At 43.1% G+C, this 72,089-nt stretch overlaps 3 protein-coding genes across 3 annotated transcripts; 2 read left to right on the top strand and 1 right to left on the bottom strand.

The window, feature by feature from the left end:
- The first annotated feature begins 25,166 nt into the window (after positions 1–25,166).
- Positions 25,167–30,501, top strand: LOC123445077 (metacaspase-1-like). The gene is made up of 4 exons (XM_045122009.1): positions 25,167–25,840; positions 29,408–29,738; positions 29,827–30,142; positions 30,243–30,501. The coding sequence occupies exons 1-4, from the start codon at positions 25,420–25,422 to the stop codon at positions 30,300–30,302; spliced, it is 1,128 nt and encodes a 375-aa protein (XP_044977944.1). The 5' UTR covers positions 25,167–25,419; the 3' UTR covers positions 30,303–30,501.
- Positions 30,502–37,180: 6,679 nt separating this feature from the next.
- Positions 37,181–39,777, top strand: LOC123445067 (CTD nuclear envelope phosphatase 1 homolog). Its single transcript, XM_045121997.1, has 6 exons — positions 37,181–37,575; positions 37,933–38,061; positions 38,165–38,285; positions 38,357–38,438; positions 39,144–39,297; positions 39,387–39,777. Exons 1-6 carry the CDS (start codon positions 37,294–37,296, stop codon positions 39,519–39,521), a joined length of 903 nt encoding a protein of 300 aa, XP_044977932.1. The 5' UTR covers positions 37,181–37,293; the 3' UTR covers positions 39,522–39,777.
- Positions 39,778–40,230: 453 nt separating this feature from the next.
- On the bottom strand, positions 40,231–45,701 carry LOC123445057 (dual specificity tyrosine-phosphorylation-regulated kinase mbk-1-like). Its single transcript, XM_045121986.1, has 8 exons — positions 45,291–45,701; positions 44,468–45,052; positions 43,803–44,103; positions 43,432–43,711; positions 42,991–43,098; positions 42,393–42,671; positions 41,663–41,806; positions 40,231–40,701 (listed from the first exon to the last, which is right to left on the bottom strand). Exons 1-8 carry the CDS (start codon positions 45,553–45,555, stop codon positions 40,525–40,527), a joined length of 2,139 nt encoding a protein of 712 aa, XP_044977921.1. The 5' UTR covers positions 45,556–45,701; the 3' UTR covers positions 40,231–40,524.
- Between the last annotated feature and the right edge of the window lie 26,388 nt (positions 45,702–72,089).

Raw genomic sequence — 72,089 nt, 5'->3', positions numbered from 1 at the left:
AAGCGAGAACAATTTGGAATAATTTTTAAAATGGAGAAAAATTTGAAAGCACGAACAAAATTATAAAGGACGAACATTTTTTGAATCTTGAGAACCAATTTTGAAACAACGACCAATTTTGAAAAATCATGAACAAATTGGGAAGCACAACAATTTTTTAAAGCACGAATATTTTCTGAATCTTGAGATCAAAATTTTGTATGGAGAACAATTTGGAAAAAACATGAACAATTTTCTAAAGCCCGGTCATTTTTTGAATCTTGAGAACAAATTTTAAATCAAGATCAATTTTGAAAAATTCTGCACAAATTTGGAAGCGCAAACTGTTTTTTAAAAGACGAACATTTTTTGAATTTTGAGAATAAAATATTAAAAGGGAGATCAATTTTGGAAAACCCCAATCAAATTTGGAACAAAGCGCGAACAATTCGAAACAATTTTTGAAACGGAGAACAAATTTTAAAGCGTGAAGAAATTTTTAAAGCACGAATTATTTTTGAAACTTTAGAACAAATTTTGGAACTGAGAACAATTTTGAAAAATCATGAGCAAATTTGGAAGCGTGGACAATTTTTTAAAGCAAGAGCATTTCTTGAGTCTCGAGAACAAAATTTTGGAAAGGAGAACAATTTAGAAAAAACCTGAACAAATTTGGAAGCGCGTTTTTTTTAAATCACAAACATTTTTTGAATCTTGAGAATGTTTTTTTTAAATCGAGAACAATTTAAAAAAATCCTAAGCAAATTTGGAAGCTCGGACAGTTTATTAAAGTACGAACATTTTTTGAATCTTAAGAACAAAATTTTGAAACGGAGAAATATTTTGAAAAGCCCCGAACAAATTTAGAAGCGCGAACAATTTGGAATAATTTTCAAAACGGAGATAAAGTTTTAAAGCACGAACATTTTTAAATCTTGTGAATAAACTTTGAAACCGAGAATAATTTTGAAAAATCATGAACATATTTGGAGCACGGACATTTTTTGCCTAATATGCCTGAAAACCTTTTAAGCTAAATGAATGTGGCACCTTGTTTGGAATGTCATTGCTGATTGTATTAATCAACACATCATCTCTTATGTACTGTTTGTAGAGTGAAGTTCTCATTCATTAGATATACTTGCATGCATGCGCGAATTAAATCTAAGAGTTACATAAATACAATGTTCATTTGGATTAAGTGGAAACTTGGTATATTAATTTACGTAGTGATTTGTAGATATTTTACTTAGTATATATCTTCAGTCTTTCATTGGGGTTGTGGGACTTCATCGACATGGCAAGCACTCACCATCTTTCAGATGCTCCAATCACGGGCAATTTGGTTCCTTTGTTTCAAAAAACATTGCAATTTCTTGATTATTATTTTTTACAAATTATTGTTACATATATCAAGTTTGATTAGTAATATATCATATATATATATACTTATAAATATTTCATATACTTCAGAATTTTTATATATTTACATGATCAATTAATGTCATAACTTTTTTTGAGCGGTAATGTCATAACAATGTTATTATTTAAAAAGTTCATAGTTACATAAAACATTAACTTCATGTCTAGGGTATATGAATTCATTCATCTTAAACATTTTTGCATATATTCCATTTATCCATGGACATAGTTATTTTCCACCTGGGCAAGATGATTGGTAATGAAGTATGTAGGATGAAAACATATGTAAATGTTACACAATTATTCTGAAAATTATTTGATGGCAATCAAAACGTGCGTTGCACGTGCAAGCTTACTACTCACTCGTAAATGGAGCAATGGATCAGTTGGCAAGTCATTTGTACAGTGGCCAATAGGCATATATGAAGCAGAAGGAGATACAAAACGGTAAATGAACACAATAAAGAGGGGCTAACATAATATGTGTTGTCCCCGAGACAACTAGATGAAGATGATTACAATGGGCTGCGTTGCCGAGTGTTTCTATACAATTTCAAGAAATGTGGCCACTACTTTTTGCACCACCAGTATATAAAATATGGCGACTGTTTTATAAAATGCGGTAACTCATTTTCTAAATAAATTTGGTGGTGAGTGATTTTTTTACTAGTTTCTATCAAATTCGGTGTCCCTCTGACCTCAATTGTCGGTGGTGGCTCAGTACAAAGTTAGAACTTTTTTTTGAACCATACAAAGTTAGAACTTTATAGTGGGACGGAGGGAGTAACTCTTTTTCCAAATAATGTGGTAGATCAGTGAATTTTTAGTTCCCTACAAATTATGGAAACTCTTTTCTAGTAATTTGGTAGTTGTGTATTTATTTTGCAAGAAATGTGTCAACTCATTTTCTAAATAATCTGGTAATTCTATGAAAAATCTCAGTAGTACCCTATAAATTTTAGTATAATTCTTTTTCCAATTATCTGGTAAGCTGTGTAAGAATGGAAATTTTTCAAAACAATTGTGTTAACTACTTTCCTAAATTATCTGATACTTCTGTGAAGAATGATACTAGTTCCCTCTAAATTTTGGCAACTCCTTTTTCAATTATCTGGTAGATTTGTAAAAAGGATATGTCAATTCTATAGAAAAATATGGTAACTCATTTCCTAGAATAATCTGGTAGTCTGTTCCCTACAAAATCTGTAAACTATTTTTCTAATAATCTAATAGCTGTGTATAAAATAACATGCCAATTGTTTAAAAGATATTCTAAATAATTTTGTAGTTTATGAAAACGTTAGTTCCCTATGTAATCTGGTAACATTTTTCTTATAACCTGGCAGCTGTGTAAATAATATGCTAAATGTGGAAACTCTTGTAATTTGGCAGGTACGCGTTTTTTTTATTTTCAATTTTTGGAACAAATACTTGATTTATGCATGCACGCTGAGTTTCAAAACAAAAACTTCTCACGCATGCAAGTACCACGGTGCAGATCAAGGAAAAAAAATAGAAGAGAGCATAAAGGGTGAAAGCGGCAGGGGGAGACACCCTTTTTATAGCGTGGCAACTATATCTTGCATTAATGAAAACGAAAAAATGTAAAAAAAAAACTAGAAAAAAGAGACTGTGGCCTCCCAGGCTCATGTGTTGCCCATCTTGGTATTCCTTTTAGCGAGAGGTTCCTCCCGTCTCATTGAAGGCGAGATATAAGGGAACTCTTTTATAGGGGGATCCTATTCGGCGCGTTCAGCGCGAGGAAAGCTCGATCGCATGAAAATTAAACAGTAAACCTTTGCTTTTCAGAATAAATGAGAAAATTACAAAATACACAAAAGAGATCATGGATTCAAAGAAAGTGTTCAATTATTTTGAAAAGAAATTCACAAATTTTTATATTTATAAAAGTTAATATAATTTGAAGAAAAGTACATTGAATTTGGAAAAGCAATCATCAAACTTGAAAAAAGTTCATCGAGTGTGAAAAAGAATTAATCAAGTTGAAAAAAGATCATCGAATTGAGCGAAAAAATCATCAAATTTGAAAAAGTTTATTGAATATGAAAAAGTTCATCAAATTTATAAAATTTTCATCAAATGTGATAAAACAATTCACACACATCTAGAAAAAACATAAAGAAAGAACAAAGAACAAAGAAGAAAAAAGAGAGTAAAACGATATAACAAATCACAATCGGCTGTGGTTCCTGGTTGACTCCGAAATATCTATTTGTCGCTCGCTGCATCAAACTTCCGACGCTTTGCACAGGCAAGCGACTGAGCAGCGACGCGATGGACCGTTCCGTTTAATTGTTTCAATATCCCCGGTTTTGGGAACTTCTAGAGGTTTTCAGTCGGTTTTACTGGTTTTGAGAAACTTCTAGAAGGTTCCTGCACCTTTTTTTATTTGTTTTGCTTTTATTGTTTTCCTTTTTACTCTTTTTTCTTTTTGTTTCTATTTCATTTTTTATTTATTTTTCATTTCATTTCAATTTTAGTTTTATTTCTTCCTTTTGTTTTCAATTTTTTTATAATCGTGGTGTTTTATTGTTTTATTGTTAAGGGTTTTCAAACACTGTTTGTAAATTATCAAAAATGTTCAACATTTCCAAAAATGTTCCCATTATGTACAACTATTCATAAATTTCAAAAATAGTTCTTGTTTCAATAATTTTTTGCAGAATTTACATTTCAACAATAGTTCATGTTTCAACAATTGTTCACATTGTAAACAAGTGTTTTAATTTTGTCGGGGAGTTTCAAAAAATGTTCCTGTTTTCAAGAATTTTTTTGCGTTTTCAAAAATTGTTCACGTTTTTTAATTTTGTTTGGGAGTTTCAGAACTTGTTCCCGTTTTCACAATTTGTTCATGTTTTAAAATTATGTTCGGAAGTTTTAAAAATTGTTTGCATTTACGAAAAAAAATTGTGTTTTAAAAAATTCATAATTTTGAATTTTGGTTGGAATTTTCAGAAAATGTTCATGTTTACAAAATTATTCGCATTTTTGACCTTTGCTCGTGTTTCAGTATATGTCCCCGTTTCAAAATTTGTTCGGGAATTTGATTACCACCTTCGATGGATTGTTTGATGGATTTTTACATCGCCATGATGGATAATTGGGCCGGTCCACTCGGGACCTGTATGTGCATCGCGACGGTAATTTGCCGCAAAGGGCGTCACATAGGAGGCCCCGACTACTCCTAGATGGAGAGATAGTTGGTTCGAATCATTCTACTTGTGGGTTCCTATTTTATTTTTAAAACAGAACAAAAAGTAGGATAGGCCGATAAAAAGAACACTTGTAACGGGCGCCTAAAGGGCCATTTAAGATATGGCTTTTTATAGTGCCAGCCTCATGCACAGCACGGGCCTATACGCCCTAGCAAAAGAGCACTATTGGGCCTAGGAGCGCTAACTTTTTGCAGGACGCCGCATGTGTGCACTAGTACAAAAAAAGTTAGCTATGGTGTGGTTAAAATGTGTTTGTTAGTCACTAGTAGAAAACTGGTCTTACATTCGTCCGTTTAGTCTCGGTTTGGTTTTGACCCGGGACTAATGCCACCATTAGTCCCGGTTCGAGGAGTTAAGCTTTTGTCCCGGTTCGTTAAGGGCCTTTAGTCACGGGTTGAGCCACGAACCGTGACTAAAGGGTTGGTGGCAACCGTTCGCCTGATGCGAGACCCTTTAGTCCCGGTTAGGGTCTCAAACCGAGACTTAAGGGGTCGTGGGGACCGTTCGCCTGCTGGTGCGAGCCCCTTTAATCCCGGTTGGTGGCTCAAACCGGGACTAAAGGTCCAAACAGTTCGCATCCCGTGTCGTTTCGTGCGATGAAAAACATGAACCGTATCGCGAGTCGCATGTGTGCACTAGTAGAGATTGAGAAATAATATAAGACTGGAAGGGCAGTGCGCGCTTTGCTGCGCCGCTTATACTTGGGATCGTACATGTTCCATGTAATTTTTAAAAGTTCTAATAAATATTCGTATTAGTTGGTTTGACGGGTGGGGATACAATGAAGTGCATTTTTATCAGATATCTTCTTCTATGGACATACTTTGCGAAATCATGCTTAGAGATTAATGTGTTAATTTATGATCAGAGACTAGGAAAAAAGTGGACTAATGGTGCAAACCATGGAAGTGATTAGTGGGACAATGTCCAGTATAACCAATCCATAGCGAATCGTTCGTGACTCTATCATTTTTTTTATTATGGTGTGTGGATTTTCTTTTTGACCGTGTGCTAGGACATCTTTTAATTAGTATAAAAACATGAGAAAGTTACTTACGTTGTGTGACGCATGTGTTATGCTCATGATAAATTTATTATAGGCGAAACTTTTGTTTTGTCACTCATTTATTGATAGATCCCACCATGGAGTCACGATGAAGGCCAATCAATTATGTATCAAATCAAAATTGAAGAGTTGAATGAGGGGTTTTAAAACGGGATAGCTTAACGATGTTAGAGATTTCATTGCCACAACAAAGGATTGACGGAGTTAAAATCAAGTGTTGATGAGAAAAGCTTAAAAATTAAGAAGCACGGTGTATTAAAAAATGAGTGAGAGAGCTCATTGTGGAGTTGTTGACTAGATCAAAATTGGACGACCCAACTTCATATTGAGAGCTCCATTAATTGTGAGGCCTTGAAAAATAGGAAGCTCATAGTGTTATAAAGGATTAAAATAATTAAGTAAGAAATTATTGATCAGGTCAAAATCGGTGTTCCAATTTCAAATTGGCATTTCAATTAAATGAGAGGCCTCCAATTTTGGAGGGTTTAGTGACATAGTATATTAACTAGGACAAATACCCGTGCGTTGCAACGGAAGAAAGAAATAGTTCCTCTCATCCTTTGAATATACACTTGACGACATCAGCAAATTTCTTAAAATTCATTATGCTGCCACATGAGAAACAACATGATAAGTTATCCTAAGAAAACACGATAAATGATTTTGTGCAAAAGCATAAAGATAAAATGGTTCTTCAAGGGATACACATCAATATAGCACCCTCAGAATAAATCTTATGGATTCTAAATGATTTGTATCAGGACTACATCTTCACATAGTATCATGGAACATCCTCTATCAATAATGCCAAAAAATAGAGCATCTACAACCGTACACGGCCTCACAAACGTTTGTGGATGTATCCGGACCACTACTGGAATTAATAAATTTGCCGTTTGCTTGACCTTTCCCGTCAGCTGACACATGGCAAAGGTATTCTTTGCCGTCAGCTGTCACAGTGCTGACGGCAAAGAGGCGGCAGATGGAAAAAGATTATTTTGCCATCGGCCACTTCTTTGTCGTCCGCTCCTACGCGGACGGCAAAGAGAGGGCGGACGGCAAAGCCCCCCCCCCCAACGGCCGAAACGCCACCCCACACACCCCTCCCCTTTGCCGTCTGCTTGGGGCCCTTTGCCGTCCGCCTGGGAGCGCGGCGGACGGCAAAGGTGACGGCGGCCCACCAACCCAACCCCCCACCCGGTGCCCCCCCCCCGGGACCTTTGCCGTCGGCCTTGGGGGCCTTTGCCGTCAGCCTAGGAGCGCGGCGGACGGCAAAGGCCCGGCAGCCTTGCCACGTCCACGCGCACCCCCGCCCCCCTCCAACCCTTCCCACGTAGCCCGTTGCTCGAATCCCTGCCCCGCGCCGCCGCCTGCCCTGCGCCTGCTGTCTGCGCCGCCGCTGCCCCGCGCCGCCGCCTGCCCCGCGCCGCTCCTACTCCCTGCCCCGCGCCGCCGCCTACCCCGCGCCGCCGCTGCCCCGCGCCGCTCCTCCTCCCTGCCCCGCGCCGCCGCCTGCCCCGCGCCGCCGCCTGCCGCCGCCTGCCCCGCGCCGCTCCTCCTCCCTGCCCCGCGTCGCTGCCTGCCCCGCGCCGCCCCTCCTCCCTGCGGCACCCCTCCTCCCTGCGCCTCCTCCCTGCGCCGCCCCTCCTCCCTGCACCGCCCTTCCTCCCTAGGTAAATTTATTTCTGTTTTTTTTTGTTTTTTTCTCTTTTGTCATTTTTAGGTTCATGGTAATTAGTTTGTTAGGTTATACTATATATGCTAATTGTTTATGGTAAAATTAATGACACGAGGATGATAACATTAGTTGTCAAGCATGATGTGTTTTTTTGGTTTTGTTTCTATTTAATGGTATTTGTAGTTTGAAAACGCCGATGTGTTCTGTGTCACACATGTGATACTTATTATGTACAAAAAATATTTTTTTCTCATAGTACCTCTTCATCGGAATGGCTAAAAAACAATATATTTTTTTGACTCGGGAGTACTGATGATGTGTTTCAAGAAAAAAGTGGTGTCATTATGAAAGAAAAAGGTTTAGGGTTGAGCACATTATTCTATCTTCGAAGATCGACCCGGTACCCTCCCAAAAAAAAAGATCGACCCGATCCAGCTGATTCATGAGCACAGCGACGTGGGAAGCACTATGTTGTGGTGTGTGTGCTTCCACCGGACAAAGCAATGAAATTTTGAAACATGGACGCGGCGCCGGACCAGGCGTTGACGGCGGAGGCGGCGGCCGTGCTCTCCCCGAGCGGGCCGGTCAGGTAGCTGATGAAGTTGGAGGAGATGCCGTAGTACGCGAACCCCCGACCCCCCGACCCCCGACGCCACTGACCCCTGACCCCCGACACCACTCACCCTCGACCCCCGACCCCCTACCCCGACCGTGACGCCACTGACCCCCAACTCCCGAGCCCGGACACCTCTTTGGCCTCTTGTTGACCGAAAAGACCCCAACCCCCGACGCTAGTGACCCTCAACCCCCGACAACACTCACCCTCAACCCCCGACCCCGACCCCCGACGCCACTGACCCCCGATCCCCGACGCCCGACGCCACTGACCCTCGACCCCCGACAACACTCACCCTCGACCCCCGACCCCCTACCCCGACCCCCGATGCCACTGACCCCCGACCCCCGATGCCCGACGCCACTGACCCTCGACCCCCGACCCCCGACCCCCGACCCCCCACAACACTCACCCTCGACCCCCGACCCCCTACCCCGACCCCCGACGCCACTGACCCCCGACCCCCGACGCCCGACGCCACTGACCCTCGACCCCCGACAACACTCACCCTCGACCCCCGACCCGCTACCCCGACCCCCGACGCCACTGACCCCCGACCCCCGACGCCCGACGCCACTGACCCTCGACCCCTGACCCCCGACCCCCGACAACACTCACCCTCGACCCCCGACCCCCTACCCCGACCCCCGACGCCACTGACCCCCAACCCCCGAGCCCCGACACCTCTTCGGCCTCTTGTTGACCGAAAAGACCCCAATCCCCGACGCCAGTGACCTTCGACCCCCGATGACACTGACCCACATAGTTATGAGTTAGGTCATATAGTTATGTTAATTATAAAAACATCATATTTGTGTTGATCGGGTGAATTTCAATGTGCAGTTGTTCGACGACCTCCACGTGCGTTGGACGAGCTCCGCCCTTGCGTTGTTGGTGAGCACAAATGACTTCTCCTCCTACCCCCCTTAATTTGCTCTGTCCCGGTCTTCGTGCCGATGAAACTTGCTAGCTATAGGTTTCTTCAATCAAGAGTATGCGTGACCAGTATGCGTCTCCCATTCGAAAGGGCGACATCTATAAATATGCATTTCTTTGCATATTTATAACTGCCATCCTTTCGAATTGTCCAACATTATCCATGGATAGCCCGAGTATGTGTAGATTGGGTTTGTTTTCCCGTATGCTGTGCTCCGGATCCGATGCGGAATTTCGTCAGTGCCTCCCCTATTGTTCTCCGGGTACACATCCTCTCTGCTTATTGCCGAGACGTGTATCAGGAGAACAGCGGGGAGGTGCTATCGAAATTCTGCGTCGCATCTGGAGCAGAGCATGGGAAAACGAACCCAGTCTACACATACTCGGGTGGGATTAGGACCTATCTTTACCTATTAGCGTGTAGGTTGCATGGACGTAATAAAACTGACAAACTTGATTAGCGTATGAATATAGATGATGAATTATATAATTATTTCTTGTGCCCCCATAGGTAGCTAGGCAACATGAGTGATCGTGCTTGGATGTACACTGGTCACCCTAGTCAGAAAGACATGACCCATGAATGGTTAACAAAAACCAGGGGGTTTGTGAGAGCCGTATTTGCAAATGGCCAGCATAAAACATGGTGCCCCTGTCCCAACTGCGACAACTGGAAAAAGCAGACAGAGTTTGAAATGGGTAAACACCTGCAGAAGTGGGGTTTTACGCCTAATTATACGGTGTGGACTTTTCATGGTGAGTCTGACCAACGTGCCAGAGCTGAGGTGATTCGTCGTCGCACCGACGAGCATGGTACCGGGATTGAAGACATGGTGCAAGACTTTGATGATGCTCGTGATTCGGACGATGAGATGGAGGAATCTGCAAAGGCCTTCTATGAAATGCTGGAGTCTTCAAAACGTCCTCTCCACGAGCAGACTGAGCTTTGTCAGCTGGATGCCATCGTGCAAGTAATGGCTCTGAAGGCTCAATTCAACCTAGGCAGAGAATGCTACGACGCGATGATGACGACATTTGGACGCTTTCTACCCAAAGGCCATGTACTGCCTGCAAATCTGTACCAGTCAGAGAAAATCCTCCGTGTACTTAAGATGCTCTATGAGAAGATACATGCCTGTGAGAATGGATGTGCCTTATTTAGGCTTGAGTATGCGGCCTTGAACTATTTCCCCATTTGCAATTCTTCCAAGTATATTGTGGTAGACAACAGCATGGGTGAGAAGAATCAGACCAAAATCCCCATTAGTGTTCTTCGATATCTGCCAATCGTACCAAGACTTCAACGTCTTTTCATGGTCGAAGAGACGGCCAGACAGATGACATGGCACAAATTGGGCAAAAGAACCGAACTAGATGCGGATGGGAACAAGATGCTGGTACACACTTCAGATGGTTTTGCGTGGAGGCACTTCGATGCATTACATAAGGATAAATCGGAAGATCCAAGGCAACCTAGAGTTGCCATCAGCACGGATGGGTTCGATGTGTATGGTATGACGGCAGCACAATACAGTTGTTGGCCTGTATTTGTCATTCCACTAAATTTGCCACCCGGAGAGATTATGAAAAGAAAGAACATTTTCCTGACGTTGATAATTCCAGGGCCCAACTATCCGGGGAAGAATATGAATGTGTACATGCAGCCGCTTAAGGATGAGTTGCAAGAAGCCTGGGATAATGGGATCAAGACCTACGACGCGGCTACCAAAACAAATTTCAAAATGCATGTGTGGTACATGTACTCGACCCATGATTATCCGGCGTTTGCGCTATTCGCTGGCTGGTGTGTGCATGGAAGGTTCCCGTGCACCACATGCAAGGCAGCTCTTCAGTTCCATTGGTTGCAGGCTGGTCGCAAGTATTCTTGCTTCGACATGCATAGACAATTCCTGGATCCTGACCATAAGTTCAGAAAAGACAAGAAGAATTTCATCAAAGGTAGAGTTGTCAAAAACGCTGCACCAGCTGCGTTGACAGGCCAACAAACCCTTGATCAGTTAAACGCTCTTGAGCCTGATCCTTTGCGTCCAGGATACTTCAAAGGGTATAATACGGAACACGCCTGGACTACAAGTCATGCTTATGGGATCTCCCTTACTTCAAAGACCTCCTTTGCCCACACAACATTGACGTGATGCACACTGAAAAGAATATTGCGGAGGCCATTTTTGGTACATTGTTCGGCATAGAGGGGAAGTCAAAAGATAATCCTAAGGCTAGAATCGACCTGGAGGCTCTATGTGATAGACCGTTGCAAAACTTGCGACAACGGAAAGGAAAGCAAAGCATAGCGAAGCCAAAAGCATGGTTCAATCTTGAAAGGCCAGCTATGAGGAAAATGCTATTGTGGGTGAAAATGCGGTTGATGTTCCCCGATGGGTATGCTGCGAATCTAAAGAGGGGAGCGAGTCTTGAGAAATTGAAAATAGTTGGGCTCAAGAGTCATGATTGGCACATATGGATTGAGCGGGTAATGCCGGTGATGTTGCGTGGCTTTATCCCTGAGGATGAATGGCTAGTACTGGAAGAGCTGAGCTATTTCTTCCGTTCTCTTTGTGCGAAAGAACTATCGCCTGGCGTGCTAGATGAAATGGAAGAGTTGGCGCCAGAGTTGGTCTGCAAATTAGAAAAGATCTTTCCACCGGGCTTCTTTAATCCAATGCAACATTTGATTTTGCATCTCCTGACCGAGGCAAGAATGGGGGGGCCCGTTCAAAATCGATGGTGCTACTCAACTGAGAGGATGCAGAAGACGCTTCGAGCTAAGTGTAAAAATAAACATAGAATTGAAGCATCGATGGCCGAGGCATTCATTACTGAGGAGGCGGCAAACTTCGTGACAGCACACTACGAAGCCAAAAATCATCATTTGCATAACCCGAAGCCTCGGTACAATGATGGCGATCGAGAAAAAGTTCGATCCAACCTCAGCCTATTCAAAGGTAAGCTCGCACCATCCGGTGCTTCGAAAGGGAAATCGTTGGATGTCAAAGAATGGCGGACCATTTCATTGTATATCTTCACCAACCTAACAGAAGTGCGGCCGTACATCGAGTAAGTTCTCGGTAATTTATTGTTTCGCAACTTCTAATTGCTTTGAACTACTCTTATTCCCGGATATTTGATATAGTCGATACGTCGCCGAATTCTCGGATGGAGCGGTCATCGAAAAGGATTCCGTTGAAGAGTATGAGCTTCTCGCAAAGCATGGAGGCGACTATCCTGGTTTCATCTCTTGGTTCAAACAAAGGGTAATTAATTACCATTAAGGGCCCATTTGATTTATTGGTCTAATTTGCGGCTAATGCATCCATTCTTTCGTATTAAACTTGTAGGCTAATGCAGAGACTATGGACGCCGAGTTGAGACAAGTCGCTAATGGTTTTGACTATAAGGTCCGTTCATTTGACAAATACAACATCAACGGGTATCACTTTCGTACCTTTGGCAAAGAGCTATCTATGCCCGACCTAAAGACTACAAATTGTTCTGTCTCTGCTATCGGCGAAGGAGACACCGAGTATTATGGAAGGGTTGAAGCAATTTATGAACTTCTATTCTATGGTGAAAACCCACCGACCGTCGTAGTCTTCAAATGTTATTGGTTTGAGCCGAGGGAGACTAGAAGGACTCATGAACATATAGGACTAGTCGAAATCAACCAAAACACCCACTTAGATGTTCCCGATGTCTATATTATGGCTCAACAGGCGACACAAGTTTTCTATCTACCGTGGGCCTGCCAAACTGATCCAAATGTCAAAGGTTGGGATGTCGTTTATGAAGTGCCACCACATTTTAGACCACCTACCCTCAATGAAGAGGATTACGAACCTCACATTAACCCAAACACATATGAAGGAGAATTCTTCCAAGAAACACGTATGTCCAAGAAACGTTTCAAGAACCGCTCTACTTCACCCCAGAACATTGAAGTAGACAGCGACAGTGAATCCGTCTTAACCCCTGAGCCTGAACAGGACGAGCTGGAAGAAGAAGAGGTTACTGCTGCGGATGACCTGTCACTTCTTGACCGATTACATAATGGTGGCCTTCCACATGTTCTTCTAGATAGTGATGATGATGATGCATTTATTGATGATAGTGATGATCATGATGCATTTATTGACCCCAAAGCATATATAGACGAGGACGATTGTTATTAGTTCATGTCAGGTATTCAACTATTATACTATATATAAATTTTGAGTTCATGTTAGGTATTCAATTTTTATTAGTCATGTTGGTATTCTATGTTGTACTAATTTCATTTACTCTTTTTCATGACAGATGTTGAAAGATGGTGGGAAAGGGTCGAAAGCACGCCGCGGCTGCTTCTTCGTCGGCGGGTGATGGGATGGGTACTTCCATTCCTGCCTCGCCTCTTCGGAGAGTGTTGCTCTCTACTATGCAAGGAGCGCCCCCGGTGAGAGGAGGTCGACCACCCGCGAAGCCGAGAGGCACTAAAGGTACACGTTGTATTCATGTTGGTATTTATGTTGTACTCATGTTGTATGCATATTGGTATTTATATACATTTTATTACTCATGTTGGTATTTATGTTATACTAAAGGTACACGTGGCCACGGGAGAGGTAGGGCTACACGGTCTCCGCCACCACCCCAAGCTGATTCACCTGAGCACAGGAGGACTTCTAGGGTGGATTCGTCTGAGGTGGAGGCTACACGGTCTCCGGTTCACGAGCCTCGGGTCGACGAGCCTCAGGTCGACGAGCCTTCGACCCACGAGACTCGTGTCCCAAAGGTTTCCTTCCAGATGACTGCGGAGCACAACAGGGATGAGGGTACGTCCCAAGAGACCCAGTGGGATACCTGGCCTGAGCCAACTGGACATGCTGGTAGCGACGAGGAGCTGGGTGAGGGGGATACCGTCTACCAGCGTGGTAGTTCGGGGCTCCCGCTCATGCCAGCGACCCCCGAGCAGAGGTGGTCGATTAGGCCAAATGGGGACAAGTAAGTTAATTTACTCTTATTTAACCTTTTGCCTTCGCGTTTTCTCAAATATCTAATGTTTTGGCTTCAATTTGTCATACTGTAGGGGTTGGATTGTTGCCAAGGGTGTCCGCAAGCCCAACAGCGTCCTTGGTGTTCTTTGCCGTCAAAACTTCCTAGGGTTTGTTACGTTGCCCGGTCGGGAGCGAGAGGTAGGGATGACCTGGGAGCACTACTTGGGTGCCCCGGCCCCGCCGGAGGTGGAGATCGACGGTGTTTTGTGTGACACGAGGGCGGACATGGTGATCCGAAAGTTCTGGGTAATTTCTCTTTCACAATTATAAATTAACCATAGCTATTTATTGTACTAATCGGTGTTGTCTCGTTTGCAGACCTTCTACAGGTGTGAGGAGGGATACGAGGACGACGCGGCAAAGGTTATCGAAACCGAATGTCGCCGCCTACTTCAAAACTTTCGGCACGAGGCTCGGGTGCAGGCTGTTCGAGACTACTATGCCACGCGGCGTATTAGGATTGATAAGGCGAAGTGTCGTGATGCTAAGATGGAGAAGGAGCATTACATGAAGGTAATTACATATTATTAAGGCTTTGTAGTTAGTTTCCTTGATTTGGTTCTTACGCACTCAAATTTCTCTTTATTAACTTAGGTGCCCCCGAGATGGTGTGTGGATAAGATGGATTGTTGGGAGGCCTTGGTGGATCAGTGGTGCTCCAAAACGTGGGAGACCAGCCACAACAACGCCAAGGAGAGGCGTGGCAAAATGGTTGGCGTGCCACACCATCAAGGGAGCGTCAACTTAATCCAATTTGGCGAGAACTGGGTATGTGGTTTGCTTCATGCCTCATGCAATTCATTCTTAATGCTATCTTGAGCCCTTTACCAATACAATTTTCTGCTCTCTCTCTTTTAGGCGCGTCACAATAAGACGGAGGCGCCACAGATGTACGACCTGTATGCGATGGCCCATACTGCCTCGTACAAGAAGGTCAAGGCATTCTCTGAGTCTGACCTCGAGCATCCAGAAAACTTCACCAACATCTCCTCCCACGACAAGCTCGTGAAGTACAGAGATCACGGGAAGGCGAGGAAAGGGGAGGACTTTAACCCGAGCGAGGGGCCTATTGATCCAGAGCTGGTGATGATAGCTGGCAACGGGAGGCCCCATGGCTCGATCGCCATTGGAGACGGCCTTATACGTTGTCCTAGCACTCTCCGGCAGATAAAGGCACGCCAAACGAGCTCTTGTCCGGAGATAACACGTCGTCCACGGCCAGTCGAGCTCGCCATCGAGGTTAGTTTAATGGACTCAACTATCTTTCCGCATTATGTTGTGCGTTGGAACCAATATGATTACATTGCTAACAATGAGTTGTGTTGCAGGCTGCTATTCAGAAAGAGAGAGCGGCAATGCAGGCGGCTATGGCGGAGAAGGATAAGGAAATTAGGGAGCTGGAGGAGAGGACGACTGCATTGGTGGAGGCGGAGAGGGCACGGAATGAAGCGTCTACCAGGGCCATATACGAGCTCTTCGTGGTAAGTTTCTTCTTCATGTTATTTCAAATCTTGCATTTGAATGTCCGTTTCATTAATAAATAAAAAGTTTGACCTGTCGAAACCAAATGTACAGTCTATGTGCGAGAAGAACGGCCAAGTCCCTCCGCTGATGCCAGTCATTAACGTGGCGGGGACGGTGAGTTTCATTTCAGTGGAGTGATCTTAAGAGTGTCCTCATGCTAACTACACATTGCAAATGATGTTTGGTGCAGAATATGTCCCGAAACGCATCGCATGACCCTTCTACAGTCGAGCCTTCTCCACGGCAGCCTTCTCCAGGTGAAACAAGCCAGAGCCACCGTGCTTCACCCTAACTTAGGTATGTTATTTCTAGTGTTTTAATAAAAAATAGCTAGACTTCCATCTAATGACATAATTAGCTTAGTTAGCTCCAAAATAGCTAGACTTCCATCTAATGACATAATTAGCTTAGTTAGCTCCAAAATGGCCTATTTAATAAAAAATGACCTATACTTAGCTAATTATCCTCGAAATGACATAATTAGCTCCAAAAAGGCATTCTTAGCCAATTTAGCCCGAAGAAGGGGACAAGAAGAGAAAAAGAGGAAAAATGAAAGGAAGGAAGAGGAAAAATGAGGAGAAGAAGAAGGAGGAGAGGGAGGAGGAGAAGAAGAAGGAGAAGAAGGAGAAGGAGCTCCTCCTTCTCCTTCTTCTTCCTCCTTCTTCCTCCTTCTCCTTCTCCTTCTTCTTCTCCTTCTCCTTCTTCTTTTCTTCTTCTTCTCCTCTTCCTTGTTCTTCTCCTCCTCCTCCTCCTCCTTATTTTACTTCTTCTTTCTATCTCTTCTTCTACGTAGCTTAGACTCATCCAAGAAAGGCTAAATTGGCTAATTATCCTACGAAATGACATAATTAGCTTAGTTAGCTCCAAAATGGCCTATTTAATAAAAAATGACCTATACTTAGCTAATTATCCTCGAAATGACATAATTAGCTCCAAAAAGGCATTCTTAGCCAATTTAGCCCGAAGAAGGGGACAAGAAGAGAAAAAGAGGAAAAATGAAAGGAAGGAAGAGGAAAAATGAGGAGAAGAAGGAGGAGGAGAGGGAGGAGGAGAAGAAGAAGGAGAAGAAGGAGAAGGAGCTCCTCCTTCTCCTTCTTCTTCCTCCTTCCTCCTTCTCCTTCTCCTTCTTCTTCTCCTTCTCCTTCTTCTTCTCCTCTTCCTTCTTCTTCTCCTCCTCCTCCTCCTCCTCCTCCTCCTTATTTTACTTCTTCTTCTCTATCTCTTCTTCTACGTAGCTTAGACTTATCGAAGAAAGGCTAAATTGGCTAATTATCCTACGAAATGACATAATTAGCTTAGTTAGCTCCAAAATGGCCTATTTAATAAAAAATGACCTATACTTAGCTAATTATCCTCGAAATGACATAATTAGCTCCAAAAAGGCATTCTTAGCCAATTTAGCCCGAAGAAGGGGACAAGAAGAGAAAAAGAGGAAAATGAAAGGAAGGAAGAGGAAAAATGAGGAGAAGAAGAAGGAGGAGAGGGAGGAGGAGAAGAAGAAGGAGAAGAAGGAGAAGAAGGAGGAGAAGGAGAAGGACCTCCTCCTTCTCCTTCTTCTTCCTCCTTCCTCCTTCTCCTTCTCCTTCTTCTTCTCCTTCTTCTTTTCTTCTTCTTCTCCTCTTCCTTCTTCATCTCCTCCTCCTCCTCCTCCTTATTTTACTTCTTCTTCTCTATCTCTTCTTCTACGTAGCTTAGACTCATCCAAGAAAGGCTAAATTGGCTAATTATCCTACGAAATGACATAATTAGCTTAGTTAGCTCCAAAATGGCCTATTTAATAAGAAATGACCTATACTTAGCTAATTATCCTCGAAATGACATAATTAGCTCCAAAAAGGCATTCTTAGCCAATTTAGCCCGAAGAAGGGGACAAGAAGAGAAAAAGAGGAAAATGAAAGGAAGGAAGAGGAAAAAGGAGAAGAAAGAGGAAAAATGAGAAGAAGGGGACAAAAGGATAAGAAGAAGAAGGAGAAGAAGGAGAAGAAGAAGGAGAAGAAGGAGAAGAAGAAGGAGAAGGAGCTCCCGCTCCTTCTCCTTCTTTTTCTCCTTCTTCTCCTTCTTCTTCTCCTTCTTCTCCTTCTTCTTCTTCTCCTCTTCCTTCTCCTTCTCCTCCTCCTCCTCCTCCTCCTCCTTTTTCTTCTTCTTCTCCTCTTCCTTCTCCTTCTCCTCCTCCTCCTCCTTCTTTTACTTCTTCTTCTCTTTCTCTTCTCCTATAGTTAGCTAGGGTTCCACCTAAATGACATAATTAGCTTAGTTAGCTCCTAAATGGTCTATACTTAGCTAATTTCTCTCCGAAATAACCTATATATACACTACTTCATCTAGTATTATTTTTCTAACTTTCTTATTTGTCATTTTGCAGATTACCTTCACTTCACGGGAAGCTTGGTTGATGGAATGCTTGAAGATGATTTCTTGTACCATGGGTTGTATTGAAACTATTGTAGTATATGAATATATGAAACTTTGTATGCACGTGGATGAAACTGGTGTAATATATGATTTGGTACAGATGTAACTTGCATAATATGTATGCACTATGAATGAGAGTTATTTTAATATGGTTATGAGTACGGAAAGAAATTTATTTATGTCAAATATATATATGTATCCTGATTATTGTTAAAAATGCTGGATATAACAAAAAATAAATAAATAAGGGGCTGGTTCCCCTCTTTGCCGTCTGCCAACACATGGCAAAGGGGGGAAGGCACATGGCAAAGGGGGAATCCGCCCCCTCTCTCTCCCCTCTTTGCCGTCAGCCAACACATGGCAAAAGGGGGGAAGGCACATGGCAAAGGGGGAATCTGCCCCCTCTCTCTCCCCTCTTTGCCGTCTGCCAACACATGGCAAAGGGGGGAAGGCAGACGGCAAAGGGGGAATCTGCCCCCTCTCTCTCCCCTCTTTGCCGTCTGCCCCCACATGGCAAAGGGGGGGAGGCAGATGGCAAAGAGGGAATCTGCCCCCTCTCTCTCCCCTCTTTGCCGTCTGCCCCCACATGGCAAAGGGGGGGAGGCAGACGACAAAGAGGGAATCTGCCCCCTCTCTCTCCCCTCTTTGCCGTCTGCCCCCACATGGCAAAGGGGGGGAGGCAGACGGCAAAGAGAGGAGGCCTGCCGTTAACACTTAACGGGGACGTTGCAATATATGCCGTCCCATTTATTTTGCCGTCTGCCCCCTCATGGCAAAGATTCTTTGCCGTCCGCTTTGTGCAAGCAGACGGCAAAGAGCCTCTTCACCGGATTTTTTTTTACCGTCTACTTTGCCATGAGGGGGCAGACGGCAAAGCCTTTGCCGTCCGTGGTTGCCCCCTTTGCCGTCCGCCTTGGCAGACAGCAAATTTCTGAATTTTAGTAGTGACGCGTCTGTGGACACCGACGGTCAGACCTCATATTGAGTGATATGCATCCGAACACCTCATATTCATCCCCTATATCCAAATAAAGCATGCAAACTAAATCCAATGTCCGCGCTTGTCTAAGCTTCATCGACGGAGATGTCCACGACATCAGTACCAGGGACCAGGTAGATAGGCACATGGGAGGGCTCCGGCTCCTCCTCCTCCTCATCATCATCCATGTACGCGAACATCTTGTCGACATCCGCATCGTGCCTCGCCTTCGCCGGCTGCAGACAATGGCGCTTTGCATCAACTGCCGATTCCGACCAGTGGGAATCGAGGATCGTCTGCTACTCTGCGTGTAGATCCGCGTCCCCAACATCCCCCATGTCCTCCTCCATCTCATCCTCTCCTTCCTCCCCCACCATCTCCTCCTCCTCCTCCAAGTCCTCCGGACCCACCGCATCCGAAGGTATCCCCAAGGTGATCCGGGCTTCGCGTCTTGCTCGGGTATGCTCAAGGCGCTCCAACCAGACCACCAGCATCAGATAAGGGTAGTGCCTTACTCGATGGCATGGAGGCATGGCTACGACTGGAGGAGGACGATGGGTGAACTGTGGCGGCGGCAAGAGACGGAATGCGGGAATTGTGGATTTGGGTAAGGTTTCAGTGTCGCAAGTTAGCTTAAATAGCCGGGATGGGGCACTACCTGGCCCGCCTAAGCGCCGCCACGTGGTGCCACTGATCCGAGGAAGGAGACGAACTTCAGACCGGGTTTCGAAGTGTTTCCATGTGGGATCCGGCTGTTAGTCCGACGTGACCGACGCACCCGAGCCTCCCCATATCCGTTCTTTATTTGGGTTCGATATGAGGTGCGCCGGTCAGCAAGGCCTTGGAGGCCCGCTTGAGGCGCCCATATGAATCGGATTTTTCTGATCGATCATTAACCAGACCGTCCGGCTGAGCGTTTGAGATGAATTTAGGAGTCCCGATTGTAGATGCTCTTATAAGGAGGCCGAATGACACACTCCTGGCTATCACACACCGGAAACCATGCTAAAACCTTTTCACTGTATAATAATTCCCTTGTCGATCCCTCGTGCCATGCATGCTCCAAGAATAGATATATGTGCCAGCCCTTTGATCAAAATATGTGTGGCCGTCCGATCGCACACCAACACAGATTGTCATCTTCCTCCTTGCGTTATATCGAAGCAATGTGGCTCCACAATTATATGAACCGGGGACTAAAAGACCGATGCTCATACCTCTGCACCGACGCAGCCAACTACGCAATAGCAGCGATGCAGTGACTGCTCAACATAGGCGGCGCTCCAATCCTACGTGGGCATGAGAGGTCAGCTCGTCGTGGACTTCAACAATACTGTACGTAGTTGTTCATGAGTTTTATCCATTGAGGCAGCAGTATTTTCTCTTTTATTGTAGAAAACAGAAGGAAGGCCCAGGAAGGCAAACAACACGGTAACTGGGTCTTAAGTTCGGTTGATCGTGTCGCTCGGCCAATAACTCGTTCGGTCATGACATACAAATTAAAATACTTTTTTTTCACTTATTTACTCGATTGCAGGATTACTGTCAAAAAGAGTAGGAACTTTTCTAAAAAACACGCGTGACGGACTAAGAATATATCATTGAACCGCACCAGCTTAACTTCTACTTCCTCCGTTCTTAAATATAAGTCTTTTAAGAGGTTTCACTAAAATGACTACATACGGATGTATATAGACATACTTTAGAGTATATATTCATTCATTTTGCTCCGTATGTAGCCCTCTAGTGAAATGTCTAAAAATACTTATATTTAGGAACGGAGGGAGTATAATGTTTAAGGTTAGAAAAAACTTAATGTTAGCTCCACAGCTCAATCTTATGTTTTTTGTGGGTAGCCGAACCTTACATATCTGTGTAAACTCAACGTTTGTGCTTTTGGGCATAACAATAATTGAATTACCTTGATTAAAAATACTGAAGCACCAGTAGTCTAGTTGGGAGAGTAGTATGCGGTTCTGGTTTCTGCAAACACAAATACGCCATAAAACAATAATATAGCATGGAATGGTAGGCATGGCTATCCAACCCATGATGGGCAGGTTTCAATTTCGAACCATCAAGTGACCTGATCATCCAAATTGTACATAAACGCAGTGTGATTATTTATTAGGCATCATAAGCACTATTTTCGATATAATAGAGAAAAAGTTCAGAACATGCCAGAAAGTTGACATGATTTCAATGATTATTGTTTCCATTCCATTACTGAAGACATGTAAGTCACATGATTCCTGTCTAAAAGAAGATATCAAGGAAGATAAAGGTAAACATTATCTTTGACCAACATTTATACAAAACGCTAATCTGCATCACCGTGCATGACTGACATTGCTAACAATTGCTACTTCATCAATGACAGACCAAGAAGGTAAAACATAATATGAGCAGAAATTGTACTATCTTTTTTTAGTTTAGAAACTGTATATTGTCTGATGTGAAACAAAGCGAGATAAATTTCAGCGAGGAATAAAGAAAGTTCGTTGCGGCACAAACATTGTTAGTTGTATAATGTAGAATCTCGTGAGATATGACGCTTCAGCAATGGAATTTAATGGTTCATACTATTCCCATCGGAGATTCTGAGCAGGTGATGGTGTTGACCATGGGGAGGAGTAACAGAAGCCCTAACGCGACTGGTCCCGGCGGTGTGTCTCCCGACGTTTCGGACGACCGCGGTCTGCATTCATCGTTCAAAACTTCAAATTAGAAGAAACCTCATTGTGAAAAACTCTCCATCCACACCGCAGAATGTTGTAACAGCATGGTATGCACTGGTAGCTAGCCCTGATGGTGGAGATGTGAGACCGGGCTCACTGGTGATTGGCGAGGCCTGGCCAACGCCGCTATGAGGGCTCACCTTGGGGTGTCGACGGTCTGGCCGAATCCCGCCAATGTCTATGAGAGAGGCGATGACCACAGTAGGGAAGAATCCCTTCCTGGCCCGCGTGTGGCATCGAAGGTGAGGACGGGGATGTCCTTCTCGATGGTGCGATGCCAGATGGGGCGAGCATTGGTCGATCCGGCGGCGAAGTGCGGAGTTCTCAGCGATCAACCTGTGCGCTGGTCACGCACTGCCGAGACGACACCTCCTCCGTTAGGTCCAGGAGCGCTGGTGAGGCTCGCGATGTCAACGGGGTTAGGCGACGCTGGCAATATGGATCCCCGATCCAGATCGGGTCGGCGAGGCGGCGACGCGATGCAGGGTCCAGCGCGGGACGACGACTGCTCTTGTGGAGTTGATTACCTGAAACATCAGGGAGTTTTCTGTAAAATGCAAAAAAAAAACGGTTCGGCTCTGACTAAAAGATGGACCGCGGGTTGATTATCTAAAACTGTGAGGACTTTTCTGCAAAACGACAGAAAACGGTTCGTTCTGACTTAAAGTTGGACTGCGGGTTTATTAACAGAAAATGAAAGGACCTTTTTGCAAAAATGCCATAACGGACGACCAGAAACCCTATTTGCTTTATTATTAGGGAGACACTAGCAAAATGGCCTGTGCGTTGTCACGGGAAAAAAATCTTCAATGATGGTGTCCACATTATGTTCATATATCATCGCTTGATTTTGAAATTTTATGCCAAATGCAAGAAAATGTTTCTTTTTTAAAATTTATTCACAAGTTGAAGCAATCTTTACATTTTCAAAAAATATATATCCGGTTGTCAAAAATCTTGGTAACTCAAAGATTTATTCTGAATTTCAATTTTAAAATTTTAGAAAACATACAATAATAATTTTAAAATCAAGAACATTTTTTACAATTTACAAACATTTACTAAAAATAATGAATAATTTTTATTTTTCGAACGGGTTTAAATATTTTCTTTTGAATTGGCGACCAATTCAAGAAAAGGCGAACATATTTTTTTATGTTGGAGGATTTTATTTTAAATTCACAAACATTTTTTGAAACGCATACAGTTTTTCTAATAAACAAACATTTTTATAAATCAGTAATACATTTATTAAATTCATGGACATTGTTATAAATCAGTAATATATTTATTAAATTCATGCTCATTATGTTTTCGTCAGCATTTTATTTCAAAATTCCTATTTTTTAATATGCAAAAGTTTCTGTAATTCTAAACTATTTAACTTAGAAATAAACAAAAATGTAATGGAAAATTTTAAATAAAACAAGAAACTATCAAAACAGGCATTAGCTATTTTTAAAATTTTAGGACATTTCTTAAATGCATTAACATATTTTTAATTACAAAGCATTTTGTTAAATGCCTTTCATATTTTGAATACATGGAATTGTATTTGAAATCATGGACTTTTCTTATTGTATAAATATTTTTTCTAAAATTGCAACATTTTTATTGTATATGCGAGCATTTTATACAAAACTCCGGGCAGTTTTTGTAGTCACAAACATTTTATTTTCTAAATATGTTGATTTCTAATTTTTGGTTTATTAAAAATTGAAAGATTATTTGAAGTTCTAAATTATTTAAAATAAAAAAATACAAAACTGAAAATAAATAAATAAACGGAACTAAAAGTAGGCGCCTGTGCATGGGCCGGTCCATACGGTGTGCTGGATATACTCCCAGTGTGCATAGCGTAATATAGGAGGTTTTTACATGGTCCGGCCCAGTCCAAGATTTTTTGCTTTGTGAAACGTTTTCCATTATTTATCGGTGGTATGGTGGGTAATTTATGCAAACTTTAAGGGTAATTTCTATGATGGACGACCAGAAACCCTATTTGCTTTATTATTAGGGAGACTAGCAAAATGACCTGTGCGTTGCCACGGAAGAAAAAAACATAATCTTCAATGATGGTGACCACATTATGTTCACATATCATCGCTTGATTTAGAAATTTTGTGCACAAACACAACAAAATGTTTCTTCTTTTAAATTTATTCATAAGTTGAAGCAATCTTTACATTTTCAAAAATTATATATCATGGTTGTCAAAAATCTTGATAACTCAAAGATTTATTCTGAAGTTCAAGAATTTTTTTTAAAAAACATACAATAATAATCCGATCCATCCAACAGTTAATTCTTCAAAATTCACATAGGTATATTGTCACAAAGACTTAGAAGCATTAATGTTTAACTACATACGTTAGATCTTTCGTGAACAATTTTACAAATATGGGAACGATTTTAAAATCGAGAACATTTTTTACAATTTACAAACATTTACGAAAAATCATGAATATTCTTTATATTTCGAACGGGTTTAAATATTTTCTTTTGAATTGGCCATCAATTCAAGAAAAGACGAACATAATTTTTGATGTTGGAGGATTTTATTTTAAATTCACAAACATTTTTTGAAATGCATGAAGTTTTTCTAAATAAACAAACTTTTTTATAAATCAGTAATATATTTATTAAATTCATGGACATTGTTTTGGAATTTGCAAAAAGAATATAAAAATCCGGCGCTTTTTTTGAATCCTATTTTTAATTCAAAATAAAAATCCGTCAGCATTTTAATCCAAATTCCTATTTTTTAATTTGCAATTTTTTTTGTAATTATAAATTATTTAAATTGTAAATAAACAAAAATGGAACGGAAAATTTTAAATAAAAAAAAGAAACTATCAAAACAGGCAATAGCTATTTTTAAAATTTTAGGACATGTTTTGAATTAGAAAGCATTTTGTTATATGCATTTAATAGTTTTTAATACATGGATTGTATTTGAGATCATGGACTATTCTTATTGTACAAACATTTTTATGAAATTGCAAACATTTTATTGTATATGCGAGCATTTTTTACGAAATTCCGAGCATTTTTGAAGTCACAAACATTTTATTTTTTTTAATACGTTGATTTATAATTTTCAGTTTATTAATAATTTAAAGATTATTTAAAGTTCTAAATTATTTAAAATAAAAAAATAAAACAGAACTGAAAATAAATAAATAAACGGAATTAAAAGTAGGCGCTGTGCATGGGCCGGCCCATACGGTGTGCTGGATATTCTCCCAGCGTGCAGAGCGTAATATTGGAGGTTTTTATATGGGCCGGCCCAGTCCAAGTTTTTCGCTTTGTGAAACATTTTCTATTACTTACCGGTGGCATGGTGGGTAATTTAGTTTTTAAGACGGATGAGTAGAAACCGAATTTGATTTATTATTAGAGAGATTAGGGGAGATTATACATCCGACGAACGTGCGCGGCAAAGAGCGCGTTATCATACGATTCCGTCTAACCCGCACGCCAAATAAAGCATCGAATGCTCGTCGGAATAAAGCAGCCATGGAAGAACCGAAAGGCGGCATCAGTACCATCACCATGCCACAGGCCACCCACAACGCACCACACCGCAACAGGGTCCACTCGTCCAACTCGCGCGATTCCATCTCCTACGCAGGAACACCGATGCAAACTTATCGCCGTGATACCTTCTTCTTCCTCACTCTTGATAACATTTAAAGAATGTTCATGCAACCGCGATGCCGCCTGCCCAGCTAGCCACTCACACCTCCATGAGCTTATACATGTTCTAACAGCACGTCCAGCATATGTCATCATCCATGGCGAGCTCAAGGCAGATGTGCAGCCGCTGCGGCGCGTACATCTCCGCGCCGCCGGGCGCGCGCTCCGTTCGGTGCGCGCTCTGCCACACCATGACGCGCGTGGAGCGCCGGCCGCAGCACCAGGGCGGCCTGCACCAGGCCGTGTGCTTCATCAAGGGCCTGCTCTTCGGGGCTCCGTCGCGGTCGCCGACGCCGGCGTCATCCGGGTCGATGCGTGCCGGCGACCCGTACCGCCTGCCGGCCAGCTACCCGAGCGCCCGCGGCAAGAAGCGGGCGCTCCTCGTTGGCATCAGCTACAGCTTCACCAAGTACGAGCTCAAAGGCACCGTCAACGACGTCAACTGCATAGCCTACTTGCTCCGCGAGAGGTTTGGCTTTCCCAGCGACTGCATTCTCTCCCTCACCGGTAAGCAAACAGCCCTTGATTGCGCAAGAAAGAAGTAGAAAAATCCTTGAATCACCTTATAATCTCGAGATTGGATTGGATTGGACTGTGCCTTTTCAACCTGAAAATTTTATTTTTCAAAAGGAGCCCCGCTTCTGCATAATTATGATACGTACAACTGTTTTTTTTCTTTGCCATCACCGCCGGTTTTTGTTTTTTTAGGCCTTTTTCTTAGATCAGAACCGGCAAGAACGTCGGATTTTTTATTTGTTTTTGAGAAAACACACGAACGTCAGATATACTGCCTTCCTGGATCGACCTTGTGCTAGGCCTTTTGGCCCAATCACCATTTGTGTGCAGAAATACTTTATTCTAGATATCCAAAATTTGTGAAATTGTCATGAGAATATAAGAAAACAGTAATAAAAAATGAAAATTGCCATGTGACAAAAAAGAATCATGATTTTGAAGGAGAAAAAATGCCATGATCATGGGAAAAGTTGCAGCAACTAGTGGGTAAAAAGTAGCACATATTTATGAAAACAAATCAAGTGTACTATACAAATGAAAAAAATCATGGCATTTTGTTGTAAGAAACTATTTATCGTGAAATTTTTCCATGATCTAGAAAATAAATTTGCCAATATAAGAAAAAAATTCTATGGTCCCAAAACAAAAAAAATCATGGTCCAAAAACCAAAGTTTCAATGGCAATTTTTTTTCATGGTCCATAAATTATATTTGACATGGTCTATAATATAAAGTAGCCATTGTTAAAAAATTAACATGGTACAAGTACGTAAAAGAATTAGTAAAATTACCAATGCATGAATTGAAAGGGGGGGGGATTGCCTTGTATGTATGTTATTTTTGCCGTCTAGGAAAGAATAAAATCAAGTTTTTTTTTGTAAATTTGCTATGTATCTAAAACTATTTTTTTAATTTGCCAAACCCTTTAGAAAAAATGGGATAGATTTGAATTCAAGCCTAGATCGAAACTAAATGCACTAGCCAGTTTGATGGGCACATGGAAAACGTAAGTTATATTTACCATCATCCGTAAAGTAAATTTTCCATGTTGCACAAAAATTATGATTGACATTTTTCATAGTTTGGGAAAAAATATTTTGAAATTACCATGTAAGAAAAGAAATTCGAAGCTGTCATGTGTGTTGAAGGAAATTTGTAGAGTTGCCATTTAAGAAAAAAAAATGTTCTAACAGTTGCCATGTTTTGAAAAAAGTTTTTAGAAATTGCCATGTGACCACACACAAAAAATTTAGAAATGCAATGAGTGGAGATATAAAATAAATCCCATAGTTTCAGATATGTTCATATTTTTATATACATAATTATTTTGCATATGATTGTTAATTTATTTCATAAATTTGCCATGTTCAAAAAAGTGACGGATTATGAAAAATTGGTTGTGGCAAAGAGAATTTGTGATGCTACCTACAACAAAAACTCAATGATATGTGCAATTAAATTTACATGATATGTTCAATAAAAATTAACATGATTATGTTCAAATAATTTGCCCATGTATAAAAAATTACAAAGTTTTTCATTTACATTTCCATGGGGTAAATAAATAATTTTCCATGGCACAAAAAAACGTTATTAGAAAAAGAATTAACCATGGTAAGTTCAAAGACTTAACATGGTCAATATTATATAATGGTGTCACACGCAAGCTTCCGACTGGTTTCAAGAGTATTTAATTCCAATTTTTAAAATAATTTTTAATATAGTCTCCTGGCCACATGCAAGTGTCTCGTGGTCTCTGAGCAGAAGGATCAAATACTAAGAGGGGTACTATTCACATTTCCGGAGGAACCGCGAAATATAATAGCGTTTGAGGTTTAATAAAAAAAAACACTAGATAATCCGATATGAAGGCAACGTATTGCAATGCAATGTTGATAATGCAATAATAATTATAATAATAGGAAAGTATTCAATTGCCATGGCAAAGAAATTTTCCATGCTATCTACTATGAGAAATTCCATGATATGTGCAATTAAATTGCCATGATATGTTCAATAAAATTTGTCGTGAGTATGTTCAAAATAATTCGCAATTGTATACAGAAATACAATGTTTTTCATTTAATTTTCCATTAGGTAAATAATAATTTGCCATGTAGTAAACCAATAATTTACCAGGGCACAAAGTAAATTATCAAAAAAAAATGACCATGGTAAGTTCAAATACTTAACAAGTTCGGCCATGGCATGTCTAAATATCTATTACAAAACTTAATGTATCATGGTAAAAAATATACTTTTGGAATGATAACTATATATCCATAGAACAACTATTTAAGTTACCATGGCAGAAACATATTGAAGGACAAAACTTGAACTGCCCATGGCAAGAACGTTGGAAAAATTGCCATGTTGTGATTATACCTAAAAGCGCATAAAAAATCATGGTGGAAACTAATAAGATTACCATGGTCAAAAATGCCATGGGTACACATAAAACTTGCCATGGTCGAAAATAATAAGATTGTCATTCCATTGAACAAAATATACCATGATCTAGATAATATATTGCCATGCTTTTTTATGTCATGACAAATTCACTTTCCTATGCTTTGTAAGATTAGGGCAATTTTGTATACATTGTAAATACTGACATGGGAAAAACTTATAGACTTTTTGTTCCATACGATCATGGCCATTGTTTAAAAAACTCCTTGTGGTCACACGACAAATTTTAGAGCAATTGGGAATTTAATTTATTTTGGTAACTTTTCCATGAACCAAAAGGAAAGATAATTTTTGTACTGATTAGATGTTTATCATAGCAGATTCTAAGTTGCCATGGCAAATACAAAAAATAAATATTCATGAATCATGATGTTTTTGTAGATCGTAAGTTTTTGTAACTGTTGTTTGTGTCAACATGGTGTTTTTTGCTATTACTTGTTTATCAAAGTTCAACTCGTATGCCATTCTTGGTGTTGGAGATGAAGTTGTGTTGGGGTTGAGAATCAATGCAATGTACCTATGAAGAACATGTCATACTTGATGTGGGCGTTGGCCAAGCTGACGTGGCCAAACATTGCCGGATGAACCGGTCCCTCCCTAGGTTATACAGGCCAGGCACGCACCCCTTAGTAAACAAGCCAGCCTGGAAGCTCGGTTAGCCCGTTGGCCCACATAGGATTCAACCCATTGAACTGTTTTGAGCTTGTATTCAGTCTATTGGATTGTATAAATATAAAATAAAATAAAAATTAAGCAGGCACTTATGCCCAACCTCGCGGCCCACGCACGGCCCTTGGTAGGTCACATGTCGGGCCAGATACACCATGGACCGGGCACGTGGGCTATCGGGTAAGCACGTTAGGACTGGCCCATTTTGCCATCGTTGGGCGTGGTTGATTTCCCCTGCTCTGGTTCATGCATCAACCAACGGTAAAGGAGACGTTTGTCTGCAAAGTCTATAAATTTCACTTCAAATATTTTATATAAATTTTGTTTTCTACAGTATTTTTTTTTCGGGGGACAGACACCCAGTTTCATTAAAGCTGAATATGTAAAGCTTGATTTTGTGATCATCCATCCCATGGACAGAGGAGGAGAAGGACCCGTACCGTTGGCCGACCAAGGACAACCTCCGGCTGGCGATGCGGTGGCTGGTGGAGGGCTGCACCTCCGGCGACTCCCTGGTATTCCACTTCTCCGGCCACGGCGTCCAGAAGCTGGATAACAACGGCGACGAGGTCGACGGCTACGACGAGGCGCTCTGCCCTCAGGACTTCGAGGCCCGCGGCGTGATCCTCGATGACGAGATCAACGAGACCATCGTCCGCCCCCTCGGCGCGGGCGTCAAGCTCCACGCCATCATCGATACATGTCACAGCGGCACCATCCTCGACCTCCCCTACCTCTGCCGCATATCCAGGTGCGTATATATACACCATCTAATTAATTTCCCACTACGCCGTAGTAGCTTTGTCCTGCCTGTAATCTTCCTCCTCCTTCGAATCAAGAACTGGGTACTGGCAATGGGAGAACCACAACCGTCAACCAGATGTGCAGAAAGGCACGAACGGCGGCCTGGCGATCTCCTTCAGCGGTTGCGGCGACAGCCAGACCTCCGCAGACACGACGGCCTTCACCGGCTCCGCCTCGACCGGCGCCATGACGTACAGCTTCATCAAGGCGGTGGAGTCTGAGCCGGGCACCACCTACGGCCGACTGCTCAGCGCGATGCGGGCCACGATCCGCGACAACGGCGGCGAGTCCGGCATCCCCGGGCCGATCGGCTCCTTCTTCCGCCGGGTCGTCACCTTCAGCTGCGCACAGGTAATTAATCCATCAATTACTCTTATTACTGTTGCAACTATGGTTAGCTACTTCACATCGCAAGCATCCGTCCTCAACTTTCCATCGATCGATTTTGCAGGAGCCTCAGTTGTGCGCGTCGGAAGCATTCGATATCTACAGAAAGCCGTTTATCTTGTAGTTATCGAACGATAACCGGTTCTCTAATCGGCACTGCTCTTAAGGCGTGTCACTTCACTTGTGATCTCTCCGTTTAGGAAGCTCATTCGTTGTGTAACAGAAGAGAAATTTTAAGATGGTCCCGGACATATACGATTCTAAACCGTCCACTTACTTTGGGCTAACGGACAGGATAATCTACATTACTTTGCTTGCTACTACCTCATAAAGGGTATAAGCGGCCCTTTGACCATCTCAGGGCTAATTTAATTATTACTGCTAATTATGTCTTTATATGTATCACTAGTAGATGACATGTTGCGTCTGACGCAAAGCCCAACTGAAGCTAAAAAGCAAAGCAACCTATGAACAACATACTTATGACTCACCCACAAAGAGACGAAAAATAAATACACGGCTGAGAGATGGCAAAACGCGTCTTCCGCCCAGGCCACAGCGCCGAAAGGCCGACAGAGATGCCAAAACATGTCATCCAGCCTGCAGTAATGATCAAAGGCAGGGGAATTGTGTATTGTGTAATGTGTAGTGCTTCGGATCTGTTTGGATTTAGAGGTGTGATGGAGCTCCAAGCGAAAGTCTAGCACTGCCTTTTCGTCGGTGCCGGCAACGGCGGCGTCATGACGTCGTTCCCTTTCTCAAAGCGTTGTCGTGGAGCTTCATTAGATGACTCTCTCGAAAAAATCCCTAGCTTCGGATGATCAAAGCCGGCGATGACGGCGGCTACGTCATTTCCTTCTTTGAGGCATCGCCTTGGAGAGTCACTCAGTTTGCACGTATCTCTTCGTCGTCGGGGACAATGAGCATCGGGGCGGCAGCTCCGGGTGGTTTCTATTTGTGCGTTCAGATGGCGATCTCGGAAACAATGTGAGTGGCAGCTCTATGAGGTGGGGCTCTATCTCGACATTGACTGGGTGACACCCTTGTCTCGCTTGGGCAGTTGGGTGTCGGCTCGGTCGACGCGCCCCAGAGAGGACAGTTTGACTTTACGTCGGGGTGGCGTACTCGGATGTGGTGCGACGTTCGTGGTCTGCGAGCGGTTGCCCTAAGCAGCATGGGTTGCGGGCAGCTGGGTTGTGCGGCGTTGCTGCTCGAGGGGAGCGGTGGTATGTCGGGCCGGCGGCCCCGGAAGGCGGTGCCGATTGATTGCGCTGGGCGCGACGGAGCGGTGGATGTCAGGGCGGCGGCCCCGAGAGGATCACTAGGGCGTCCAGACTTCGGTGGCAGCGATGATGGTGGGAGCGATGTCGGCGACGTTGCAATGGTTGCGGTAGTCGGCTCTTCTCCGGCATGTCCACGATATTGCCTTGGATAGTTTGTTGCTGTGGAGTCGAAGTTGTGGTGGCGACGCCTTGCGGTATACGATGTCTGAAGGCAGGTAGCCCGTTCTGCGATCTTCCGTGACGCCAGCGGTGCCTGGTTTTCTCCTCCAGAGTTCTCCGTCCGAGTCGGAGTTGCGTTGTCTAGTCGTAGGTCGACGTGTCATCGATAAGGGGGGGATTTGCCTTCTCTGTTTCAGTCTATGGAAGTGGGTGTGGCCCTTGCTGTACCGGTTTTTGCCCAATTTTCCGTAATTAATTAGGCAATTCTCTTCTACTTATTTCATATATGAGGCAATTTTTGCCTTCGTTTCAAAAGAAAAAGGCCATCTTCTAATTACCGCGGAATCAAGCTGATGAGCCATACTATGAAACTATGGGAGAGAGTCATTAAACACCGCTTAAGAAGGTTGACAAGCGTGACCATAAACAAATTTGGTTTCATGCCTGGGAGGTCTACCATGGAAGCCATATTCTTGGTACGACAACTGATGGAGAGATACAGGGAGCAAAAGAAGGACCTTCATATGGTGTTCATTGATTTGGAGAAGGCCTATGATAAGATACCTCGGAATGTCATGTGGTGGGCCTTGGAGAAACACAAAGTCCCAATAAAGTACATTACCCGCATCAGGGATATGTATGATAATGTTGTGACAAGTGTTCGAACAAGTGATGGTGACACCGATGACTTTCCGATTAGAATAGGGCTACACCAAGGGTCAGCTTTGAGCCCTTATCTTTTTGATTTGGTGATGGATGAGGTCACAAGGGATATACAAGGAGATATCCCATGGTGTATGCTCTTTGCGGATGATGTGGTGCTAGTCTAATAGAAAGTTAGAGTTATGGAGACGGACTCTAGAATTGAAATGTTTTAGGCTTAGTAGAACTAAAACTGAATACATGAGGTGCGGTTTTAGTGCTACTAGGCACGAGGATGGAGAGGTTAGCCTTGGTGGGCAGGTGGTACCGGAGAGAGACACGTTTCGATATTTGGGGTCCATGTTGCAGAAGGATAGCGATATCGATGAAGACGTGGGCCACCGAATCAAGGCTAGATGTATGAAGTGGCGTCAAGCTTCTGGCGTACTCTGTGACAAGAGAGTGCCATAAAAGCTAAAAGGCACGTTTTATAGGACAGCTATCCGACATGCGATGTTGTATGGCGCGGAGTGTTGGCCAACCGAGAGACGACATATCCAACAGTTAGGTGTAGCAGAGATGCGCATGTTGAGATGGATATGTGGCCACACAAGGAAGGATCGGGTACGGAATGACGATATACGAGAGAGACTTGGGGTAGCACCGATTGAAGAGAAGCTGGTCCAGCATCGTCTCAGATGGTTTGCACATATTCAACGGAGGCCACCGAAAGCGCCGGTGCATAGCGGACGGATAAAGCGTGCTGAAAATGTTAAGAGGGGTCGTGGTAGACCAAACTTGACATGGAAGGAGTCCGTTAAGAGAAACCTGAAGGTTTGGAATATCGACAAAGAATTAGCCATGGACAGGGGTGCGTGGAAGTTAGCTATCCACGTTCCAGAGCCATGACTTGGCTTCGAGATCTTATGGGGTTCAACTCTAGCCTACCCCAACTTGTTCGGGACTGAAAGGCTTGGTTGTTGTTGTTGTTGTTGTTGTTGTTGTTGTTGTTGTTGTTGTTGTTGTTGTTGTTTCAAAAGAAAAAGGCCGAGGGAGCTAGGAAAATGCGTCATCCAGCAGACCCAGCAGTAAATTTGGGGCAAACATGAAAAACATGCACACCGCACTTAACACAATCAAAACATTTGTATTGCATTTCTATACATGACTATTTGAAAGATGTTTTTACTCAAACTTATCATAACTCATTGCGACGGTCAATTGCAAGAAAGAAGATAAGCTAGCTATATGAAACAGTATCTGACAAATGCATTTAGACACAGTCCATTCATACAAAAAAGGGCGTTTTCACCCCTTGCATAAGGGTCATACACATCTGCATAAGCACTCCCTTTACCCAAAGACGAACTTCAGCCAAGAAGCAAAGCCACTTATGAAGAGCAATTTTAACGTGGTCGCTCTTACCCCTCCCTCCCCATCCCTTCTCCTTTTTTCACATGAGAGGTAAGAATATATGGTAGATATGAGTCATCGATTTCATTAAATAGTGGGTTTGATTACTCTTAACTTTTTACCTCCCATGTGAAAAGAGGGGGTAACAGGGACCGTGTTAAAATTACTAACTTATATGAAAAGCAGATTTTATGAATGATCCACAAAGGGACAAAAGCTAATGCAACTCAAAGTTTAGGTGAAAATTTTAAAGGATGTTTCTCTAAATTATTCGTATTGTGTTTGTATTTGCCTTGTGTATCTATTAATGACACACACCGACAACATTTACCATGTCTTTCTTTGGCCGACCAGGGCAACCCAACAATTAGGTCAATGAAAGACCGACCGCACACCCCATGGAAAATGACCTAAACCATCAGAACCGGGCAATCCCACCCGATACCACATGAGTAGAAGAAAGCAAAGCGAACAGACCAGACAATTCAAGGCCCAGGGAAAAGTGTGATCAGTGAGCACATGGAGTGATCATGCTAACCGTCGAGGCTGTTGCGTCTGAAGACTGGGCATACATCCGAAAACACGCCACCCGACCAACACAAGGGAGAGTAGAGTTGGTGAAGTGTGTTGATGCAGATTCCTGCAACTAGGTTATACCTTTCGGCCGTGAATTTTATTCCTCGAACTGGTCCATAGATCAAGCACTAAAAGTGCAGTGCCTCTTCTGGTATCAACACATATAGAACCATCGACCCGACATGGTTTCATCGTCTAGAACGAGAGCATCGTCGGAGAAGTAGAGAGGAACAACAGTCTTGCGGCGTATGGTGGAATCCTGGAAGAGAGAGAGGGGAGGGAGGGTGCAACCATGGGCACACGGAGATGTGTTGGGAGGTTGCCTCATCCCCTCTATTTAGAAGAGGTCGGGAAAGGGCCGTCTTGGAGAAGGGTTACTCAACCAAGGGGGCGGCAGGGCACCCAAACCCTAGCCCCCCTACTTTCCCTCAAGGCAAAGGGATGGGAATGGACCCTACATGAGCTTCTGGTCCGTGGGTGCTAGCACCGCTAATGAGCTTTCAGTCCAGTCGGCTCCCCACTTGGGCCATGTCCATGTGACTAGCCCATGGTGCACTAAAACATTATGGGGGCCTTCATAAGCCTTCCATTAGTCTTTTAGACTACCTCTAGATCCTAAAGAGGATTTGGAGCAGGAGGAAAAGGAGGAGGAGCAGGAGCCAGCGAAGGATGTGAGGGAGGAGGAGGAGGCGCCGACGCTGGATGTGGGGGACGTTGGGGACGTGGATCTTCCGGCGGAGCTGCAGGCCATCCTGAACTCCATCCGCTCAGAGTCGGCTACTGAGGCCAGACGTCTTCGTCGGCAAGAGATGGAGGCGGCGCGGGCTGCGGCGGACGCGACGCTGATGCTCGTCGACAAGGATGAGCTAGAGGACATCTCCTTAAGACAAAAACTAGGATGGTACCTAGTATGTAGGATTTTCTTTTGCATGTTTTGTATTGGATCTAAAAGATCAAATATGAGAGAATCAGATGTGGACGAGCAAATTTAAGGACTGGTCGCTCAGTACCCGCGGACGCGTCTGGACATGTCTACAGGCGTTTGAGGACCCAGATCTGTAAACTATGGTTGTAGATGCTCTGTTATACACCAAGCAAAGCTCTTCCCATGTGCACTTTGATCTTTGTAGACATGCGCAACTTCTAATTAACACTTTAGCTAAATGCAAGTCGTCTAAATTTCAAATTTCGGCCCATCATTTTGATTCCTACTCCTAGATTTGTGTTATTTTTCCATTCTGTGTTCTGTTCTATTTCGGGCTTTCAGTTTTAGGCGTACTCTGCTTTTGGAGTTAGTAAGTTTTGTTAATGGACTTATAGCCTAGTAATTATTGTACATTTGCTTTTGCCAGTGAGCTCTTTGTAGCTAGAACCGTCTATCTTTCCATATACTAGTCCCTAGATGCCCAGCTTGTGCACACAGCTAACTGTTTTAGGCTTCGGCAAAGAAAACCTTAGATGATGTCTATGTTTGCATTTAATTTTCATTTATTTTGATTTTTCTTTAGTTATTGTTTCATTTTATTCCGTTTGCAAATGTAATATTAATGCTATTAACTTATTATTTCTTAAAAGACCTAATTATTTTGATTGTTATAGTTTTAATTTTATTTTCTTTCTTCTTTAGGGGTCATGCCAATGCACTAATTTATTCCTTCTTAGAATGAAAAATTTGGTGAAAATTTCACTATTATATATTTATACTTGCATATTATAAAAGTCTGCATTTTTTGTAAATTTTGTTAGTATATTTTTATTTTATTTTTCATTTTTAAGTGTAACGTAAGTGTCACTAATTCGTTCTTTCTTAGAAACGTATACATGTAAGTTATAATATGTGTGTAAATTATACTCCCTCCGTTCTAAAATTAAATATCTTAAACTTAATACAATTTTGTATTAGACCTAATGCAAAGTTAAGACATTTATTTTAATACGGAGGAGTACTATAGTACAAAAATTCACAGAGTGGGCAAGGACTGGTTACAGCTATTGCACATCTATGATGGACTCTCGTCGATCCATCCAGCAGGCAGAGCAAATCGATACAGACAATTTATGGTCAGTCAACTTACATAAATTTTGTTTCCGGTCGATTAATCTATAGTCGGTCCCTCTAAATAATTCTCCACGCGAGGTTAGGTCCTGTTTGAAACCATTCAGATTATGATAATTCAGTTTTTATAATCTGTATGTCTTCAAACAGGTCATATTATATTGTAGATTATAAAAACTAGATGGACAAATTATTAAAAACTGACAATCTACTCTATCCCAGATAAAATCAGATCATGGATTACTAATGATCCATTATCCTTGTAAAGTTGAAGGTAATTATTAATTTCTCCCATCGTCATCCTCCTCCTTTTTTCTCCTCAACGCGTGCACATGACAGACAAGTCATTGTGCAATGTAAAAATCTAGATTACAGTTTATATAATCTGACCTCTAAATATATCCACGTGGATTATTTTTATAAACCTGATTATATAATCTATCTTCATAATTCAAATTATTATAATCTATTATGGTTTCAAATAGGGCCTTAGCACTTGAGTTTTATAAAAAGTTGATCATTCTCAACTTTTGTCCATTTGGTATTCCCACCCAACGTCATATGCCAATCTAACCGAAAAGATCCCATTGTGATGTCACGATACAAAGTCCTCCAACATTCCCAAAGCCAGGGGAGTACTAAGAATGCGCTGAGCATCAATAGGCCAAAACAACTCATTGATCAATTGCTCATCCCATGTTCTGTTATCCACATTGATCAACTCTGAGACTAGTAATACCTTTTTTAGAACACAAGTTTTAATACAATTTTAGAACACAAGCGGGCTGATATTACTGGGCTGTCTTGTTAACTGGGCCGTCCTATCACAAATTTCACCCTTCCTCATCGCCCACGACGACCGACGACCGGCGCGCCCTTATGATTGCTTCCTCCACTGCTCCTCCCGCCCGGTCTCCGCCTCCGCCTCCATTCCGCCCCAGCATTATCTCAATATCTCATAGCCCCCGTCTCCGGCGACCGCGGGCATGGCGGCGGCGACCGAGGTCTACTCGCCGATGCCGGCGGCGCAGCACCGGGGGCAGGCGGCGTGGCGGGCGGTGGTAGGGTGGCTCGGGCTCCTCCTGCAGGTCCTTCTCCGGGCCATCCGCGGCACGCCCTCCTCCCTGGCCAAGCTCCTCAGGTCCCTCGGCCTCCGCCACCCCCTCCTCTCCGCCGCCCCCGCGGTGGCCTTCGTGCAGCTCCCCTCCAAGGCCCCCTCCGACTCCGACGACTTGCCGCCCCTGTCTCCCCCACCTGGACGGCTCACGGTACGGACCCATATGTTGCCGCGCCAAAGGATAGTACTACAGTAGTTTGCTATGGTAGGTATCGTCGTGGATTCGTGGTGGTTGGGGTTTATGAGTTAGTGGTTAACTGCAGCTAAACCAGCTGTGGTTCCTAGAACTGGATTGCTGTGTGCAGGCAGGAGTGTTGAGCAACAGAGCACTATGTCTATCTGAGTAGTATGATTTCCTAGGCATGGTTAACAGATTAGCACTATGTCTATCTTAATTAGGCTATACATGTTTTGTTTATTTGTTGTTTAGATATCAAGTCTTCTTCAGTTCAGTGAGCTTCCTTTCTAACTGCATGATGCTTAAATAATTTGGGGGCTGTATCTTCAGGTAGTGCTGGACTTGGATGAAACATTAGTCTGTGCATACGAGTCATCGAGCCTTCCTGCCACCGTGCGCACCCAGGCGGTCGAAGCAGGGTTGCATTGCTTTGACATGGAGTGCATATCATCCGACAAGGCAAGCATGCGGCCATCTTCCCCCCTTTTCCTATGATACTGTTGTTAAGTTCTCACTTTCTCAAGAAGGTACTTATGGGGATTTCTATTTCTTGGTGTAAAAGGATGCCAAAGGCAGACAGAGGGTGAATCATGTAACTGTCTTCGAGCGTCCTGGTTTGCACGAGTTTTTGCAGAAAACTAGTGAATTTGCCGATCTTATACTCTTCACTGCTGGTTTGGAAGGTTTGTCCTGTCGAACATTCGTATTGCTCTCCATCAAATCCCTGTATCTAACTGATCTGCGCTTTCCCCAGGATATGCAAAGCCATTGATTGACAGGATAGATGCTCACAATAGATTCTATCGCCGTCTCTACAGACCATCAACTGTTACTACGTAAGTTTGTCATCAACATCTCTATAAGCTGTAAATAAGGGACTCTTTGTTCCTGACTTCATATAGAGGATAATTCATGTGGAACTAGTTAAGTGCGACCCTGATTGATTTTAGTGGGAGGCCTTTGCAAGTAGTAGTAAATTAAATATCGCAAGTGCTTGTACAAGGTACACCAAAACACGGTGGCATTCCGTTCATGCTAGTGGAATTTGTGTATTTCTTTTGATTTGGTGTCATCTACCACTTCTATCCACCCTTATTATTATGTTGTGCAAATTGGAGGTACACCTCCAGTATGTGCATATCCAAGATTGAAACCATGTCTCTCTTTTTTTCAGAAACGATTGAAACCATATCTTCTTTCAGAATCAGTTTCTTAGAAAAATGCCAGCAAGGGTTAGTCCTGGTTGGTAGAGTTTTCTTCTTTCTTGTAGAATAGATTGAAACCAGATCTATGGGGCACATTTGCACTGGACCGTTTCCCGACACAAGCACTCCTGGTATTATTTTTTGTTTTATAGTATCTTTGCCTGATGTTATCTTGTTTTTGTCCACTTTATGAGAAACCGGTTATTGTACCATATGTTCCTGCCAACTTGGATATGTTGATCTTAGTCTGTTCATGCTCCTGTCATGAAATCAAGCTTTCTGCTGCATTAGTTGAGTTGGTTCAATTTTCTAATGCTGGCATGCTCACAATTTCAGGGAATACAGAGACCACGTAAAGGATCTCTCTTGTTTGTCCAAAGATTTCCGTAGAGTTGTACTTGTCGATAACAATCCATATAGTTTCCTACTGCAGCCGTTGAATGGGATACCGTGCCATACGTTTTCAGCTGGACAGCCCATGGATGATCAGGTAAAGTGGTACTGTTGATAAAATCCTTCTTTGGTTTTGAACTTAAAATCTATGGTGTTATTGATTCAATTATGTTTGAAACATTTTAGCTTATGAGAGTGATCTTTCCGCTTCTCAAGCACCTTTCTCTTCAAAACGATGTTAGACCAGCACTGCGCGACGCGTTTCATATGCCGGAGTGGTTCCAAAGTAATGGGATCCCACAAATTGACCAGGCAATGTAAGTTATGCAGCAACTCTGCAACTGAATTGGATTAAAAGGTGAAAGCTCAAAAGCTAGCTGTGCTTCTCGGGGGTATTACTTGTACAGTTCTATTCGTTTAGGTCCTTCCATACGAGCAATTGTTCAACATGGAGTAACCGTGCCCGCAGAGAAGAAAGATGTAATATAGCTCTGGCAGACATTTTTTTCTGTAATGAACCTTAATTTATCATTGTATAGCACTTTTTGGTTGCTGAAAGTTCAGACAACCTTACTGATGGTTTAACGTGTACGAGGGAGTAAAGATCTGCAAGGCTTTGGTCAGGGTTCTACATCAATGAATACCTAGCACCTCTATGCACATTTGTGACAAAAGTCCCTTGTTGAAGTTACGATGCCTCTTATTCCGCTTTTACATGGAGTAACTTTATTGCAAAACTCACTTCACATGTCTGTAAACCTCCCCCTGTATGCTTGAGTAGTTGAGTTGAGTTGTTATCCTGCTTCTGTCCAGTCTAGCAGGAGCTTAGCCGCACGGCAACTAAGCCTGCGCCTATTAAAACTTGAACTCAACTATTGGGTTTACATTTTGATTAATTAGGTGAAATGAGGATGTGGGGTCTATTTTTGGAGCTTCACCATTTAACTCAAATTTGACCAAATATCAAAAGCCCTCCAAACCCGTACCCCATCCGAAACAAGCTCAAAATGCAAAAGATGGGCCATCACACTGCTCAAACCAAACTTGATTTGCTATATTATGAACTAGGATTACATCAGAGTAGTATTTTAAAAAGGTACATCAGAGTAAACGCCAGCTGTACAGGCAGGAACCTTTTCTCATATTTACATGCATGAGAAGGTATGGATTCACCTAGCAAAGCAGGCCAAGGATTGCCTGGCAAAAAAGAAGGCCACACGAACAAAAACCCAGTTGCTAAAGGAAGAAGAAAACATGTTGTTTCATGAGCTGAGGAACTGTGAAAATGTCCCCTCCATGTGAAGAATGGTCTTTGATTGGCAGCTCAACGATACTTGTGTGAAAACCATCGATGCCGCAATGCTTCCCTGGCTGTCGGTCTCTTTCTGGGGTTGATTTGCAGCAGGCAGGACAGGAAATCAACAAACTTGGAGTCCGAGCATCGCAAGTGGCGCCGCAAGGAGGATTTCTCTGGTATCAAATACTCCAGCTGACCCGTCTCCTAGAATAGGAAGAGAAATGAAGTTGGAAAAATGAATGCCATGTTCTAAATAACACTTGTGTGGTGATCAAAGTTTTTTTTAAAGTGTTAGGCATTAATTGCGCATTTTGCCACCGACTTGCGCTTTTCCGACCAAAACACAATGTATTGCCTAGAGCCTAGGTGCGCCTTTTTTAACTATGGTGGTAATACCAGTAGAAGTGCCATAGAACAACTGAAATCCTTGTGGAAAGATCTTTGCAGTGATGACAAAGAAGTTTGTTTCTCAAGATTATGTCCAAGGATGGTGTTCAACAAATTGACATACTTGATGTACACGAGAGAACCAGACCCCAAAGAAGTAAAAACCAACAAAACATGGCCACACGGGTACACCATGAAACCACTTAATTGAACAACTGCAAACCATATCCCTTGCAAAGAACACATCGGGCAACTACTAAAACACAATCCTTCAGTAACAGAAGGCAACAGTTTTTCCAACTAGTATGTTGTTGTTATTGGTAATGTTACTTGTGCAAAGCATTTCAGTTGTTGACTTCATTTCTTCACAACTCAAGATGCTGTATATGGCATGATATTTTTTCAAGTGTACAGCACAACAAAATTTAAAATAAAAACTGCACTGTAAATAATCTTTTATGGCAGCATACTTGTGCACAATACTGTCAGTTGCATGACACAAAGAGGTCCCTAAAACAGAGACTAGTTTTTTTTCAAATGACATGAAGAAATCCAAGAATTACAATGGAAAACAGCTCATAACATCCATTTAACTGACGTGTGCATGCAAACTAAATTAGGTTGATAGTATGTCATGCACATCGCCATCAAACAAATATTGGATTAAGAAAGTAAAAATAATATTGGTTTTCTTAAATACACTTGGAAGTGTGCGTGATGGAACTTATGATTTTTTTAAGAGACGGGAACAGACCGAAAAATGTAAACAAGTCTGTACCTCGTTCTTGTGGAAAAGGTCATGTTCTTCTGTAAAGTACTTTTGAGTCTCCTGTCCCAACGCAAGCATCTGTGTGTCAATTGGGCCAATTGTTCCAATTATCCGAGCAAGAATCGTTGACACCGATTCATTAGGAAAGAGCACCTGTAACATGTAGCCAGCATCCTCAGTCTCTACTTCTCTAGAAATAGAAGAACATGACTATTAGATACAGATAGATGTGATTCTACCAGTACCAGACATCACATTAACTCCTCAACTTTACTCTGGAGGGTGCGATAATGCTCTGTTTTTATTTTTCTAGTTTTTTAAACAAAGAATATAGACGCATTATCTTCAATTCATGCCAGATCAACAGATAGTCCTGTCGTATGTGCAATGTTACTAGAAGGTTCTTCTTTGCTTAGACTGTAGTATTCTACAGAAATATATGGTCATGCGTTTTAGAATTAACTCTCCTGGTTCAACTTAAGACCACAAAACAGGTCCTACTCAACCTGTGAAGGGCGGAAGAGCTATAGCATTCAAGCATGTTGCAGACTTGCAGTCTTCTTGGAATGAAGTGAGTGGTTAAACAAGCACCAAACACTAGCCCCAACAGGACATTTCTTTTTCGAGATTGAACTGGACCAATATTCATTTAGTTGTAGATAAAATGTATATCGATGTGCCTCACAGATGTCATATAAACCAAACAGATGGAAATTTATAAGTCGACTGGTAAACTTACTTCACCAGAGTACAGTTCAGCGAATATACATCCAAGAGACCAAATGTCAATCCTCTGATCATATGGAAGACCCAAAATAATCTCAGGAGCACGGTAAGAACGTGACTGGACGTATAGGCTTAAGTTATCTGTCAAGAAGCAACTGCTTCCAAGATCAATAACCTTGACTTCACATCTGCTGTAGCTCTTCATAAGGATGTTCTCTGGTTTCAGGTCACAATGAACTATATTTAAATCATGCAAATACACCAAAGCTTCTAGGCACTGTCGAGCTATAGCCTGAAAATGAAGGGAAGATCTCCTGTTTCAGTAGGTATTTTTATATTTTCAAGAAATAACTAATTATACTTAAAGTACATTCCAGACTTCCCAGAAATATCACACAGAGAAAAGTGGAACAAAAGGACCGAAACATAAATATCTTCCTTTAAAGCTACAGTATACAAGGTCAGCTGTAAATGCTTTGATATGGTGCCACTAATTGCAAGTGATTACATCATTAATAAAATCAGAAGATGTGCAAAAAGGTTACAGAGAGCGCTTTGGTAGAAGAACAGACAGAGATGCTCTCAGAAAAAAGGAAGTAATAATCAGGTACCTGTATTCTGGGCAATGAAAAGTAGACCTCATCACTGGACTCCTGGTTATACTTTTGAAATTCATATAGATTTGCCCGTAGTAATTCGGTGACAATGAAAAGATGTTCCTGTTGATTGTTTCAGCTGTCAGCATTATACGACATCAAAAATGAAATAAAAATGCCAGGATTAATATTTAACAGGCCAATAACTGAATCACACATCTTGCATAAAAAGAACAGCTCATACTGAAACAGGAGACTTCAGGAAAGGTATAGTGGAAGAATATGATCACAGTGAACTATATCTAAATCATGCAAATACACCAAAGCTTCTAAGCACTGTGGAGCTAAGACTTGGAAGCATATATCGCTTTTTTTTAAGCAATTTGACTCTTCATTGTAAGGTATGGTGTAAAAAGCAAGCCAACGATTTGTATCTCCATGAGGCCATATCAATACCTGATAGTAGAAAAAATCATAAAGGCGCAATATATGATGTGCATCTGCCGGATCATGTTTATTTACAAACTTAAGGAGCTTTATCTCATCCAAACTCTGGTCAAAGAAATCCTTGTCGTTTTTAATTATTTTAAGGCAGACATCCATTCCCGTGCGAAGATCATGTGCCTGTACGACCCTGCTGAATGCAGCGGAACCAAGATATTCAGTGATGCGATATCTTCCGGCAACAACTGAATCTACCACAATAGGGAAATCTTTGTTTTCCTCAAAACCAGTCCTGCAGGAAAAGCCTATCACATGAGCATAGGAGTATATTCAAATAATTATTTGGCAGCAGAAATAAATAGAAAAGGAATTGGATAGTAAACCTGTTCTTCCGGTGGAAAACCCTCAGCTCAAATTCCTCATATTCTTGATGAAAAATATCGCTTGCAAGATCCATATCCGTTTTCGGACCTTCGGCAGTTTTATGAGTAGTATTTTGAACATTTGTATCTGCTGGCCCGAAGTCTTCCATCTCATAAATATCTTCAGGATTACCAATCTCAGGAAAAGGATGCACGCTGTAACTATTCTTTAGAAATTCTTTGTCATCGACAATTTTGTCATCTGTTATAATGTCAATATCTAGTCCATCATTTACTCTGAAGTCATGGTCAAACTTATGGTCTGAAAAAGATAAATAAAATCAGAATGGAACCAACCAGTCCACAAGCAAAAATAAATAAATCCACTTCATATGAGTAATGAATTTTGGCATTACAAAGGTACGCAAATCAGGATCAACCAGAAAAACTACACCAGATTAACCAGCAAAATTACATCATAATTCAAGTTTGTTTTGGGTTCATAATTCAAGCACATACTACTGTTCCAGAATTTCGACAGTCAGGTGCTAGTACAAAACATAATCTCTTCAGAAAACAATCCAAATACAACGACACCGAGTGAATCCTTTTAAGCCTGTTATAAACAATTCTGTGAAACGTGCCAAATGATCCTGAGGAATATGAAAGGGGGCAGAAGCACTTACTGTTAGCAGCATCCGTGTTTTCAGACAAGTACGGACTGAGCATCTGAAGCTCCTTCTCCAGCGCACTTAGATCAAAATCCTGGTTATCTCCACTCCTGGAATCAACTAATGGACCGACCTTGTGCGTGGCATCGTCATTGGCATTGCGCCTGAACTGAAGCGCGTCCGCGCCGCACTCATCCAGCACCTCCGTCAGGTCATCCATGATCTGATACCTGCCGTACACAGCAGACCAAGAATCCTTCACGGACTCCCGACCATTCCTATGCTCCGTTTCCCCGTGGCAGCAGCTGCAGGGCGGTGACGTATACACCTCGGCGCACCCACCAGTCTCTGCACTGCCCTTTCTGTGCAAGTGGAGCCGGCTGCTGTCGGCGACGTCGTGGCCAACAATGAACTTGTCCTCCTCGTCGCCGTCGCCGCTATTACCGCTGATCTCCGGCTCGCGGTGGAACAGGAGGTCGTCGTAGAGCCAGTTCTCGCCGAAGAAGAGGTCGGTGGTGTCGTACTCGCGCGCCGTGCCGAACTCCGACGCCTCCGACGGCGCGCGCGTCGGCGACCATGCCCCGTACGGATTCAGCAGGCCTGATCTCCAAGCAAAACAGACAAACCGAAACAGAAGCGACAAAACTCGGATCAGAACTCGAGCAAAGGCACAGACGCGAGGTTGAAGCATGCGTCTCCCAGACCCAGTGGCGCGCGGAGATCGAGATTCGCAGCATCGGTCAATCACACGCCCCGCTCTCGGGAGGCCGCGCGCGCCGAGGACTAGGGGTGTTCAACGCATTGGGGTGGGTGTGCGACGCAGGCACGCAGGCAGTACCTGATGGCGTGGAGGTCGTGCTGAGGAAGGCGTCGGAGGAGGAGGAGGAGCTGGAGCCAGGGCTGGCGAGCGCGCGGCCGGCCCCGTCGGAGGCGGAGTAGGAGGCGCCGAGCCGCAGCGGCGGGAGCCGGGGGTCGTCGGAGTCGGTGGATTCGTCGCCTCCCCTCCCCGCGAGGACGCCGTTCCGGAGCGCGAGGCCGTGGGCGGCGTCGGCGGGGAACCCCAGCCCCGCGACGCCGAGGGCCTCCTCCGCGCCACGCGCCATGGCCAGAGAACCCACTCCCTCCCTCACACGTGCGCCCGCCGCTGACCCCGCGCCGCCGCCAGCACCACCATTTGAAGCCAAGCGAAGCGAGGCGAGGCGAGAGCCGGTTCCGCGGCACGCGACGAGAGCGAAGCAAAGCACTGGCAGGAGCGAGGGGAGGCCGCACGGGATCCAACCAACCAACTCGGCCGCACACACGACAGCGCCTCCTCAGGGGGGGCGGGCCCCGGGCCGGGCCGCTGACGGGTGGGGCCCGCGGGCCAGCGTGTCGATGTCGGCGTCGGCCCGGGCGCCGCTGTCGACGATGGGCGCCGCGGTGGGTGGCGCTGCACCCCGCGATCCGACGTGGAGGGCGCGGGTGCCGTCATTATTGTCAGTCGCTGTTGCGCTGGACGCCCCCCGCCCCCGCCCCGCCCCCCTCCGCCGATCCGGATCCTCTGCGCTCCTCCTTCGCTCGTGACGGACACGGCGGATCGGCCGATCTACCAGCGTCCAGCGGCAACGACGTCAGATCTGCCTGCCTGCCGTGGTAGGGCCGGCAGGTCGGCCTTCCTTCATTCCCTTCGCGCTACCCTTTCCCGAACCCCGCGGCCCCACCGTCGGAACCGCACCTGCTCCGGCTTTAGCGAGCAGCCGAGAGCATAATTGCGTTGCGTCCTCGCCGGGCTGTGCGATGGTATGGTAGTACCACGCCGGAGCGGCGGCCGTGCGATCGTGCACTGGCTGGTCGCTGAACGAATGGATCAATGAACGATGCTGCTGCTGCATAATTGCGCGCGATTTTTCTCTTCGGTTTGGTGGACGAGCGTTACGGGCTAGCTAGCCCCTAGTGGGGGCGCGTGGGTTTTGTGCGATGGAAGGAATGGAAGGGCTACAGTAGAGGGCAGCGCAAATGCAAAACCTGATGAATGTTTGTTTACCACCTGATGAAACATCCCCGTCAAAAAAAATACCACCTGGAAAACATGGCAGGTGCGTCTTTTTTTACTCTCGTCTGGTTAGGCGTACCGTCCAGTAAAAACGACGTCGCACTGGAGACTTTCGTTGTCATGGTAGTAGTTCGGGGACGGGCTATCTATTTAAATATCATGGCATTTTTTACTATTTCCTCATTTCTTAAATATAAGTCTTTATACAGGTTCACTAAAAGACTACATATAGATGCATGTAGATATGTTTTAGAGTGTAGATTCATTCATTTTGCTCCGTACATGGTCCATTAATGAAATTTCTAAAATAACTTATATTTATAAACGGAGAGAGTAATATACAATGGTATTGTTTTCAATATGCTTTTGTTTTACCTATCATGCTTACCGCGCGATTCGTTTATTGTACTAATCAGGCCATTTTTAACTTTCTTTTCCATGCGCATAAGAAATGAATGTGCAATGTGTTTTGTTCAAGCCAAATTAAATAATACTATTCAGTTAATACGCTTAGGGTTTCCTTCCTCTGAGGCGATCCGATCGTCCCAGAGTCCTACCTCTCGGAGTCTGGCCAGATCGACGTCCCTCGCTGGTCCTGGCAGCACACCAATAAGTGTGGAGATTGGCGAAGACGATCCACGTATCAAGGAAAGTGATAGGTGGCTAGCCCTTTCTAGGGTTCACACTGATAAGAACTTCTCTTAAGCTGCCTTCTACAAGGATATGATGGCGACATGGAACCCAGCGCAAAGGGTGAAATTCCGGCCAGATTCGGTGTCCATGCATCATGCTTGGATGATTGGGAACGCATAATGCTGCAAGGCCCATGGTTGTTTCGTAACATGGCGGTGCTACTATGCTCGTATGGTGGTTTTAGCAAAGCAGAGGATGTCGTGGTCGATCATATGCCTATCTGGCTCCAGATACACAAGCTACCGGATCCTTATTGCAAGAAGGAAATTGTTGAGAAACTTCTAAAAGATGCTAGCGAAATTCTGGAGATGCGTGTGAACGGCAACATCCGTGGTGACTATGTAAGGGTGAGGGTGAACCATGACATCCAACAACCCCTTACTAAGTTTGTGAGCATTGTTCGTGCTAGAGAACGATAGGTTTATCTGGTTCGTTATGAAAAGTTAGCTCGGTTTTGTAAGTTTTGTGGCCTAATTGGACATGAGCATAAGGAGTGTGGTTTGGGTGTTCATGATGAAAAGAAGCTGAAGTTTGGGGACTAGTTGTATGCCGATGGCCCTAACAGATCACGATCTGAACCAAACCCTAGCAGAGCAAATGGCCCTCGCGTGACAGAGAAGAATGGGAGTCCCGTTGCTCCGACGGATCCAGGGCAACAAGTCCATTGAAGAATCCTCGAGTTAGGATAGAGGTGGATAGAGACGCAAGGAAGGGGATGAATATGGACAACGCTAGGGATGCAACTTTGGACATTCCTAATACCCCGAAAGCTTTACTGGCCATCACCGATGACAGTGAGAAGGATCTTAGGGAGACAAACTCGATGACGGTCAGCTCTTCAAGCAGCAAGCGAGTAAAACTCTCAAAAGGAAGTGACAATAATGAGATATCGGCGGCCTCCCTCGGGGAGGACCGTCGGACGCAATGAATATCCTATCTTTGAACTGCTGGGGGGGGGGGGGGGGGGCGTCGGACAGTTCGTGAGGTCTTGGCCCTCTCAAAGGCCAATGACCCCAAATTAGTCTTTCTATGTGAGACTAGGCAAGTTTCTGTGAAAGTTGCGAAGTTGCGTTGGAGACTTGGTCTGAAAGGCTTCCATGGCGTAAGTAGTGATGGTAGAAGCGACGGCTTGGCACTCTTTTCGGACAAGTCGTTGGCTTGTGACAGTTCTAGAATCATGCCCCTGGTTTATTGATGTCATGGTGCTGGATGGTGGTTTCGGTATGTCTTGGAGAGGCACCTTTGTCTATGAGGAGCCTCGTGCGGAGAACAGACACCACATGTGGGATCATTTATGTAGGCTACGGGCTAACTCGCGTGAGTCTTGGTTGGTTTGTGGCGATTACATTGAGGCACTATGGCAGCACGAGCACCTGCCAAGGACCTTGCGGTCTGAAGTTCAGATGAGTGCATTAGAGACTGCTTGGAAGTATGCGAGCTGAAGAGTGGTGATATATCCCAAACGTATCTATTATTTCTACTTGTTCCATGATCTTTTGGGTGACATTGTTATATGTTTTGCTACACTTTTATATCTTTGTACACATATTTGGACTAACCTACTAACTCAGTGCACCCAGTGCCAGTTTCTGTCTGCTGGTGTCTTTTTTTGCAGGGGCTTTTACCCAATTTTCCGGAGCCCCAAAAATCATGAGAAAAATATATAAAAATCAGCGTACCAGAAGCTTCACGAAGCACGAAAGGGGGGCAGAGGGGGCCAGGGGCCGCCCAAGCGATATGTGGGCGTGACCCACGCCTAGGCCGTGCCAAGAGACCGCCTGGGTGGGGGCCACGCCCTCTGGTGCCCTCCTTTCGCCTATATTTACCCCTCGTCGAGGAAAACCCTATACGGGATCCAGAATCGCAAATTTCTCCATCGTTCCACCGCTGCAGTGCTTCCGAGATCGGTAGCGTCAGGAGACCTCTTCCCGGCACCCTGTCCGAGGGAGGATTGACCTCCGAGAGCTTCTCCACCGCCATGGACGCTTCTCGGACGTGTCGTGAGTAGTCCTCATTGGACCATGAGTCCGTGACCAGTAGCTATGTGATGTCTTCTCTCAAATCTTGTGCTTCCATGATTAGTCCTTGTGAGTTGCCCTACATGATCAAGGCACCTATGTAATTTCCCTGCTGTTGCTATGCTCGGTTTGTTGGGATCCGATGGATTATGAGATTATGTTTAGATTATTATGAGTTATATATTTGATTATCCTTTTATATTATTTTATTTAGTGATTCATGCACGTTCTCCGTTGCTTTGTATTGCTTTGGCCGAGTAGTAGATTGCAACTCCAAGAGGGAGCGTTATGCATGATTGTGGGTTCATACCCCTTGATGTCTAGCTTGAGTGACAGAAACATGAGACTAGGGGATGTGTTGTTGCCACCAGGGATAAAACAACGGTGCTTGTGACCACGGTTGCAAGGATTGTTTACCTTATGCATAGTTCGTTAATGCAGTTGTCCGTTGCTTTGAGTTTACACTTTGGGTGGGGCTCGCAACTTAATACCAGCAAGATGTTCTGGATAGATATCTCAAGGTGGATGATTAGTAAGTACATGTTGATGAATAAATGGTCTACTTGTCTTGGTGTACTGCCCTTTACTATTGAGCCTCTAACTTTCAATTAGCATAATTAGCATTGCGGTGCATAATTCTGTCAATTGCCCAGCTGTAATTTGTTTACCCAAGCTTAGTTGTTTATCATCTTTTGGGAGAGAGACATCACTAGTGAACATCATGTGACTCCGGTCCATATCACCACCATTTCTTACACCTCCATCATTTACTGCTTTCATTTACTTTCTCGTTGCAATCACTATTACTATTTCCGCTTGTGTTTCGATCCTTTGCAAACTACAAGGCCGGAGAGATTGACAACCTCTCTGTACTCGTTGGGAGCAAAGTTATTTGTGTGTGTGCAGGTCCACGTCTTCTGCTAGCGCCAGGATGGGAGACACCTACTTGTTGATCCTAGGAGTCCTCCTGGTTCGATAAACCTTACAGTCTCCGTGTAAGGGAAACTTGCTGCTGACTACATCTCAACCTTCCACTTGGGGTAACCAACGAGGAGCGAGAAGTATATACATCATCTCGTCATCAAGCAAGTTTTCTGGCGCCGTTGCCGGGTACTCCAGTCTTCAAGATAGGGGAGTTGCACGCTATCTTTTACCTTTGCTTTTTAGTCTTGTTAGTTTGCTTTCTAGTTTTTGCCTTACAGTCTTATACCAAAAACCACAAAAAAATTAGTTACTTTGCTTTGTTTTGTCGGTATGTCTAAGTCCTTTGCCTCTAGTGTTGCACCCGAAGGAGAGATTCTCACCTTTAAATGAAGGGTTGGAGAAAGTTTGAAATATGCGTGGTGTAGAATTAAAAATTCTCAAGATAGAGCCACCAAGAAGCAATCCACCACTATTTTTCTTAGAAAACTTTATGTTGGTATTACTTCTTGGCATAGGTTTGTTCTAGACAAAGCAATCGGAGGGGGTTTCTTGGAAGCTCCCGGTTGGGAGGCTCTTAACGTTATGGAAAATCTAGTCGGAATCCCACCTACTGTTGACATAAAGGATGATATCACTTTAGCTCACATTATGAGTAAACTTGAGAAGATAGAGCTAGATATGCCAAGCATGGGTAAAATAAATGAAGTAGATCATAGGATTCAAGGGAACTTAAATAGACTTGATAGCTCCATGCACAACATTTATAAAATTTTGGAGACCCTTAAATCCCATGATATGGATCCTTCTAGGATTGATAAGATCAAGGATATTTTTGAAACTTTAGGAACTACTATATCCTCCATCAAGACTAAACAGGTAGAAACCCCCGCAAGGAAGGGGCCTAGGTTCATTAACGTACCCAAGGTTCCTCAACCCAAAACAAATATACCTATTGCTAGGGGTGTTGAAATTGTGAAGACCTTGGAAGAGATACCTCTCTTAAATAGAATTAGAAATGAAATTCCAATTGGTCTTACTACCTTTGCTTTTGTTCCTAGAAGTGTTGACACTAAGCCTCTCTTTGATAGTCCTCTTAAGACTAGTTATATTATTGAAGAGCTTTTTGATGATCTTTGTGATGGTTCAATTGATACAACTTGATCTTTTTTGCATCATGCCTAGCTCAAAGGCATAAAAGAAAGCGCTTGTTGGGAGGTAACCCAATTTGATTTTACTTTCAGTTTTAGTGGTCTTGATGCTTGTTACTACTATAGAAACATCATTGTATCTTTATTTTCAAGCTTTGTGCCAAGTTTTATCCTCCGATTGCAAGAAAGTTCAAAAGTTGTGACATGATGTCTAGATACAGATTCTGTCCGCTTGACAGAAAAAATCGCCAAAAATCACCAGATCATCTTTTTTATCTGAATTTTTTGACAGCATGCTCTATATAATTTTATTTCTGGCATCTGTTCTGATTTTTCTTATTTGAGTTGCAGAAGTACCCCGAAAAAAATATTTACTACCTGTTGTTCTATTTTTCACAGATTCTGCCATATTTTGCGTTTTCATCATTTTGCAAATCTTAAGCTTGCTTTTACTTTGAAAAAACCTTTGGGCAATCATGAGAAACAGCAGCTTTTCATGAAAATCATTATCTCCAGTAGGTAATAAATTATTTTATCATGGGTACTAACCACTCTAATCGGCTTATGATGAGTTTCGTATGAAGAGAGTTTTCAAGTATGCGATGGAAGATGATGAAAGAAGATCCAGGAGTGTCAAGCACTCAAGCTTGGGGATGTCCCCATGCACCCCCAATAAATATTCAAGGAGACTCAAGCGTCTAAGCTTGGGGATGCCCCCGTGCATCCCCTTCTCTATCAACAATCATCAGTTCGTCCATCTCCATGCTATATTTTTATCACTTCATATGTTATGTGCTATGCTTGGAGCGTCCCACTCTTTACTTTTTAGTTTGTTTTAGTCTTGCTTGCTGTTCATAACAAGTCGGAACCTAGCCTACCTTGTTTGAGAGAGAAACACGCTCCATTCCACTCTAGAACACAACATACGTTTTCATGCTTATCTTTTTTGTGTGTTCTTTATCTTTTCGTAGCTACTGTCATGCCTAGCTCTTAGTTTTCATGCTATATCTTTTTAAGAGCTATTATTTAGGTTGCTTTTGGAACTCTCTTGAGTTATCATGCTTATCTTGTTTAGAGAGTTGACTTGTTGCACTGAGTTGTGCGTCTTGCATGAGTAGGTAATTGAGGTTGCTATTTAAGTATAGTAGTAACTTGCAATAGTTTTGAGGTATTCATTTGAGTAATGTTTGGACTATTGGTGTCAAGAGCTTGAGCCTATTAGTGATAGGTGTCATATTTTGGGAAATCTGTGTGTTTTTCAAAAACTAAAAATTAGTTGAGGATGCGCAAGGATAACCAAACCCCCAAACACTCCTCCTCGGGGTACTTGTCTCTTTGTGAATTTCCTAACTAGATAGAGAGTTACCAATAATAAGTGTATGAGTTCTTCGGACTAATGTGAGTATTCGATTGTTGGCACTTCCATCATCCATATTTTGCTAGCCTCTTCGGTACCGTGCATTGCCCTGATACGTCTCCAACGTATCTATAATTTTTGATGGTTTCATGCTATTATGTTGTCAAACTTTGGATGTTTTGTATGCCTTTTATATATTTCTGGGGACTAACTTATTAACTCAGTGCCAAGTGCCAGTTTCTATTTTTTCCATGTTTTTGACCCCTTTCAGAGGAGGATTTTAAATGGAGTCCAAATGGAACAAAACTGCCAAAATGATTATTTCCGAAACAGAAAAAGATCGGGAAGCCTGAGAATCAGGGCAGGGGGCCACCAGGGACCCCACAAGCCCACTAGTCGCGGCCAGGGGGGCTCGCGCCTCCCAGGCTTGTGGGATCCTTGGGCCTCCTCTGCCCTAGGTCTTTCGCCTATAAATTCCCTAAAATTCCAAAAAAAATCAGGAGATCATCGAAAGTACTTTTCCGCTGCCGCAAGCTTCTGTCTCCGCAAGATCCCATCTGGGGCACATTCTGGTGCCCTGCCGGAGGGGGGATTCGGATATGGAGGGCTTGTTCATCAACACCATGACCTCTCCGATGATGCGTGAGTAGTTCACCATAGACCTACGGGTCCATAGCTAGTAGCTAGATGGCTTCTTGTCTCTCTTGGATCTTCAATACAAAGTTCTCCATGATCTTCATGGAGATCTATCCGATGTAATCTTCTTTTGCGGTGTGTTTGTCGAGATCCGATGAATTGTGGATTTATGATCAGATTATCTATTAATCTTATTTGAGTTTCTTCCGATCTCTCTTATGCATGATTTCATATCCTTGTAATTCTCTTCGAGTTGTGGGTTTTGTTTGGCCAATTAGATCTATGATTCTTGCAATGAGAGAAGTGCTTGGTTTTGGGTTCATATCGTGCTGTGACCTCACCCAGTGACAGAAGGGGTATCGAGGCACACATCATGTTGTTGCCATCAAGGGTAAAAAGATGGGATTTTCATCATTGGTTTGAGTTTATCCCTCTACATCATGTCATCTTGCTTAAGGCGTTACTCTGTTCGTCATGAACTCAATACACTAGATGTATGCTGGATAGCGGATGATGTGTGGAGTAATAGTAGTAGATGCAGAAAGTATCGATCTCCTTGTCTCGGACGTGATGCCTATATGTATGATCATTGCCTTAGATATCGTCATGACTTTGCGCGGTTCTATCAATTGCTCGACAGTAATTTGTTCACCCACCGTAATATTTGCTATTTTGAGAGAAGCCTCTAGTGAACACTATGGCCCCCGGGTCTACTCCACACCATATTTTCAGCCTTACACTTTTTCTTCGTTGCACTTTCCGCCTTCAGATCTCACTTTGCAATCAATCTTGAAGGGATTGACAATCCCTTTATAGCGTTGGGTGCAAGCTCTTTGTGTTTGTGCAGGTACTCTGGACTTGAGGAGATTCTCCTACTGGATTGATACCTTGGTTCTCAAACTGAGGGAAATACTTACTGCTCCTGTGCTGCATCACCCTTTCCTCTTCAACGGAAAACCAACGCAAGCTCAAGAGACGACAGAAGGTTTCTGTCGACGTAGCAGAAGGATTTCTGGCGCCGTTGCCGGGGAGGATCAAGTCAAGAACTCATCCAAGTAAGTGTCGCAAACTCATCTCCTGCATTTACTTTGTTTGCCAGTTGCCTCTCGTTTTCCTCTCCCCCACTTCACCAATTTGCCTTTTTCGTTCACCTTTTCGTTCGCCCTTTTTCTCGCTTGCTCTTTGTTCGCTTGTGTGCTTGCTTGCTTGCCGAAGTCACCATGACTGAAAACACGAAACTTTGTGACTTCTCGAATACTAATAATAATGATTTTATTAGTACTCCGATTTCTCCCGCCACTAGTGCGGAGTCATACGAAATCAATGCCGCTTTGCTGAATCTTGTTATGAAAGAGCAATTTTCCGGCCTTCCTAGTGAAGATGCTGCATCCCATCTTAATACCTTCATAGAGCTTTGCGATATGCAAAAGAAGAAAGATGTGGATAATGATGTGATTAAATTGAAGCCTTTTCCTTTCTCATTGCGAGATCGAGCAAAAACTTGGTTTTCATCTTTGCCCAAAAATAATATCGATTCTTGGGATAAGTGCAAAGATGCTTATATTTCCAAGTATTTTTCGCCGGCTAAGATTATCTCTCTCTGTAATGATATCATGAATTTTAAGCAACTTGATCATGAACACGTTGCACAATCTTGGGAGATAATGAAATTGATGATTAGAAATTGTCCCGCTCATGGCTTGAGTCTTTGGATGATTATACAAATCTTCTACACTGGCTTGAATTTCGCTTCTAGAAATATCTTGGACTCCGCCTCAGGTGGAACATTCATGGAAATCACGTTAGGAGAAGCCACGAAACTCCTAGACAATATCATGACGAACTACTCTCAGTGGCACACTGAAAGGTCACCTACTAGTAAGAAAGTACACGTTGTAGAAGAAATTAACTCGTTGAGTGCTAGGATGGATGAGTTAATGAATTTGGTTGCTAGTAGAAGTGCTCCTTTAGATCCTAATGATATGCCCTTGTCTTCCTTGATTGAGAGTAGCAACGCTAGCTTGGACGTTAATTTTGTTGGTAGGAATAATTTTGGCAACAACAATGCTTTTATAGGAAACTATGTTCCTAGGCCTTTTCCTAGTAACTCCTCTAATAACTTTGGCAACTCCTACAACAATACTCATGGAAATTACAATAGATTACCCTCTGATCTAGAGAGCAATATCAAAGAGTTTATCAACTCGCAAAAAAAATTCAATGCGTCCATAGAGGAAAAACTACTCAAAATTGACAATTTGGCTACGCGTTGCTGCAGGAAACATGATAAATAGATGTATAAATAGGTGTTTAAAAACAAAAACTATTGCCAAAATATATTATAATTGCTCTCATTTTAAAATTTAAGAAAACAATACTCATATGAAGCATTTGACAAAAGATGCGTAAAAAGTGTAACATGATCTACATATATTTGCTCTAAAGTATATACCGCTTATGCCCATATCAAAAATTAGTGAAACAACGTGTAGATTAGTGCACACATTATAATTTATGACCACATGCATGATTTGATGATGTGGCATGGTTACATGAGAAAAAATAAATACTTATGACTAAATGCATGACATGATGAGGTGGCATGGTTGCATGAGAAGGAAAAATAGGTAGTGGGTTGCAACTATTTAAGAATAGAAGATGTCTAGTGATATTGATGCTTTAAAAGTTAGATGTGCTCCTCCCAAGATCAATATGGATGAAACTTTAAAATCTATGCGTGTTTCCATGATTGAGAGCAAAGAAAGAACCGCCCAAATTCGTGCTAGACATGAATGGCTTAAAAAGGCGTGTTCTCGTGATAAGAATCACGAAGATCTTAAAGTTCTTGGTGTGACTCCAATTGAATCTTTGTTTTCTTGTGTCAAACCTAATGATGAAGGGGCTAGATATGAATCCACTTTGGTTGAAAAACGCCCCAATGATTCGGAGTCCACCTATCTTGATGCTAAAAGCATTGAAAGTGGAGTAGAGGATATTAAAACTTTGAGTAGTAATGAAGTTACTACTTTGGATTTCAAGGAATTCAATTATGATAGTTTCTCCTTGATTGAATGCATTTCCTTGACGCAATCCATGCTAAACTCTCCACACGCTTATAGCCAAAACAAGGCATTTACCGATCATATCGTCGAAGCTATGATAAAATCTCTTGAAGAGAAACTTGAATTGGAAGTCTCTATACCTAGAAAGCTTCCTGATGAGTGGGAACCTACTATCAAAATCAAAATAGAAAACTATGAATGCAATGCTTTGTGTGATTTGGGTGCTAGTGTTTCCGCGATTCCAAAGTCTTTATGTGATGTTCTGGGTTTTAATGAGATTGAAGAGTGTTCTCTTAATTTGCATCTTGCGGATTCTACTGTCAAGAAACCCATGGGAAGGATCAATGATGTTCTTATTATTGCAAATAGGAACTATGTACCCATGGATTTCATTGTGCTTGACATTGATTGCAATCCTACATGCCCTATTATTCTTGGTAGACCTTTCCTAAGGACTATCGGTGCTATCATCGATATGAACGAAGGGAATATTAGATTTCAATTTCCTTTAAAGAAGGGCATGGAGCACTTTACTAGAAATAAAATAAGATTGCCTTATGAATCCATGATGAGGGCTACTTATGGTTTGAGCACCAAAGACAACGATACGTGATTCTATCGCCTTATGCCTAGCTAAGGGCGTTAAACAATAACGCTTGTTGGGAGGCAACCCAATGAATTTATTTCTTTTTCTTTCTGTTTTTTTTGCGTCCACACCATCATAATTCTGTTATTATTGTGTTTTTTGTGTTTCTTTTTGTGTTTGAGCCAAGCAAAACCTTTATGACTAGTCTTGGTAATGGTTGTTTGATCCTGCTGGAAAAAGACAGAAACTTTTCGCTCGCGAGATGATTTTTCATTTTTATTCAGAAAGAGCTTTTGAGTTGATTCTTTTTGCTGCTGGTTTATATGCCCTTTGCCAAGGCAGTCGTAATGTTTCAGAATTTTTGAGGTACCAAAAGTATATGAAGTATACAGATTGCTACAGAGTGGTCTGTTTTTGACTGATTCTGTTTTTCTTGAGTTGGTTGCTTGTTTTGATGAAACTATGGTTAGTATCGGGGGGTACTAGCCATGGAAAAGTGAGAATACAGTAGCCCAACACCAATATAAATAGAAATCAAGATTGCTACAGTACCTAAAGAGGTGGTAGTTTGTTTTCTTGTACTAATGATATCACAAGTTTTTGTTCAAGTTTTGTGTTGTGAAGTTTTCAAGTTTTGGGTGATGTTCTCATGGACAAAGAGATAAGGAGTGGAAAGAGCTCAAGCTTGGGGATGCCCAAGGCATCCCAAGCCAAATTCAAGGACACCAAAAATCCTAAGCTTGGGGATGCCCCGGGAAGGCATCCCCTCTTTCATCTTCAATCCATCGGTAACGTTACTTGGAGCTATATTTTTATTCACGACATGATATGTGTTTTGCTTGGAGCGTCTTGTATCTTAGGAGTCTTTTCTTTTTGTTGTGTCACAATCATCCTTGCTGCACACCTTTAGAGAGAGACATGCACTCATCGTGATTTTGTGTAACGACCAAGATGCGGTCCTTTCCGATCTGGGGGTAGAGGCCCCCGAATAGGAAAGAAGCGCATCTAAGTGTTTCGCAAGCAAGTAAACATAGCACATAATAATAATTACAGTAGACAATCTGGGATTCAACTGTCTTCTTATTAATAATACAGAGTACAACGCAGATACAAACAAGGTAGTTCCAGTACGGACTACAAAACAGGGAAAATGCTACGCTACCCGCTGCAGGCCCACGAGCACGACCACGGCTCAGTCCTCTGTATAGTTCACGTAAAGGCGATCTGTCTCCCCGTCGTACTGCCACGCCAGCTGGGTGCCGTCGGGATCATCTGACTCTGGGGTACCTGTACCTGCTGGAAGTTTCGGAGGAATCCGTGAGCCACGGGGACTCAGCAATCTAAGACCTTGGTGCCAAAACTAGTCACGTTATTTGGGCAAGGAAGGGGTGAAGTGTTTCAGGCTGCTGCAACCTATGATTGAATAAGTGGCTAACTTACGCGAAAAGGAAGTGAAAGTGGTCTACGCTAACGATCGAGAATACTTGATCAGAAAGTGATCCTGAACATCTACCTACGGCAATCATAACCCCACCGTGTTCCCGATCGAAGAGAGATCTTCAAAGGGACAGTCACGGTTACGCACACAGTTGGCATATTTTATTAGTTTATGTTTAAGTTCTCTAATACCGGATGTTAACAAAATATTCCAAGTTTCCACATAACCGCGGGCACGGCTTTCCAAAAGATTAAACCCTGCAGGGGTGCTCCAACTAGTCCATCACAAACGAACAGAGGCCGCAAAGGCATCCTCTATCACGAATCTCGTGATCTCATCGGATTCCTTAGAGGAAAACCTCGACTCTGGGGAAAACCAAAGCTTCACCGGGATTCCTATACGCAAGATATACCGCTAAGGTAAGACAAGGCTAGCAGGACCTCCCGACGTGTCGACGACCCCGATAAGAGCCGCGTATCTCAGTCTCAGGACACGCCGGATGGAACTAGCTACAGGTACCAAACCTCAAGTTTCCTTGTGGTGGCCCTGCAGGCAGACCAGTTTGGACCAACACTCACGAGGAGCACTGGCTCGGGTTGTTGATTAAGAAACCTCGGGGTAGCTACTCCCTATGCAGATTATTATTAAGTGATTAGCAAATTAACACCAAAGTTGGGTCCTGCCGGACAAGCCTTAACACTACGCGATTTATCAAGGGGGTCCCCATAACAACCCCGAACGTGTTAGGAGCGATCATTATGGAATCAAACACCGGTAACCGGTAACTAAGGCGGCAATAACGGAACAAGACACCCGGCAAAAGGCTAGGCCTCCCGTCATTTACCAGGTATATAGATGCATTAATTAAATAACAGAAATTAATATAATGATATCAAGCTCATGTCATCACATGAGTTTAAAACACCTGCAACTAACAATGCTAACATTAGTAGCTGAGCAAGCCTACCTAGCCATGCAAGTTTGCTAGGAAAGAGTAAGGTGTTTAGGCTCAAGGCATATGAAGAGGCAATATATTTTCAGTGGCAGGCAGCGAGCAATTTTTATATGGAATCGAATCTATCATAACAAGTCTAGAGATGGGATCAAGGTCATGTCATCTTGCATGTGATATCCTCAGCTTGGAATGGTTCTGGATCGTCCTGCACGTACTCTCCTGACTCCACGTATTCGTTCTCCGCTCCCGGTGCTACCCAACATAAGAACAACAGCCAATGAACAGCAGCACCACAAAATGCAACAATCACATGATGCATGAGATGAAAGTTGAGCATGCATCACTATTTCTATCACTAGCACAAGCAAAATAACTACAGCAAGTTTCTGGACAGAACTTTGCACTAAACTATTAGGACATGCATGGGGATGATATGAACAGATGCAGCTCGTAAAAACGGTGCAAAACCATATAAAGAACTTTGCAAACGGAGCTACGGATCAACGGGAATCAACGAAACACGATATGAAGCTCTACGTGAAAGATTCAACACCACACACACAATTGGCACAAATCTGGTGTTCCCAGGTTGCCAGGACATATATTAACCCAACATGAATGAAAGGTAACAAGGTAGAACACCACAACAACAATTAAGCACAAACTTTGACCAAAATGGCAAGACTACATAATCTGCCAGTTTCTGCATCTTAGCTGTTTGTGAGCAACATGCAACATAGTTACAGGTCTTCAAATATGGCAAATAATATATGTGGCTGTTGCCAACCAAGAACACTACAAGCTCCAGCAAGAATCACAGCAAAAGGAATTAAACTATAGAAAATACAAGGCCACAAACTTTCCCAAAACCATCAGATCTCAGGGACTTAGTGAAAATTCCTGCACCTGAGTTTCTGTTTCTGTTCTGAAGCTTTTTGACAGCAATCAAAACACACGCTACTGGACTCCAAATGACTTGAAAATTGATAGGAAGCTTCACAAACATATCAGGTTCAAAACACTAGCACTGAACTAAGTCCAGTTCTCAACATAATGACCAGCATATCCTCATCTACAGGGGAAGAAAATGTTTCCAGCATCCCAGACTTAGTGAAATTTACAGAGTTCAAAAATCTGGAATTTTCCAGCCACATGCCCACTTTGTCTAGGCATATTTTGCTCACACATGTCACCAAGAGGTGATTGACACCACGATGGTGTTGAGCACAAACCCCTACTTCTAACACACAAAAATCCATGCCCTTGGGCTCCATCTATACCATGGAAACAAAGCCCAAACTTTCAACAAAATGTAAATGCAACTCCATAAGGTATGCTTCTAAGATGGCAATTACATAGGTGAATCTTATGTGCACAATGACAAAGTGACATGGGGGTTTGAACCCCATGTTTGTGTCATGCACATCAACAACACCAACACACCCAATACCTCACTAGCACTAGCATCAAGTACATCACAATATGACTCTATGCTAACAAGAGAGTATGCACACCCCCACATATGGGCATGTGATGGTACACACTCTCACATGCATTACTAGGATCTTCCTAGGAACCATGTCATCCTCAAAGTGCAACCCCCACAACAATCTACCCTAGCTAAACTAGGAATCCACACCTACACAATGTTATGATGGCAATGCACACTAGGATAAGCTCACACACATAATTATAGGTGGTGAGGGAGGGCACCCCTACATTCACACAAACTAGTACAAGTCCACCCTCATGAGGGAAACTAGCACCCACATGCACTAGCCTAGCAAGGCACACAAGTAAAATCACAAAGATGCACACACTTGCACACCATCACACCTCAATCACCATCTCACAAGCACCTAGGCCCACACCACTACTACCATCACAATCTACTCCTACACCTCCAACAAGTAACATGGAAGGAAGAATACATAGGCATAAGTATTCCCTGAGCTGGACATGGAGGTGCTCACATAGCAAGGGAAAAAAATGACTGCAAAACAGGAAAAATAAAAGAAAAAGAAATCTGGGCTCACTGGGATTCGAACCCCAGATTCCCTAGTGCCACAAGACCACAACATACCACTGCGCTGCTGCACTAGCTATTGACAGGAGAAGGGAAATCGCAGGGTAAGTTGCCTGCAGGCCACCGATACGAAATAATCAAAACAACTAACAAAAAGGCGCCGAGGGGGGGACTCGAACCCACGCCCTCCTACAGGCGCATGCAATGACAGTGCAATACTACCATCAGGCTACGGATCGTTGACTGGCTAGAACGGGAAGTGAAAACAGATAAACCAAGTCCACTGCAGAGGAGAGCTCCGCCGGCGGCCGGACCAGAGAGAGCTGGCGGCGCCACTCTCGTCTACCACCAGCAGGGGAAGCTCTCGGCGGGGGACGCGGGAACCTCAGGGGTTCCATTCCCGCCCCTAACGGTACCTACCAACGCATCTAACGACGAGCACGTCTACCTCTACAGGCTACTGCACTGCTACTGCTGCTACAGCGGTGCACAGCACCTCGGCGTCGGCTCGAGCTGCCCCTGGCAAGAGAGAAAGGCGGCAGGACGGCGGCTGCTCACCGAGGGAAGGTGAGGGAGGAGGGCGCCGCGGTGCTGGTCGCTGCAGAAAGTCGAGGAAGGAGGCTGTCGCTGTAGGAAGTCGAGGAAGGAGGCGCACGTCGGGGCGTCGAGGAAGAAGCTCCCGGCTTCGGCTCCACGCGAAAATGGGACCCCTCCTGGGTCCTCTTGCCTGCGCCGCTGCGGGGAGGCGACGGGGTGGCTGCTACGCCGGCGACGAACTCGACCAGGAGCTGTTCATGGCCGTGGACGACCACGAGGTCTCTGGTGGCGCGGGGGAAGAAGAGGAGGGAGAGAACGGTGCCCTAGGGTTGCGGGGAGGAGGCTGGCCGCTTTATACACCTCGGGGAACGAGCTGGAGCCGCTGGATCGGGGAGAAAGCGATCGAGAGGTGGAGTTTTGGTCGTACTGCATGACGTCGCCAGGAGGAAGAAGGACTTGTCGAGCGGGCTGCTGGAGCGAATGCACTTGGGCCAGGGAGGGAGAGCTACTGGGCCAGCAATGGGAGGAAGCCCATGTGGTGCCAGGGGGAAGAAGAAAACGCTGGCCTCTTAAATGGATTAAAACACACAGGAAAGAAAAAGATAAAACACAAGAAAAGCTACTGGGATAAAAATCAAAAGGAAATATCTCCTGGTCATAATGAATTATGGCCTATTAGAAATAAATAGGAAAGCATTATTTGGAGCCTTTTGAAATAAATGCAAAACAGTAATTAATTTACTGTTTTGGGTTTATTTGCACCTTTAAAAATCAAAGAACAAATCAGCAAAATTGCACCTCCTCATCATCACAATTTACTCTAACCACCAGACATTTTAGAATCACTTTTGGGAAGAAGTAATTTTGACATGGAATAATAGGAGGGAAACGGATTTTAAATAGAAAGAGCTTAAAATGACTAGCACTCACTACTACATCACACACTCCATTATCACATGAGCATCAACACAAAATATTACTAAACCACACCCTCACACCTATCAAGATCACATGCATTATCTCACCACAATACTAACTCCTAGTAAGAACATGTGCCACCATGATCATGACATGCAATCATAAGGTATGGCATAGAATCAAGGTATGGCAAAGATGGTATGGCATGGATATAATCATGCAAAGAAAACTAAAAATAAGAGTCACATGAAATCACAATATCAAGGAGATGACATGTTATGTTATGCTAAGCATGCATGCAAGGAAGATATGCAAGGGACACAGGAAATCATAGACACAAGTGACATCAACATATATCTGACAGGGTGGACCCACATGCAACAGGTTCCAAATAGGGAAGGTTCCACACTTGGGGCATTACATTTTGCTAGAATGCTCATCGTGCTTCACTTATATCTTTTGAGCTAGATAATTTTGCTCTATGTGCTTCACTTAGATCTTTTAGAGCACGGCGGTGCGTGACTTGGTAATTGCCTTATGCTATTAAAGTAGTCCCAAAGGTGATAGGTACCCAAATAGGATACAAAAACCTCCATCTTCATGTGCATTGAGTAGAAAGAGAAGTCTTGATTCCTCTCAATTAGTTTTGAGACGCGGATTTGGTAATACTAAGGGCTATGTTAGTAGGGTGTTGTGAATCTAGAAATACTTGTGTTGAAGTTAGTGATTCCTGTAGCATGCACGTATGGTGAACCGCTATGTTAGGAAGTCGGATCATAATTGATCTATTGATTATCATCCTTTGTGTTGCGGTCGGGATCGCGCGATGGTTAACACCTACCAACCCTTCCCCTCGGAGTATGCGTTTAGCACTTTGTTTCGATTACTAATAAAAACCTTCGCAACAAGTATGTGAGTTCTTCATGACTAATGTGAGTCCATGGTATAGATGCACTTTCACCTTCCACCATTGCTAGCCTCTCTAGTGCCGCGCAATTCTCGCCGGTGCATAAACCCACCATATGCCTTCCTCAAAACAGCCACCATACCTACCTACTATGGCATTTTCATAGCCATTCCGAGATATATTGCCATGCAACTCCCACCGTTCCATCTCATGACTTGTGCCGTCACTCTCATATTGCCATTGCATGATCGTAAGATAGCTAGCGAGATGTTTCAACGTCATACGCCAAGCGAGATCGTTGCACATCCCGGTACACTGCCGGAGGCATTTCCTATAGAGTCATTTCTAAGCTTTGAGCTATGAGTAAATAAAAGTGTGATGATCATCATTATTAGAGCATTGTCCCATGTGAGGAAATAAAAAAAAGGAGGCCAAAGAGGCCAAAAAAAGAGAGGCTTAAGAGCCCAAATAAAAAAAAGAGAAAAAAGAGAGAAAGGACAATGCTACTATCTTTTTCCACACTTGTGCTTCGTAATAGCACCATGTTCTTCATGTTTGAGAGCCTCTCGTTTCATCACTACCATATGCTAGTGGGAATCTTCATTATATAACTTGGCTTGTATATTCCAATGATGGGCTTCCTCAAATTGCCCTAGGTCTTCGTGAGCAAGCAAGTTGGATGCACACCCACTAGTTCTCCTTTTGAGCTTTCACATACTTATAGCTCTAGTGCATCCTTTGTATGGCAATCCCTACTCATTCACATTGATATCTATTAATGGGCATCTCCATAGCCCTTTGATACGCCGAGTAAATGTGACCATGTCCTCCTTTTTGTCTCACAACCACCACTACACTCTATTCCACCTATAGTGCTATATCCATGGCTCACGCTCATGTATTGCGTGATAGTTATAAAAAGTTTGAGAACGTAAGAGTGCAAAAACAATTACTTGGCCAATACCGGGGTTGTGCATGATTTACATTAGTTGTGTGAGGATGATGGAGCATAGCGAGACTATATGATTTTGTAGGGATAACTTTCCTTGGCCTTGTTATTTTGAAAGTTCATGATTACCTTGCTAGTTTGCTTGAAGTATTATTGTTTTCATGTCAATAGCAAACTATTGTTTTGAATCTTACGGATCCGAACATTCATGTCACATGAAAGAAGTTACAAAGGACAACTATGCTAGGTAGCATTCCACATCAAAAATTCAGTCTTTATCACTTCCCTACTCGAGGACTTGCAGGAGTTAAGCTTGGGGATGCTTGATACGTCTCCAACGTATCTATAATTTTTGATGGTTTCATGCTATTATCTTGTCAAACTTTGGATGTTTTTTATGTCTTTTATATATTTTTTGGGACTAGCTTATTAACTCAGTGCCAAGTGCCAGTTCTTGTTTTTTCATGTTTTTGACCCCTTTCAGAGGAGGATTTTAAACAGAGTCCAAACGGAACGAAACTAACAAAAAGATTTTTTCTGAAACAGAAAAAGACCGGGAAGCCTGAGAATCAGGGCAGGGGGCCACCAGGGACCCCTCAAACCCCCTAGCCGCGGCCAGGGGGGCGCGCCTCCTAGGCTTGTGGGCTCCCTGGGCCTCCTCTGCCATAGGTCTTTCGCCTATAAATTCCCTAAAATCCCAGAAAAAATTAGGAGATCATCGAAAGTACTTTTCCGCCGCCGCAAGATTCTGTCTCCGCAAGATCCCATCTGGGGCACGTTCTGGTGCCCTGCTGGAGGGGGGATTCAGATACTGAGGGCTTCTTGATCAACACCATGACCTCTCCGATGATGCGTGAGTAGTTCACCATAGACCTACGGGTCCATAGCTAGTAGCTAGATGGCTTCTTCTCTCTCTTGGATCTTCAATACAAAGTTCTCCATGATCTTCATGGAGATCTATCCGAGGTAATCTTCTTTTGCGGTGTGTTTGTCGAGATCTGATGAATTGTGGATTTATGATCAAATTATCTATGAATCTTATTTGAGTTTCTTCTGATCTCTCTTATGCATGATTTCATATCCTTGTAATTCTCTTTGAGTTGTGGGTTTTGTTTGGCCAACTAGATCTATGATTCTTGCAATGGGAGAAGTGCTTGGTTTTGGGTTCGTACCGTGCGGTGACCTCACCCAGTGACAGAAGGGGTAGCGAGGCACGCATCATGTTGTTGCCATCAATGGTAAAAAGATGGGGGTTTCATCATTGGTTTGAGTTTATCCCTCTACATGATGTCATCTTGCTTAAGGCGTTACTCTGTTCGTCATGAACTCAATACACTAGATGCATGCCGGATAGCGGTCGATGTGTGGAGTAATAGTAGTAGATGCAGAAAGTATCGGTCTACTTGTCTCAGACGTGATGCCTATATGTATGATCATTGCCTTAGATATCGTCATGACTTTGCGCGGTTCTATCAATTGCTCGACAGTAATTTGTTGACCCACCGTAATATTTGCTATTTTGAGAGAAGCCTCTAGTGAACACTATGGCCCCCGGGTCTACTCCACACCATATTTCCAGCCTTACACTTTTTCTTCGTTGCACTTTCCGCCTTCAGATCTCACTTTGCAATCAATCTTGAAGGGACTGACAACCCCTTTATAGCGTTGGGTGCAAGCTCTTTGTGTTTGTGCAGGTACTCTAGACTTGACGAGATTCTCCTACTGGATTGATACCTTGGTTCTCAAACTGAGGGAAATACTTAATGCTCCTGTGCTGCATCACCCTTTCCTCTTCAAGGGAAAACCAACGCAAGCTCAAGAGACGAGAGAAGGTTTCTGTCGACGTAGCATGCCCTTTCTCACCTTGAGAGTTGGTGCAAATTTCGCCGGTGGATCCAAACCCTTGGCATGATACGCTCTGTCATCCTAAGCCTCATTATATCTTTCCTCAAAACAGCCACCATACCTACCTATTAAGGCATTTCCATAGCCTTTCCGAGATACATTGCCATGCAACATCCACCATCTCATGACTTGATCTTCATGTCATACATGCTTTTGCTTGATCGAGGAGCCGCATGATAGTTGGGCCTTGCCCTTATTACTGCTACATGACGCGCTAGTTTCATTGCATATCCCGCTACACTGGCAGAGGCATACATTTGCATACATCATGATTGTTTTTCACTTGTCTTTATGTTGAGTACTTCTTATAAAGTGTGATGATTTTCTTTTCATTCTTGTAAAACATAGAGTGTTGCCCTTAAGTGAGGATAAGATCCCAAAGAGGACAAATGAGAGATAAAAAGAAAGGGCCAAAGAGGCCACAAAAAAAAGAAGGGGGAAATACTACTATTCCTTTTGAAAGATCCACACTCGTGCTCCATTGGTATATTTGTACTACATAGAGATTATCATTCATGCATAACTATGTGGGGACCCTTACACTATAGAACTTGGCTTGCATATTCCAATGATGAGCCTCCTAAAATGAGCTCTAGGTCTTTGTGAGCAAACAAGTTGGATGCACCCCCACTAGTTCCATTGGAGAGCTTACCATAGCTCATATGTGCATCCGTTGCACGACAATCCCTACTCCTCACATCATATCTATCATTTGGCTTTCTCTCGCTGCTACTGCAACAAAAGACCTTCCAACGGTGCCAGAAACGTGCTACGACACATATGCAAATATGCAAAGGATTTTCCCCATGGCCTTGGAGCCTTGCTTTGGTGTTCCCTCGAAGCGGAAAGGGTGATGCAGCGGTGGTAAGTATTTCCCTCAGTTTTGAGAACCAAGGCATCGATCCAGTGAAGGAGTATCACAACTGCCTGCACAAACACAAAACTTGCTCCCAATGCTATGAAGGGGTTGTCAATCCCTTATAGATTGTTTGCCAAGTGAGAACTGAAAGCAACAAAGCAAAGTAAAAGCGAAAGTGGAAACGATAGATGTGAATAGACCCGGGGGCCGTAGTGTCTACTAGTGGCTTCTCTCATGAAAGCAATTAGACGGCGGGTGAACGAATTACTGTCGAGCAACTGATAGAACCGCGCAAAGTCGTGACGTCATCTATGGCAATGATTATATCTATAGGCATCACGTCCAAAACAAGTAGACCGATACTTTCTGCATCTGCTACTATTACTCCACACGTCGACCGCTATCCAGCATGCATCTAGTGTATTAAGTCCAAAAGAACAGAGTAACGCCTTAAGCAAGATGACATGATGTAGATGGACAATCTCATATCTACAACAAAGCCCACCTTGTTACCCTTGATGGCAACTACACGATGTGTGCCTTGATGCCCCTACTGTCACTGGGAAAGGTCACCACACGGTAAGAACCCAAAACCAAGCACTTCTCCCATTGCAAGAATCATAGATCTAGTTGGCCAAGCAAAACCCAAGACTCGGAGAGACTTACAAGGATATCAAATCATGCATATAAGAAATCAGCAAAGACTCAAATATATATCATAGATAATCTGATCACAAATCCACAATTCATCGGATCTCGACAAACACACCGCCAAAGAGGATTACATCGGATAGATCTCCATGAAGATCATGGAGAACTTTGTATTGAAGATCCAAGAGAGAGAAGAAGCCATCTAGATACTAACTACGGACCCGTAGGTCTGAAGTGAACTACTCACGAGTCATTGGAGGGGCGATGATGTTGATGTAGAAGCCCTCCACCTCCAAAGTCCCCTCCGGCAGGGCACCGGGAAGGGTCTCCAGATGAGATCTCGCGGAAACGGAAGCTTGCAGCGGCGGAAAAGTATTTTTTGGATCCCTTGATTTTTTTCTGTATTTTAGGGAATATATAGGCGAAGGAGCTAGGTCAGGGGGGCAACAGGGAGGCCACAAGCCTGCTGGCCGCCGCCCCCTTGTGGCGGATAGGGGGCTTGTGGCCCCCCCTGTAGCCCTCGTGGCTTGGCCCTCAAGCCCCCTGATCTTCTTCCGTTCGGGAGAAATTTATTTCGGGGATTTTATTCCGTTTGGACTCCGTTCCAAAATCAGATTTGAAAAGAGCAAAAAACATAGGAAAAACAGGAACTGGCACTTGGCACTGAATTAATAAGTTAGTGCCAAAAAAGATATAAAAGGTACGTAAAACATCCAAAGATGACAAGATAACAACATGAAACCATCAAAAAGTATAGATACGTTTGAGACGTATCAAGCATCCCCAAGCTTAACTCCTGCTCATCCTCGAGTAGGGAAGTGATAAAGAATGAATTTTTGATGCTTTCATGCTACCTAGCATAGATGTCCTTTGTAACTCCTCTTATGTGACGTGAATGTTCAAATCCATTAGATTCAAAACAATAGTTTGCTATTGACGTGGAAACAATAATAATTCAAGCAAACTAGCGAGGTAATCATGAACTTTCAAAATAACAAGGCCAAAAGAAAGTTATCCCTACAAAAGCATATAGTCTGGCTATGCTCTATCATCATTGCACAACGAATTTAAATCATGCACAACCCCGGTATTGGCCAAGTAATTGTTTCACACCTTTACTTTCTCAAACCTTTTCAATTCTCACGAAATACATGAGCCTGAGCCATGGTTTTAGCACTATAAGTGGTGTGGAGTGTGGTGGAGGTTGCAAGACAAAATAAGGAGAAGATGATCACATTGACTAGGCATATCAATGAGCTGTGGAGATGCTTATCAATAGATATCAATGTGAATGGGTAGGTATTTCCATACAAATGATGCACTAGAGCTAAGAGTATGTGAAAGCTCTTAAAGAAAACTAGTGGGTGTGCATCCAACTTGCTTGCTCACGAAGACCTAAGGCAATTTTGAGGAAGCCTATCATCGGAATATACAAGCCAAGTTATATAATGAAAATTTCCCACTAGCTATATGGTGGTGACAAAACGAGAGATTCTCAATCATGAAGGTCATGGTGCTTAATATGCACAAGTGTGGAAAGGTGGTAGCATTGTCCCTTCTCTCTTTTTCTCTCATTTTTTTTTATTTTCTTGGTGGGCTCTTTGGCCTCTTTTTTTTGGTGGGCATCTTTGGCCTCTTTTATTTCCTCACATGGGACAATGCTCCATCAATGATGATCATCACACTTACAACTCAAAACTTAGAGCAACGATGACTCTACATGGAATGCCTTCGGTAATGTACCGTGACAATGATCTAGCAAGGCATAGACATTAATGGAAACATCATGCTAACTATCTTACGATCATGCAATGGCAATGTAGACGTGGTGGCACATGTCATGGTGGTAGTTGCATGGCAATATACCTCGGAATGACTTTGAAAAAGCCATAGTAGGTAGGTATGGTGGCTGTTTTGAGGGAGGCTAATGGTGGGTTTTGTGTACCGGCGAAAGTTGCACGACACTAAGAAGATAGTGATGGTGGAAGTTGAAAGTGCATCTAAACCATGGACTCAACATTAGTCATGAAGAACTCATATACTTGTTGCAAAAGTTTTATTAGTAATCTAAACAAAGCATTCCACGCATACTCCTAGGGGAAGGGTTGGTAGGTATAAACCATCGCGCGATCCCGACCGCCACACAAAGGATGACAATCAAAAGACTAATCATGCTCAGACTTCATCACATACCGGTTCACCATACGTGCATGCTACGGGAATCACTAACTTCAACACAAGTATTTCTATATCCACAACACCTTACTAGCATAACTTCAATAGTACCAAAACCACAACTCAAAACTAATTGAGATGAATCAAACTTCTCTAACTATTCAATGCACATGAAGGTGGAAGTTTTTATATCCCTTTGGATAACTAACCCTTTTGAGACTACTTTCAAAGCATAGATCAACTACCAAACCACGCACTGCTGTGCTCTAAAATATATAAGTGAAGCACATATAGCAAAAGTATCTAGCTCAAAAGATATAAGTGAAGCACATGTGAGCTGAATTGTCTACCAAAGGATATAAGTGAAGCTCGACAAAATCACGGTGAGTGCATGTATCTATCTCTAGGTGTGCAGCAAGGATGATTGTTACACAACAAAAATAAAAGACTCCTACGATACAAGACGCTCCAAGCAAAAACACATAACATGTGGTGAATAAAAATATAGCCCCAAGTAACGTTACCGATGGATTGAAGACGAAAGAGGGGATGCCTTCCCGGGGCATCCCCAAGCTTAGGCTTTTACGACATCCTTGAATCTCTTGGGGTGCCTTGGGCATCCCTAAGCTTGAGCTCTTGCCACTCTTTATCTCTTTGTCCATAAGAACTTCACCCAAAACTTGAAAACTTCACAACACGAAACTTAAACAGAAACTCGTGATAACATTAGTATAAGAAAGCAAACCACCACTTCCTTAGGTACTGTAGAAAACATAAATTATACTTATGCTGATGTTGGGTTACTGTATTTTCAATCTTCCATGGCTAATACCCCCCGATACTATCCATAGTTTCATCAAAATAAGCAACCAACACAACAAAAACAGAATTTGTTAACAGCAGACCAGTCTGTAGCAATCTGTATATTTCGTATACTTCTTGTACTTCAATTTTTTTTTAAAATTACGTAAGTCTGAATAATTTGCGTCGCAATCATCTGCAAAAAGAATAATCTCAAAAGATATTACAGAAAAAAAATGAAAATTCTTTTCGTGAGCTGAAAGTTTCTGTCTTTTCCAGCATGACCAAACGATCATCCCCAAGACTAATCATAACGGTTGTGCTTGGCACAAAGACAAAAAGAAACACAAAAAACACAATCATAACAGAATTATGAAAGTGTGGAAAACACAAAACAGAAATAAAAAGGATAGATTCGTTGGGTTGCCTCCCAACAAGCGCTTTTGTTTAACGCCCTTAGCTAGGCAAAAGGTGATGGAATCACGTATAGTCATCTTTGGTGCTCAAACCATAAGTAGCCCTCATCATAGATTCATAAGGAAATCTTATTTTCTTTCTAGGAAAGTGCTCCATGCCCTTCTTTAAAGGAAATTGAAATCTAATATTCCCTTCCTTCATATCGATGATAGCACCAATAGTCCTTAGGAAAGGTCTACCAAGAATAATGGGACATGAAGGATTGCAATCTATGTCAAGTACAATGAAATCCACGGGTACATAGTTCTTATTTGCAACAATAAGAACATCATTGATCCTTCCCATGGGTTCCTTACAGTAGAATCCGCAAGATGCAAATTAAGAGAACACTCTTCAATCTCATGAAAACCAAGAATATCACATAAAGACTTTGGAATCGCGGAAACACTAGCACCCAAATCACACAAAGCATTGCACTCATAGTTTTTTTATCTTAATTTTTATAGTAGGTTCCCACTCATCATGAAGTTTTCTAGGTATAGAGACTTCTAATTCAAGCTTCTCTTCAAGAGATTTCATCATAGCATCTACGATATGCGCGGTAAAGGCTTTGCTTTGGCTATAAGCATGTGGAGAGTTTGCA

The sequence above is a fragment of the Hordeum vulgare genome, chromosome 1H, assembly GCF_904849725.1.
Source record: "Hordeum vulgare subsp. vulgare chromosome 1H, MorexV3_pseudomolecules_assembly, whole genome shotgun sequence".
Taxonomy (NCBI): domain Eukaryota; kingdom Viridiplantae; phylum Streptophyta; class Magnoliopsida; order Poales; family Poaceae; genus Hordeum; species Hordeum vulgare.
Note: the sequence above shows the minus strand (reverse complement) of the source record. Positions and strands in the feature narration are given on the sequence as shown.

Excerpts from the sequence above, each read along its gene's own strand:
- LOC123445077 (XM_045122009.1), top strand. The coding sequence starts at position 25,420 with ATGTCATCATCCATGGCGAGCTCAAGGCAGATGTGCAGCCGCTGCGGC. Across the intron at positions 29,739-29,826 it reads TACCTCTGCCGCATATCCAG|AACTGGGTACTGGCAATGGG; the intron begins GTGCGTATATAT and ends CTTCGAATCAAG. Across the intron at positions 30,143-30,242 it reads TCACCTTCAGCTGCGCACAG|GAGCCTCAGTTGTGCGCGTC; the intron begins GTAATTAATCCA and ends TCGATTTTGCAG.
- LOC123445067 (XM_045121997.1), top strand. The coding sequence starts at position 37,294 with ATGGCGGCGGCGACCGAGGTCTACTCGCCGATGCCGGCGGCGCAGCAC. Across the intron at positions 38,286-38,356 it reads CTTCACTGCTGGTTTGGAAG|GATATGCAAAGCCATTGATT; the intron begins GTTTGTCCTGTC and ends CGCTTTCCCCAG. Across the intron at positions 39,298-39,386 it reads GACAGCCCATGGATGATCAG|CTTATGAGAGTGATCTTTCC; the intron begins GTAAAGTGGTAC and ends GAAACATTTTAG.
- LOC123445057 (XM_045121986.1), bottom strand. The coding sequence starts at position 45,555 with ATGGCGCGTGGCGCGGAGGAGGCCCTCGGCGTCGCGGGGCTGGGGTTC. Across the intron at positions 44,104-44,467 it reads AAACACGGATGCTGCTAACA|ACCATAAGTTTGACCATGAC; the intron begins GTAAGTGCTTCT and ends TATCTTTTTCAG. Across the intron at positions 40,702-41,662 it reads ACCTTTTCCACAAGAACGAG|GAGACGGGTCAGCTGGAGTA; the intron begins GTACAGACTTGT and ends TTCCTATTCTAG.